At 60.5% G+C, this 68,014-nt stretch overlaps 4 protein-coding genes across 5 annotated transcripts; 1 reads left to right on the top strand and 3 right to left on the bottom strand.

The window, feature by feature from the left end:
* The first annotated feature begins 11,937 nt into the window (after nucleotides 1-11,937).
* On the top strand, nucleotides 11,938-13,117 carry LOC129147760 (protein C19orf12-like). The gene is made up of 2 exons (XM_054711080.1): nucleotides 11,938-12,073; nucleotides 12,870-13,117. The coding sequence occupies exons 1-2, from the start codon at nucleotides 11,938-11,940 to the stop codon at nucleotides 13,115-13,117; spliced, it is 384 nt and encodes a 127-aa protein (XP_054567055.1).
* Nucleotides 13,118-15,611: 2,494 nt separating this feature from the next.
* LOC129147659 (pleckstrin homology domain-containing family F member 1-like) lies at nucleotides 15,612-21,227 on the bottom strand. The gene is made up of 2 exons (XM_054710596.1): nucleotides 21,178-21,227; nucleotides 15,612-17,748 (listed from the first exon to the last, which is right to left on the bottom strand). Exon 2 carries the CDS (start codon nucleotides 17,738-17,740, stop codon nucleotides 16,895-16,897), a length of 846 nt encoding a protein of 281 aa, XP_054566571.1. The 5' UTR covers nucleotides 17,741-17,748; nucleotides 21,178-21,227; the 3' UTR covers nucleotides 15,612-16,894.
* Nucleotides 21,228-29,150: 7,923 nt separating this feature from the next.
* On the bottom strand, nucleotides 29,151-37,150 carry POP4 (POP4 homolog, ribonuclease P/MRP subunit). Its single transcript, XM_028127021.2, has 7 exons — nucleotides 36,936-37,150; nucleotides 33,782-33,834; nucleotides 32,263-32,486; nucleotides 31,107-31,184; nucleotides 30,904-30,965; nucleotides 30,443-30,544; nucleotides 29,151-29,589 (listed from the first exon to the last, which is right to left on the bottom strand). The coding sequence occupies exons 1-7, from the start codon at nucleotides 36,979-36,981 to the stop codon at nucleotides 29,453-29,455; spliced, it is 702 nt and encodes a 233-aa protein (XP_027982822.2). The 5' UTR covers nucleotides 36,982-37,150; the 3' UTR covers nucleotides 29,151-29,452.
* A 12,859-nt stretch (nucleotides 37,151-50,009) lies between these two features.
* VSTM2B (V-set and transmembrane domain containing 2B) lies at nucleotides 50,010-58,719 on the bottom strand. 2 transcript variants are annotated; one of them, XM_008152357.3, is made up of 5 exons: nucleotides 58,638-58,719; nucleotides 57,999-58,183; nucleotides 57,076-57,105; nucleotides 55,376-55,844; nucleotides 50,010-50,098 (listed from the first exon to the last, which is right to left on the bottom strand). In XM_008152357.3, exons 1-5 carry the CDS (start codon nucleotides 58,717-58,719, stop codon nucleotides 50,010-50,012), a joined length of 855 nt encoding a protein of 284 aa, XP_008150579.2. The 2 variants fall into 2 exon arrangements, with proteins under 2 accessions (XP_008150579.2, XP_027982820.2); XM_028127019.2 differs by lacking the exon at nucleotides 57,076-57,105.
* Between the last annotated feature and the right edge of the window lie 9,295 nt (nucleotides 58,720-68,014).

Genomic DNA, 68,014 nt, shown 5'->3' with positions numbered 1-68,014 from the left:
GAGCTGTGGAGGTGCGGAGATCCGTGAGCGTGGAAAGGGCGGGCGGCTGAATACACGGCAGGCTTGCTCGCAGCACGTGGAGAGGGAGGGCAGCAGACGCTGCGTGGCTAGCTTTCTCGTTTGGGAGAAAAACAAAACCTCCCGACTACACTGAAATCCAGCCCCAGCTGGGGATAAACTAGTCTGTTAGGCAGCGGGAGAGGCTCGAAAGCTGCCTTCTCTCAGAGGCACACAGCCATTAATTCGGGCACGGAGAAACCGCCCCTCTTAGGGCGGAGCAGACGGGAAACCAAAGCTTGTCTGCGCCACCCTGAGACTCCGCCCCATCCAAGCTGAGCACAGAAGCTCTCCCAGCGGAGACACTGCTGATCCTCACAGCCAACTGGCTTGGAGATCAACTCCCGCCAGTGATACCAACAATCCCAACCACTCTGAACTCCAGTTTCTGGGGACACGCGGGGGACCCAGACGCCTACGGGACTCTCGGCCATCGGTCGGAGAGAAGAGTGACTTTTCTGTCGGTGTGGACAACATCAGATTTCAACCACGCTCATAAGGGACACATTCAAGAGGCAGACTCAGTGAGCACCAGAGCCCTACTGTGTCTCCAGCATAGCAATTCTTCCGTTATAGACACAGCAGGCCCTCACAACCAATTGGACAGGAGGTGAAGTCCTCCCAGTGTACCAGCAGCAATCAGGGCTTTTAACTACACCAAGACTTTCCACTCAGCCCACAAAGGGGAGTACCAAGAGCGACCACCTAGGGTGATTGGGGAAGCTGAGCTACCGGCCCCTATAGGTCACTGACCACACAAAGCCACTCCATCAACACAGGGAGGAAGCCAAAATGTGGAGACATCGAAGTATGTCACAAGTAGGAGAGATAGATGAAAGCAAACTAATAGACGACACAGTGTTCAGAACCATATTTATAAGGTTACTCAAGAATCTTCTAAAAACCACTGAGAAACTTGAAGAGACCTTCAAGGACCTTAATGAGAATACCAAAAAAATGGAAAAGGACCAGTCAGAAATTATGCATACACTGTCTGAAATAAAGAATATACAGAGTAGACCACCGCACCCGAAGAGTCAAACCAAAGAGCTGGAATATGAGGAAGAAAACAACACCCAACCAGAGAGGCAGAAAGAAAGAAGAATCCAAAAGTGTGAAGATAGCATAAGGAGCCTCCAGGATGGCTTTAAGCGCACCAATATCCGAATTTTGGGGGTGCCAGAAGAGAGAGAGCAAGATACTGAAAACCTATTTGAAGAAATAATGACAGAAAACTTCCTCCACCTGGTGAAAGAAATAGACTTACAGGTTTAGGAAGCGCACAGAACCCCAAACAAGAGGAATCCAAAGAGGACCACACCAAGACACACCATAATTAAAATGCCAAGGGCAAAAGACAAAGAGAGAATCTTACAAGCAGCAAGAGAAAAACAGTTAGTTACCTATAAGGGAGCACCCATATGATTATCAGCTGATTTCTCAACAGAAACTATGCAGGCCAGACGGGAGTGGCAAGAAATATTCAAAGTGATGAATAGCAAGAACCTACAACCAAGACTACTCTACCCAGCAAAGTTATCATTCAGAATTGAAGGGCAGATAAAGAGCTTCACAGATAAGAAAAAGCTAAAGGAGTTCATCACCACCAAACCAGTATTATATGAAATGCTGAAAGGTATTCTTTAAAAAGAGGAAAAAGAAGAAAAAAGTAAAGATAAAAATTATGAACAACAAATACATATCTATCAATAAGTGATTCTAAAAACCAAGTGAATTAAAAAAACTGAGAAACAGAATAAACTGATGAACAGAATAGAATCAGGGGCATAGAATGGGAGTGGATTGATAATTCTCAGAGGGAAAGGGGTGTCTGTGTGGGGGGTATGGGAAGAGACTGGACAAAAATCATACACCTATGGATGAGGACAGCGGGGGGGAGGGAACCGGGTGGAGGGGAGATATGGGGGGAAAAAAGGAGAAAAAATTGTAATAATCTGAACAATAAAGATTTATTTAAAAATAATAATAAAATAAATAAAAAGCACAGCAGCAAAGGAGATCACATCCCGCCAGCGGACGGGGAAGTGGGGCCGTGCGGGCTCGGTCTCTGTCCACATGGAAGGTCCTCCAGAAGGCGAGCTCACAGGACCAGCTGTGGGTGCAGAGCTCCCAGCTCTCCTGGTGGGGGCGCCCCGCAGGACTCCCATGGGCACCGGAAGGGGCCTGGGCCACCCGTGCCGGGCACACTCCTGGTCAGACGCCTGGCAGAGCGGGAAGGGAGCCCAGGCTGCAGTCAAGGACCGAGACCTATGACCCCGCCGCTGAGGAGGATGGGCCCGGGGCCGAGAAGAGGGAGAGCGGCCCTGTGGTCGGTGAGCTCTGGGGCTGCTTGCAGGTCCCCAGACCACAGGCCAGTGGGCGTGGCCTGGAGGAAGTGAGCACAGGCCTGGCCAGGTCCCAGCGGCTCCCCAGCATCCGCCCACCTCCCCATGACAGCAGCTTCCCACCCTGTGTGACAGGACCTGGAGGTTTTTCTTGGTAAAAACAGAAGCCCCGCCTCCTCCTGCCTCCCTACCCCCACCCCCACCTCCAGCTGATGGGGATGCCTCTTCTGTTTTCTGTTCTCACCAGAAAATGACCTTTTTGCCTTCCTCCCTCCCTTTTCTCCCCTCTCCCTCCCTCCCTCCACTGAGGAAGTACAGTGCTGAGTCCTGGGAGAGGGGTGTGGGCACCTGGGAGAGGGATGTGGGCACCTGGGAGAGGGGTGTGGGCACCTGGGAGAGGGGTGTGGGCACCTGGGAGAGGTGTGTGGGCACCTGGGAGAGGGGTGTTGGCACCTGGGAGAGGGGTGTGGGCACCTGGGAGAGGGGTGTGGGGACCTTTGCAGCAGGGAGTGGGGACCAGCCCTCAGAGGCAGACCTCCTGGTGGGAGGTGTTTGCTAGAAGGAGGACCGAGCAGGTCATTTCTGATGGCAGTGCTGGCCGCCAGGAGGAAGGCGGACGTGGGGCCGGGCTGGGGTGCCATCAGGATCGGGGACAGTCACCTGGCACCCCCTGCACCCTGTGAGGGAGCCAGCCCTGCACAGGCCGGAGGGGAGTGTGTTCTGGGCCCAGGGAGCAGCCCAGGGGCCTGACCCTCGGGGGCCGCGGAGGGAGGAGGGTCACAGGCCCACAGCCAGAGGAGGAGTTGGGGTCTTCTCCTAGGGCACCTGGGGTGGGGGTGAGAGTGAACCAGTGACCTTTCTGTCACACAGAGGAGCCTCTGCCATCTTAGGCTCCGCCATTTTTTATCTGAGCTTCAGACTCAGGGGGCCGCCCACTTAGGCTCCACTTTAACCCCCGTCCTGGAAAGGCCCAAAGGTGCATTACCAGGAATCCGAGCTCTGAGCCCTGACCAATCAGGGCAGATGCAGAGTGAGGGCAGGCAGACCTGTCGGGAAATGAAACGTGGATGGACTTCCTGTTGGGAGTGCTCCGGCCCAGGATCCCAGCTGGGAGCACCCTTTAGAAGGTTCCGGCTGCCTTGCAGGTCCAGTTCCCAGTGTCTCCTTCTGCCACATCGTTGGGAGCATTGCTAACAGGTGGGTGAGGCGGGTGTGGGTGAGGGGGGTCCTACCGTCCAAGTGCTCCCCCTGCAAAGCCTTCCCACCCACCCCCACCCTCAGAGGGGCCGCCTCTCAGCCTCCCCGGCCCCGGGCTTCCCAGACCCCCCGCCCCCAGAAGGAACAGGAAAGAGGAAAGTAAACCACAGCTCAGGGCACAGCACAGCGGACGCCATCCAGTGTTCCCTCACTCAGGCCTTCCTCACTGCGCCCCTGAGGCCCTCCTTCCTCGGAGTCCCTGCCCGGGCCCCAGCGGAGGGACCGGGAGCCCAGCTCTGAACTGCACGGGCGGCTGCAGGCTGCTCCTCTCTATTTATTCGTTTATTTTTAAATGGATTCCCACTGACTCAGAGAGGAAGGGAGAGGGAGAGAGAGAAACACCAGTGATGAGAGGGAATCACTGACCGGCTGCCTCCTGCACACCCCACACTGGGGATGAGCCTGCAACAGGGCATGTGCCCTGACAGAGATTCGAACCCTGACCTCCAGGTTCCCAAGTCGATGCTCAACCACTGAGCCACGCCAGCCGGTCCGTAACATCTCAGCTTTCAGTTTTCAATTTTCAAAATGATATGAAGTTGTCTCATGCGCTCTAGTTAGGAGGTTGTGGGGGGTGCAGGGTGGGGGTGTGTGTGTGGCCTGACCTGGGGTCACCCAGCCTTGGGTCTGGGTGAGTTTCTCCCCAAAGAGCCCTGTGAGGTAGGGGTTGGCTCGCTCAGCCTCTGGGGAGCAGGGTGGGGGTGAGGGTGGGGGTGCTGGCCTCAGAGGACCCCATCTGAGTTCTGGCTCCGGCTGGCTCTGTGAACACAGCCTCGCCCTCAGGGGCATTGTGGGGCTGGGGAATGGGGTGCAGTGTGGGGTGTGGGGGTCGGCCTCCTGGCCCTCTGGGTGCCTGCCGCTCACCTGGGATTTTACTGACGCTGTTCCTCTCACAGCCTGCGACGTGAGCCAGAGCAGTTATTTCTATTTCTTCTCATTGTTTGGTTAATCCTCACCTGAGGACATTTTTCCGTTGATTTTAGAGGGAGTGGCAGGGAGTGGGGGAGACAGAAAGAGAGAAACATCCATGTGAGAGAGACACATGGGTTGGTTGCCTGTCTGCGCCCTGACCAGGGCCAGGGATCCAGCCTGCAACCGAGGTACATGCCCTTGACCAGATTCAAACCCGGGACCCTTCAGGCCACAGGTCGAGGCTCTATCCACCGAGCCACACTGGACAGGACAACCAGAACCATTCAGACCCTCCGCACGGCCTCCTGGGGTCTCCAGGACAGTCCCGGGGGAACCAGCTCTATCACGGCCCTTTCCCAATGAGGAAACCGAGGCACGGGGAACGGAATGACTCTCCCCGGGCCGGCCTCAGGGCTGTGCGCACCGCTGTGCGCTGGGGACCCCACGCGGGAGGCCCCGCCGCCTCGGGGAGGGTGCGGTACCCGTGTCACCGCGTTCCGTGGCCTCAGGCCTGAGGGGCTGAAGGTGTGCGTGACTCTCACCGCTCTCCTTCCGCTCTCCTTCCTGAGAACCCACCTAGAAGCCTCTTCCCCTCCTGGTCCCCCTCCCCTGTCTCCAGGGAAGGAGTGAGCCGCCGTGAATTCATGGGCCGCCAGGGGGCGCTGCCCGCAGAGAAACCGAACCTCCTCCAGGCCCAAGCCTGGGCTCCCCTCTCCTCCCCACCTCCGGAGCTGGGCTCTCCCTAACCTGGGCTGGGGCGCAGCCTCAGTCACCCCAACTCAAGCTAAAGCTCCCCGTTAGGGGTGCATGGGGTTTGCCCCTGCGGCCAGGGGAGCCCTGGCTAACACTTCCGGCCTCCCTGTAGGGCGACAGGGAAGGGGGGAGGGGAGGACGGGGAACGAAAGTGTAAGTGATGACGTGACAGGTTCGGGGATGGAAACACATCTGGAGCGCTGGGCAGCATCCGCCCGCAGGTCTTTTTTCCGTGTTCTTTATTTTATATTTATATTTATTTTTGTAAATCCTCACTCAGGTTTATTTTCTTTTCCATTCATTTTTAGAGAGAGTAGAAGGGCGGGGCGGAGACAGAGTGAAATGAGAGACACACATCATCTGGTTGCCTCCCACGCACACATCTCAACTTATTGGGGCCAGGGATCGATTCTGAAACTGAGGCATGTGCCCTTGAAGGAAATCAAATCCCCGACCCTTCAGTCTGAGCGCTAATGCTCTACACACTGACACACACGCGCGCACACACACACACACACACACACGCACACACTGGATTCTATCAGAGCGGGGGCAGCAGGGAACCTCCAGAGCTGACAGATGTACTGATGGCCTTGATGGTGCTGATGGTTTCATGGGTGTGTACTTGCCCCAGATTTATCGAGTTTTAGATATTACATATGAACAGCTTTCTGGGTGCTGATCACAGCTCGATAAAGCGGTTGAAACCGTGCACAGCTGTGCAGCCGGGCGTCACTGACGGGGATACACTCCGGGAAACGCGTCGTCGGGCAGTTCTGTGGTTGTGCACACGCCCCGGAGTGCACCGTCGCTCCCGGCCACACGCCTGCACAGCGTGTCAGTGTGCTGACCACCGCAGGCAACCGCAGCACGGTGGGAAGTGTTTGTGGGTCCACACCCACCAGCACACAGAACAGGTCAAGTAAAACTACGAAGTAAAGGTTAAAAGGGCAGGGCCAGGGTGCAAGTTATGCTGTCACATTGTTGCTGACATCACTGGGTGGTTAGTTATGTTGTGACATTGTTGCTGGCATCACTGGGTGGTTAGTTAGTTGTTACATTGTTGCTGACATCACTGGGTGGTTAGTTATGTTGTGACATTGTTGCTGGCATCACTGGGTGGTTAGTTAGTTGTTACATTGTTGCTGACATCACTGTGTAGTTAGTTGTTACATTCTTGCTGACATCACTGTGTAGTTAGTTGTTACATTGTTACTGACATCACTGTGTAGTTAGTTGTTACATTGTTGCTGACGTGTACTGTGTAGTTAGTTGTTACATTGTTGCTGACATCTCTGTGTAGTTAGTTGTTACATTGTTGCTGACGTGTACTGTGTAGTTAGTTGTTACATTGTTGCTGACATCACTGGGTGGTTAGTTAGTTGTTACATTGTTGCTGACATCACTGGGTGGTTAGTTAGTTGTTACATTGTTGCTGACATCACTGGGCCGTTAGTTAGTTGTTACATTGTTGCTGACGTGTACTGTGTAGTTAGGCCTAAACCAGCTCGAACTGAACAGGTGCAGACACCGTTTTCCTGTCATGATTCCCTAAGCCGAACAATGGAACCGCTATTCACTCAGCACGTAGGTGGTATTTGGTATTACAAGCTATCTCTAACTTGGGGACTTGGGGATCTGCGGGGCCCTGTTACCCCACATTCCTGAGGCCCTTTGCCCCTCCAGGCTCCCCATCATCTTGGTCCTGGAGCTTTAGGAGTGATCTGCCCTTGGCCTTTGACGCCCCCTCTCCACCCACCCCCCACCCCAGGCCGAGAGGCCCTGCTATTAGACTCTGGCCTGTCAGTCACCAAACACTAACTTAGCCCCTTCCTCCCAGGCCCTGTGCTCTGGCGCATGGGGCTGGGAGGAGGTGGGTCCCTAGGCCCGAGGCCCACAGAGCCCAAGGGAGACAGGGGCTCCGTGTGGGGCGGGGTGAAGGGCAGGGGTGCCCTTGGGGCCACACAGCAGACCAGGGGCTTGTCCGGGTCGGAGAGCCTGGTTTCCTCCCGAGAGGCCAGCAACCAGGGACCCGAGCACAGTGGCTGCGCCCTGAGGACCCGGTCTCCCTGTGCCCTGCTCGGTGGCAACCCAGAAGGTCCTGGCGCCTGAGCCTGCCTGTGGATCTCAGGGTCTGGGTGACCCTCGGGCACATGGCCCGTGTTTCCGGGAGGCAGCGGGTGACCGCACGTGGGGCGACTGGGAGAGGCGTGCATGTCTGGGCCCCGCGGAGCTAACCCGCTCTGGCAGGCAAACCGGGGCAGTTCACTCATTTTCCAGATGGAGCCCCAGAGTGTGATGACAGCGGTCCCCCAGGAGGAAGAGGAAGAGCCATCGAGGGAGGCCCACCTGGAGCCACAGGAAGCACCGGCCTGTGACAGCGCACCCAGAACTGAGTGCGAAAGCCACCTCTTCAGGATTTGCAAGAGGGTGCATGTGCACGACTCCGATCCACAACCCAGGTGCCCGTGTCCCCCCTTAGTCACCTCAGACCCCACCTGGCAGACAGACTCGTCTGGCCGATGTTGTTTCTCAATTTCTGACTCGAGGACGGAGTCATGGACGCCGGGTTCGAGTCAGGCTCTTCAGTCTTGCCTCCCGGGTGCGGCTGGAGATCCCTGGACTCCTGTGAAGGCAGTGTCCCCCACCAGGCTGCTGGGCTGACATGACCTTCAGTGAGCTGTGGCCTTGGGGGACCCGTCATCTAGGGAATGTCAGAGGGCCCGGCCGGCGTGGCTCAGAGGTTGAGGGTCTACCCATGACCCAGGTCACGGTTCCATTCCTGTCAGGGCACAGGCCCGGGTTGTGGGATTGATCCCCAGTGTGGGGCGTGCAGGAGGCTGGTGGTTATGAGTTTCTCCCATCATTGATGTTTCTCTCTTCCTCCCTCCCTCTTCCTCTCTGACATCAATGTAAAGTATCCTATCTAATAAAAGAGTAATATGCCAATTGACCATCACTCCAACACACAAGATGGCAGCCTCCATGTGGACACAAGATGGCCACCACAAGATGGAGGGCAGTTGGGAGGGACCAGACCTGCAAGGGAGGGGAGTTGGGAGGGGTCATGCCTGCAAGGGAGGGCAGTTGTGGGCAATCAATCCTGCAGGGGAGGGCAGTTAGAGGTGACCAGGCCTACAGGGGAGGAAAGTTAGGGGCAAACAGGCTGGCAGGGGAGCAGTTAGCCATCAATCAGGCTGGCAGGGGAGTGGTTAGGGGGTGATCAGGCTGATAAGCAGAAATGGTTAGGGGAAATCAGGAAGGCAGGAAGGCGAGCAGTTGGGAGCCAGCAGTCCTGGATTGTGTGAGGGGTCCCAGATTGGAGAGGGTGCAGGCTGGGCTGAGGGACACCTTCCCCCAACCCCACACCCAGTGCACGAATTTTGTGCACTGGGCCTCTAGTATAAATATAAAACATACAAAAGAAAGGTTCCAGGCACCGGCACACAGGACCGCAGCTCTCCTGGGCCTGTGAGAAGTTCCAAAACCCTGCCTGTGGGTGGGGCAGATCCGGGATTTGATCTGAGAACTCCCTGTTTTCACCAGGACCGGGAGGACAGTTGCACATTGGAGACGGGTCCGGATTGCCCGTGGTTCAAAAACCCTCATCGACCCACAGACATGGAGCAAGAGGCTGCCCTGTGTCCTCCCGGGCTCTCAGCAGCTGTCAGCATGCTCAGCCCCTCGGAGGGGGAGGAAGATGGAGGTGCCCTGTGGAGGGGGAGGGAGAGGGAGGTGCCCCAGGGAGTGGGAGGGAGGGGGAGGGATGTGCACTGCGGAGTGGGAGGGGAGGGAAGTGACCCTCGGAGGGGGAGGGGGAGGGAGGTGCCCGCTTGGCTTGGCTGCAGCTCAAGCTGGAAATAGCTCTGCTTTGATTTTACTTCCCAGCCCTGCCAGGCGGGGGCGCTCCATCCCCAGGACCCTGGTCAGAGCTGGCTCCACCCAGCCACGTCCTACCTGCCAGCTGGGCAAACAGCCTCCTGACCCCAGAGACTTGCTGTCACCTTGCTCCCAAGGTCAGGTCCTGCTCCGTAGGGGTCACGCCTCCTCGGGTCCCTGGGATTGTTTGAATCTTTTCTCCTCTGGCTGCTGCTTTCCTGCCGTGGCCCGGCCCACAAATGGGGGTGGGTTGTCTTTTACAGCGGCGGCTTTTTTTTTGGTCTTTTCTTTTCTTTTTTTTTTTTTTTAATAAATCTTTATTGTTCAGATTACAATTGTTTCTCCTTTTTTTTCCCCCCATATCTCCCCACCACGCGGTTCCCACTCCCCCTCTGCCCTTACCTCCCCCCCCCGCTGTCCTTATCCATAGGTGTATGATTTTTGTCCAGTCTCTTCCCATACCCCCCACACAGACATCCCTTTCCCCCTGAGAATTATCAATCCTCTCCCATTCTATGCTTCTGATTCTATTATGTTCACCAGTTTATTCTGTTCCTCAGATTTTTAATTCTCTTGACTTTTAGATTCACTTGTTGATAGATATGTATTTGTTGTTCATAATTCTTATCTTTCTTCTTCTTTTTCCACTTTTTAAAGAATACCTTTCAGCATTTCATATAATGCTGGTTTGGTGGTGATGAACTCCTTTAGCTTTTTCTTATCTGTGAAGCTCTTTATCTGCCCTTCCATTCTGAATGATAGCTTTGCTGGGTAGCGTAGTCTTGGTTGTAGGCTCCTGCTATTCATCACTTTGAATATTTCTTGCCACTCCCATCTGGCCTGCATGTTTTCTGTTGAGAAATCAGCTGATAATCGTATGGGTGCTCCCTTGTAGGTAACTAACTGTTTTTCTCTTGCTGCTTGTAAGATTCTCTCTTTGTCTTTTGCCCTTGGCATTTTAATTATGATGTGTCTTGGTGTGGTCCTCTTTGGATTCCTCTTGCTTGGGGTTCTGTGCACTTCCTGGACTTGTAAGTCTATTTCTTCATCAGGTGGGGGAAGTTTTCAGTCATTATTTCTTCAAATAGGTTTTCAGTGTCTTGCTCTCTCTCTTCTGCTGGTACCCCCATAATTCTGATGTTGGTACGCTTGAAGTTGTCCCAGAGGCTTCTTACACTATCTTCAACTTTCTGAATTCTCTTCTCTTCTTGCTTCTCTGGAGAAGTGTCCTTGGCCTCTTTGTATTCCAAATCTTTGAGTTGATTCTTGCGATCCTCTAGTCTGCTTTTGGGTCTCTGTATAATATTTTTTATCTCAGTCAGTGTATGTTTAATTTCTAGTTGGTCCTTTTTCATATCCTCAAGGGTCTCATTGAATTTATCGGCCTTTTCCATGAAATTCTTGAAAAACCTTATAACCGTGGTTTTGAACTGTACATCCATTCGTTTGTTCTCCTCCATTTCTTTGGTTTGTGATCTGTTTCCTTGCTTCCTCATTTTCGCTGCTTCCCTGAGTTGGTAGGGTAGCTTTGTGTACTAGGTGTCCTTTTGGTTCAACGGGTCAGCCTCCCAGTTACCTGAGGTGGACACTCTTGGTGTACCCTTGTGTACTGTGTGTCCCCCAGCAGGAGCTACAGCAAGAGCTAGTTTTCTCCTCCTTTGCTTGGGCGGTTTTGGAGCAGTCTGACTGGAGCTGCAGTTTTTTTGGTTGAGCTGCCACAGAACAGGCCATTTATATGCAAAAGCCGCTGTGTGGAGCCTGGGCGGGTTTGTAGAATGTGCGGGGGGGGGCCTCAGGGGGGGGCGGGGTCTCAGGGCATCACTAGGCTGGGGTGTGGCCAACGGCGATGGCTGCTGTCAGCCCTCTCTGCCTTTCCAAGTCCCCGCTTCCCGTGTTCCAGCGCAGTAAACAATGAATGCTGGGCGCACCTCTGCAAAAAAGCCACTCTCACTTTCTGACCCAATGGCCGAGAGTCCAGCTTCTCCTCATAGGTGTCAGGGTCCCCCACGTATCCCCAGAAACTGGATTTCAGAGTGATCGGGAGCTTGTCTCCCTGCGGGTTGAAGAAAAGCCGCACGCCCAGTCGCCCGCCGCCAGCCCGATTCGCGCACCTCCGTACCTCACTCAGCTTTTCAGCGTTTGTGCTCCTTTCTCTCCTTAGTTGTAATTGTTCCACTCAGCCAGCTTTCCCGTGGTTCTGGGTGGTAAACGTTTTGTCTTTTAGTTGTATTTTTGAAATTGTTGTGCGAGGCAGCAGATTAGTTGTTTAACTTTGCCGCCATCTTGGTTCCTCTCTCTGGTCTTTTCTTTTTAATGTTTTTTATGATTTCAGAGAGGAAGGGAAAGGGAGAGAGAGAGAGAGAAACATCAGTGATGAGAGAGAATCATGGATCAGCTGCCTCCTTCACACACTACACTGGGGATGGAGCCCGCAACCTGGGCCTGTGCCCTCACCAGGAATCGAACCCTGACCTCCTGGGTCATAGGTCAATGCTCAACCTCTAAGCCACGCTGGTGGGCCTGTTAGGTTATTGACTACCGGCCGCCAGCTTTCTCGAGGGCTTCTCACGTGACGGTGCTGTCCTCTCACCCATGACGGAGCTGGGGTCCTCCCAGATCATGGTCCGCCCTGGACACTGGGAGGAACGAGCTTCAGATGGGAAGACTGACGCGTGGGAACCCTCCCTCCCGTAGGCTCACCAGAACCGCTAAGTCCCTGACCGAGGAGGATGCTATGGAGCTGCTGAGCGAAGTCTGGATTTGGGAGGAGAAGAACATGGACTGGAAGCACATCGGAGAGGCCACCGCGGTCACCAGCACCATGATGGTTATTGGAGCCAGGGTCGCCGGCCCGTGGGGACTGGCCATTGGTGAGTGCAGGGCCCGCGGGTGGGGAACAAAGGCCTCGGGTCCACACAGGAGCCGGCGACCCGCGGGAGGGGCTGGTGATCTGAGTCCGAGACACGGCCTTTGTGGACAGACGTGTCCGGGGAACACACGTGTCGTGTCTCAGAAGCGCAGGCGCCCCTCCTGTGGGGCCGTGCATGCGGACTGGAGGGCGCCCTGCCCGAGGGGTGTGCCCTGTGCCCTCGTGTAGGCCCGTTCCTGTCTTATTGCAGGGATGGGGGGAGCTGGGAACCAGGCCTCTGGCTGCTCACATTAGCTGTTCAGAGAGCGCCACCCCCCCACCCACCCCCACACCGGTCCCCAGTCCCCAGTCCCCAGTCTGTGCTGGAGAAGCTGCCCACAGTCTCCCACAATGCACCTGCCCCTGGTCACATCCCTTCTCCCATATGGGGACCAGTTTGTGGCAATGAGGGAGGTTTGGCCGCTTCCCAGGGTCCCTCGGAGGTCGGGTGAGTTGCTCCCTCTAGTCTGGGAGCAGGAGGACTCCCGGGTGACCCCAACCACAGGCTGTGACCCCAACCACAGGCTGGGACCCAAACCACAGGCTGTGACCCCAACCACAGGCTGGGACCCAAACCACAGGCTGTGACCCCAACCACAGGCTGGGACCTGGACCACGGGCTGGGACTCGGACCACAGTTTGAGTCAATGGCTGTGGCACGAGCCCTGGGCTGCCACCTAAATCCTCTGAGGAGCTCACAGCGAGCTCCGAGTCCGTCATTGTGAACAGCCTGACTAACCGAACCTCCTGTCCCACAGTGGGCGCCGTCGGGGGACTCCTAGGGGCCTGGAGGTGGTGGAGGTATAAGTCTGTCCCTAAGAGGCTAAAGGAGCTGACGTCCACGGAGAAAAAGAATCTATACCGCCAGGTCATGGCCATCGTCAGGGCCCTGGATTGGACGGACTTCGAGGAATTGACTGAGCAGGTCGTGAATGACAAGGCCGTGCAGGAGAAGCTGCTGGAGCTGACCATGAGCTTCGTCACCCACAAGATGGGAAACGCCTAACCGGTGTGGCTCAGTGGCTAGAGCGTCAGCCTGCGCACTCAAGCGTCCCGGGTTCGATTCCAGTCAAGGGCATGTACCTTGGTTGCAGGCACATCCCCAGCAGTGGGGGGGGGGGGGGGGTACAGGAGGCACCTGATCAATGTTTCTAACTCTTCTATCCATCTCCCTTCATCTTTGTAAAAAAAAAAAAATCAATAAAATAGAATTAAAAACAAAAGAAGAAGCTGGGGACCAAAATGAGGTAGGGCGACTAGGCTCGGGCGGGGTGGGGGCCCTGCGCTGGGTCCTGTTCTGGAAAGGGAGAGGGTTAAAGAGAATAAACGGGGGAGAGACACTTCCTGTGCTGAGTGATCCCTGCAGACAGCCTGCAGCCCTGAGCCCTCCAGCCCAGGTCACCAGAGGTCACGTGGCCTGGGAGGGAGCGGGACGGACCCTGAGCTCAGCCCACCCGCGAGCAGCCCTATCGCAGACACGTGTCCCCTCCTGCTCGGCGCCGACTCCTTTCTGGGACTGAAGGCAGAGCTTGGTGACGCCTCACAGCCTCGGACAGAGGTGGCAGCCCAGCCCTCTCGGACCTTCCAGAAAGTGCAGGCAGAGCCGCCGTGGGCGCGGCCCGTGGGCAGCTGCCCAGCAGAGGTGCTTGTGGCCGATGCGGGACAGGTTCTGCGTCCCCGCTCCTGACATGGAGGGCGGAGGGGTCAGCCGCTCGGCTGTGAAGGTGACTCTGTCCGGGCCCCCCTGGCAGGACTGGGACCCCTCCAGGCCCTGCTGGAGTCATGCGGCCCTGAGAGCAACCCCATCCCCGCCGTTCTCTTCCCGAGGGGCCTCATGGCGGGAGTGGGGGGCACCAAGGGCACCCGGCCAAACCCCTCTGGGTCCGCTGGGGGAGCCGCTGCGGCAGGAGGAGCTGTGCTCCTGGTGACCTGGTGGACCAGGACGACCCCTGAGAAGCGACCGCCCTAAAGTCCCACACTGTCCTGCCTCCAGAACCGCAGGCCCGTCTGCGACCCCACGCGGTTCTGAACAGTCTTTGCCCCTCCGATTCCTGAAAAGATCGCTAACCCGGGAGGCGTGCACCCCCACCGCCAGGGACAAAGGGAAGGCCAGGGGCTGGGGACTTTACAAGTGGAAGGAAGCTGGGGATTCCCTGCCTGAGGCCGCCTTTCCAGGCTGCTCCGCCTCCCCGTGCCTCCAGAGGGCGCTGCTCCACCTCCCTGGTAGTCTCTGTGTGTGTGTGTGTGTGTGTGTGTGTGTGTGTGTGTGTGTGTGTGTGTGTTTCCATCCAGTTTGCATCCTTGCTGTTTGGGCCACTTTGAACACTTCACGGATAAACTCTGGGGTGTAGCTCGGAATTCTGCCCACGTGTGTGGCGGCTGTAACAGTCCTTGGCACTAAGTGGCCCCGCCCGGTGCGGCTGCTGTGGAGGTCCTTAGAATCATACACGCTGCGTGGGCTTTTTTGCGTTAATATTCTGCTTGTATTTTGGCTCATAATAGATGGTCTTTAGGGAGATCCCTCCATGTGAAGATGTTGGGTTCAGAAGTGGCAGTATTTTTACAATATGTATCTTTTTATTGATTTCAGAGAGGAAGGGAGAGGGGGAGAGTAAAAACATAATGATAGAATCATGGATCTGCTGCCTCCTGAACACCCCACACAGAATCGAACCCTGACCTCCTGGTTCATTCATCAACAAACCCTCAACCATGGAGCCACGCCGGCCGGCCATTTTGGCATTTAAGAATGCTGGTCATATAAAAGCTGGATGCAGGGCACTGCAGTGGCAGCTGGAAGGCAGGTTACCGGGAGATAGAACTGCGGGCAGACGAGGCCCCACTCCCCCTGCCGCCTGGGAGCCCGGACAGGCTGGGTCTGGAAAGCCTCCTGCTGGAGGGAAGCCCCTGGGAAGCGCAGGCTCCAGGGACTGAAAGTGCCCCTGCTTTTAGCCCAGAGTGTCTGGCTCTGCCCGCCCACCCCGTCCCCACTGGGGCCTGCCTTTCTGTAGTCAGCGCTGGAACATTCTGGAGCTGGCTCCTCGAGGTGGGGGTCGGGGTGGAGGTGTGGGGAGCCAGCAGGAGGTGGATTCTAGGAGGGACTCAGAACAGGGCCCTGGCCCCTGCCCGCCCCCGGCTGCCTGCAGACCTGGCTCCTGCCCCAGTGAACGCTGCCCCGGACCAGGGACCAGGCGGGGAAGGCACTGGGGAGGAGATCAAACCTGGAGGCCGTGGCTGGGACTGCGCACCCCTTGCCCAGCACCATGCAGGGTGAAGGGGCCGGCTGCCTGGCCTCATTGCTGAGAGGGCACCCCATCCCCATCTGGCTTCAGGAAGTTGCCCCTCACCCTGTGACCTGTCTGCCCAGAGCCCTCTGTCCAGGCAAAACCAGCTCCGACCAGTTTGTGTGGCCAGCGAGGCCCAGGCTTGTAGGCAAACCAGTCCTTGTTGGACGCACCTCCTCTGCCCCCTCCCGCCCCCTCCCCCGCCACAGCCCTGGTCCTGTCCCTCTGCCCCATGAGGAAGGCCTCACAGGCCCAGGGAACCTCGCTCTCCACCCCTCCAGTGGTGGTGCCTGGAACAGCAGGCTGAGCCTCACACCTGGAGCCAGAACCCCTGCTGAGTCAGAGTCAGGGGGATATTTGAGACCTGGCAGTTCCAGGCAGCGGACCAGGCGTGTGCCGCACGCAGACCTCGCTGGTGCACTGACAGCCCTGCTGGGACCGTTGCTGACTCTCCAGGCCCGAAGGCACCCCGTCTAGCTGGCAGTGAGCCGGCCCTGCCACAGCGCCAGGCGGTGGGCAAAAATGGCAGAAGCACCGCTGGAGGCAACCTGAAAGGGCCCATGGCTCTGGGGCCAGGCGTGGGCCAGGCGGGCATCCGGCTCCTGCCCCAACACACACTCGCTGCACCTGTGCCTCCCCATCAACACTCCCGCCTCCGGGCAGCCCGGGCCCAGCTGGACGCGCGGCTCCTGGCTGCCTCACGCTGTCCCCACTCAGCACGTTACTGATGCAGGTGCTGGGGCCCCTGGCGGGCGGGTGTGTGCGTGGGAACCACCCCAATGCGGTGGGAACACCTGAGCCCATGGTGCCCACGTCCGGGTCTGGGTCACGGTGGACAGCTGCCCGAGCACGGGGTCAGCCTCTGGTGTACAAGCCGGGATGACACCTGGGCTTTCAACCACGTCCGCGGTGACTTCCTGTTTATGAGGAGTCGTCTGGTTCGGCTTCTGTACCAGAAGTCAGTCCCACAGCGAACACGGCTTCCGGGCCACAGGGAGGGAGGAGGGCCTGGAGGCGCCAGCCTGGGGGGCACCGCCGCTCGGGGAGCCACATGCCCAGCCCAACAGAGCCCAGCTGACCGGCAGGCGGGCACCAGCAAGAGGGGTGGGCAGGCCTGATTCCTGGAGCCCCATGGTCCCTGGGGGAGTCCTGGCCGCAGGTCACGTGCCGTGGATCACGGCCTCAGAGAAGCAGGACCCGCTCTGTCCCAGGAGGCGCCCGGGCCTGCCCCTCGGGCAGCACAGCTCTCGGCTGAGCAATGGCCTTCGTCCCCAGGAGGGTGAGTGTGGGGTTTGCTGTCTGGAAAGAGAACAACCCCAAGTGGACAGAGACCCCCATGTCCGGAGGAGGGTGCTGGGGGTGCCACTGCCACCGCCGCCCACCAGCCAGGGCGGGGTCCTGGGGAGCCGGGCAGCTTCGGGGTCTCCCGCCCTCGGGAGCAGGAGGCTGTGCAGGCGGATGCAGGGTGACTGGGGCTACCCCACAGCCCGAGGCCGCCCTCAGCTGTGGAAGGAGGACCAGGAGACCCCGGAGTCGTAGAACCTGACCCGGCTGGGCCAGTCGCCCTCCCCGCCGCCCTCCTTGTCCTCCTCCGAGTCCTCGTCCTCGTCCCCACTGGACACCCCGCAGCAGGCCCCAGCCCCGGAAGGGGACCCCGCGGCCTGGCCCCCCGCCTCCTGCCCCTCGCCCTCCCCCTGGCGCCTCTGGGCGGCCAGCTGGCGGTAGCAGAGGCTGCAGACACGCTGGGGCTTGGGCGCCAGGCGGGGCAGCAGGACGCGTGCTCGGGAGCAGTCCCCGCAGACCACGAAGCCGCACTGGCGGCAGTGGTGGCGCCGCGTGAGCGCCGAGAAGCGGGTGTGCGTGCAGCGCATGCAGATGTCCGTGGCCTTGTCGGGCACCCAGGGCGCCGCGTGCTCCGTGCTGGGCGCGCGACCCGTGGCCCGCAGCTGCCGCCGCACGCACTCCTCGATGTGGCGGATCCACTCCTGGCGCTCCGTGGCCGAGGCGGCCGACACCACGAAGGACTTGCGGGCCGTGCGGATCAGCCAGCGGTTGCGGGCCTGCAGCGTCTCGGGCAGCGGCTCCAGCGTCACCTCCTCCAGCGGGATGACGCGCTGGGCGCGGTAGCGGCGCCCGCTGAGCACGATGCTGCCGTAGACCAGGATGTCGCTGAAGAGGAAGAAGGCGCGCGGCTGGGCCCTCTTGCGGCACTCCTTGGTCAGCACGCCCTCGCCCAGCAGCACGCGGCCCGGCAGCGCCAGCGGCTGCCCCGACGCCCCGAAGCAGCTCTCCACCTGGGCGATGCGCCGGCGGTTCACCTCCGTGTTGGCCAGGTGCTCCACCATCCTCGCGGCTGTGGGGGGCGCACAGGGCGTCAGGGGGCGGCACCCGGGAGGGACCACACTGCCCACCCACCTCCACCCACTCCGTGCCCAGAGGCCCAGCCTTAGACAAGGAGTCACTGGGCGGGGAGGGGTCCCAGGGGAGGGGCGTGGGGAGCCAGGGATGGGGAGGCAGCACTCAGACGGAGAGCATCATGGGAAGTGAAATAAGCCCATCAGAGAACAAGGATCACGTGACTCACTCCTATGTGGCATCTAAGGAACAAAATAAACGGATGGCCCGGTGGGCATTGCTCTGTGGCTGAGCATCGACCTATGAACCAGGAGGTCAGGGTTCGATTCCAGGTCAGGGCACTGGCCCAGGTTGTGGGCTTCATCCCCAGTAGGGGGCGTGCAGGTGGCAGCTGATTGATAGTTCTCTCTTATCATTGATGTTTCTCTCTCTCTCTCTTCCTCTGTGAAATCAATACAAATATATTTTAAAGAAAAAAACTGATGAACAAAATAGATCCAGAGACATAGAAGCACAGAACAGACTGTTGAACCTCAGAGGAAGATGGAGGAGGATAAATAGGAGGAAGGAGATCAACCAAGGACCTTGTATGCATCTATGCATAACCCATGGACACAGACTATAGGGTGGGGAGCAGGGGGCGGGCTAGAGGGGGTCAATGGGGAAAAAAAGGGGACATATGTAATACTTTCAACAAAAAAAGATTAAAAAAAAAAATAAAAGACAGCACACTGTCCCTGGGGGCGGCGGGGACCCCGGGAGCCTTGGCATACGGGGTGGGACACAGCTCCACGCCGTCCACCGCCTGCCTCCCTCGCTCAGATCTCAGCTCCATGCAAGCAGGAGCCTTTTCCTGTTCATGGCTGTAGCCCCGGCACTTGGGACAGGGCTGAGCACACAGTAGGTGCTTTGTAAGTGGCTCGTGGTGACCTTTCCAACACTCCCGAGGGCCAGAGGGAGCAGGGCAGAGGGCGGCCGCCACCACAGCCCACGTGCCAGGCACATTCCTGGTCAGGCGCCTGGCAGGCCGGGATGGGAGCCCAGGCTGCAGCCAAGGACCGAGACCTATGACCCCAGCGCTGAGGGGGACGGGCCCGGGGCCGAGAAGAGGGAGGGGGGGGCCCTGGGGGCCCTGTGGTCGGTGAGCTCTGGGGCTGCTTGCAGGTCCCCTGACCAAAGGCCAGTGGGCATGGCCTGGAGGAAGTGAGCATAGGCGCCTGGCCAGGTCCCAGCGGCTCCCCAGCATCCGCCCACCTCCCCATGACAGGAGCCTCCCACCCTGGGTGACAGGACCTGGAGGTTTTTCTTGGTAAAAACAGCAGCCCTGCCTCCTCCTGCCTCCCCCCCCCCACCCCACCCCCAGCTGATGGGGAGGCCTTTTCTCTTTTCTGTTCTCACCAGAAAATGACCTCCCTCCCTCCCTCCCTTCTTCCACTGAGGGAGGACAGCGCTGAGCCCTGGGAGGGGTGTGGGCACCTGGGAGAGGGGTGTGGGCACCTTCGAAGCAGGGAGGGGGACCAGCCCTCAGAGGCAGACCTCCTGGTGGGAGGTATTTGCTAGGAGAACCGAGCAGGTCATTTCTGATGGGAGTGCTGGCCGCCAGGAGGAAGGCTGGCGTGGGGCAGGGATGGGGGTGCCAGCAGGATCGGGGACAGTCACCTGGCACCCCCTGCACCCTGTGAGGGAACCAGCCCTACACAGGCCGGAGGGGAGCCTGTTCTGGGCCAGGGAGCAGCCCAGGGACCTGACCCTCGGAGGCCGCGGAGGGAGGCGGGTGAGGTCAGGTCAGAGGGGCCGGCAAGGCCCTGTCTTTGCAGCCCACAGCCAGGAGGAGCTGGGGTGTTCTCCCAGGGCACCAGGTTCGGGAGGAGTTTGAGGGGGTGTGGATGAAGGTGGTGCCACTGGCCAAGTGCTCTCCCCCATGCAGAGGGCCCACCTCTCAGCCTCCCAGGCCCCGGGCTTCCCAGAAGCCCCCCCCCCCCCCCCCCCCCAGGAACAGGAAAGAGGAAACTAAACCACAGCTCAGGGACACAGCACAGCGGACGCCATCCAGTGTTCCCTCACTCAGGCCTTCCTCACTGCGCCCCTGAGGCCCTCCTTCCTCGGAGTCACTGCCCGGGTCCCTGTGGACTGACCCGGGAGCCCAGCTCTGAACTGCCCGGGCGGCTGCAGGCTGCTCTTCTCTATTTATTCATTTATTTTTAAATAGATTCCCACTGACTCAGAGAGGAAGGGCGAGGGAGAGAGAGACACACACATCAGTGATGAGAGGGAATCACTGATCAGCTGCCTCCTGCATGCCCTACACTGGGTGGGGATCGAGCCCACAACCTGGGCCTGTGCCCAGACTGGGATTCGAACCCGTGACCTGGTTTACAGGTCAATGTCAACCACTGAGCCACGCCAGCCAGGCTGAAGGCTGCTCTTTACTAAAAGCAGAATCAGATCTTCACCGCGCCCTCACCCCCCACCCCCACCCCCCCTGTCATGGGCCCCTTGGGGCAGGCGGGTCGGGCAGGTCCCTCAGCTCAGCTGGGCGGCCTCACCTCTGGGTCTTGGCAGCCCCAGGGCTGAGGTCAGGCCTGCAGAGACCCCAGTGGGAATCACTACCAGGAACACCCCTCCTCTAACTGGAAACTGTGGCAAGAGCGGTCCCCACCCCCTTCCTGCGCTGAGACAGCTTTGTTCAGATTCCAAACATTGCCCTCTCCGGCCGGCGGGCATGGAGAGCGAGTGTGGGTGATGGGCCTCCTTCCCCACCTGCAGGGGGCTGGCGGACACCCCACTCCAGCGCGGCCCGCTCCTCCAGCGGGAGAGGGAGGGGATCAGACGGATTCTAGGCGGGAGGGCGCGGCCTCACTGACTTCTTCCGTGGCATGGGCGCCCAGCCCTGCTTCCTTCGACAACTCCCACCAAGTCACAAACTCCACGGTCAGAGGGCAGGCGGCTCCTCAATGAGAGGCCCGTGAGGCCCAGGCCGCCACGCACCCCCCTCCCTCCGCTGGGGCAGCGGTCCCCACCTCTCCAGACCCCGCGGACAGGGACCAGGAAGGAGGCCCCGACGGCGGGGGAGGCCAGGTCTCTCCAAACAACACCCCGGACAACGGGCGCGCTGAGCTCCCTGCCGGCCCCGGGCGCCCGCGGAGCCCCCTCCGTTCACACGTCGCGCATCCCGAGAACCCTGCCGCAGCCCCGGCGCCCCCTCTTCTGTCCTCCCCTCTCTCCTCGGAGCCCCTGAAGCCCCCACCTCGCCTCCAGCCTTGCCGCCAGCAATGAGCGCCCTGCTCCGCGCCTACGCTGCGAGCCAGAGGCCGAGCCGTCCTGGCTGCGCACCCACCTGGACCTGGCGGTGCGGGGCGTGTGGGCGGCCGGCGGGAGCCCCCTGCTCCGCGCGTTCCTGCCCTGCCTGGCCCTGGGGGGCGCTTACCTCTCCGCCGGGACCCCGCGCGCCCACAATCCGCGCCGCGTCCCGCTCGCCCGCTGCTGCCCAGCCCCGCACCGCCCCCGCCGCGTCCGAACTCTCCCGGACACGCCCCCTGGGCGGCTCCGCCAATCGGAGCCCTGGCGCGCGGCGGGGGCGGGGCCTGGGCGCCCAGCCCGCAGAGCCCGAGTCCTGAGAAATGTGCGCGGGCGGAGCGGCCCGAGCGGCCCGAGCTGAGTGCGTGGGTCGTGTGCCCTGCGGGCGGGCCTGGGCGGGACGCCCTGCTGGCCGCCTCCGGCTGGTTCCCGGTTTCCTCTCCGCCGCCGCGCTCCGCACACCGGCCGCTCTCACCCGGGGCAGGTGGGTCCTGGACCTCGGCCGGCCGGCTGCGGGGCGGTGGGAGCGGGCCAGGGGAGGGCGGAGGGCGGGGCGGGGCTGGGCCTCCCCACCTCTGGGGGCCTCCCGGCTGCCCGCTGACGTGGTCATCTCCGCTAGAGGTTAATAATCATATTAACAAATCAGCAGCATTTTATCTATTTTTTTAAATTAACTTTTAAATATATTTTTATTGATTTCAGAGAGGAAGGGAGAGGTAGAGAGAGAGAAACATCAATGATGAGAATCCTCGATGGCTGCCTCCTGTGCGCCCCCTACTGGGGATCAAGCCACAACCAGGCAAATGCCCTGACCGGTGACCTGGTTTAGAGGTAGACGCTCAACCACTGAGCCACACGGCCTGGCGCATTTTATCTACTTTAAACCTTTTTAGTGGAAATTGTCCAACATGCACAGAAGGTAAGCCATGGTGCCCATCTCCAGGCAGAGCTGAGCCCTCAGACAGCGCGTGGGTTTCCCGGTCACTGCCGCCCCCACAGAGCTCCGTGGGTCCCTATCGCTCAGTGTGCCCACAGACGTCCCTGCAGTTCTGGAAGCCTGTGGATTTATGGGTCTTGATGGGGCAGCCAGGCCTCAATACAGAGGGGGAGATGAGCCCTTGGGACCCCAAGCGCCGAGGTGTAACCTCAGAGGTCAGCTGGGACATGAGGACTCTGGGAAATGCCATCCCAGGTGTACACGTTTTTTATGCCGCGGGCACAGCTATGTGGTTTGCCACAGCACCCTGCCTGGCACCCAGCACTGTGCCAGGCCCAGAGCAGGTGTCTGGAGAAGGAGGTGTTTCCATGGTTCTGGAAAACTGGGGAAAGGATGTTGGTCCTGGAGTCAGGACACCCCAACAAGCCTTGTCTCACTGTTGGTCAGGGGTCCACTAGGACCTCTGTCTCCTCATCTGCCCTTCCTGCCAGCTGTGCTGCTCTGGATGGAGCTCCGGGGAAGGCCCTGGAGGCAGCACAGACTCCGTCCTGCAGCTGCCTGTCCCTCCCCACGGGCCGCGTGGTCGGAGGAGACCTGGGCGGAGGGCCATGCTCCTCCAGGAAGAGGAAAAACTCGTGACTCACAGAGACGCAGAAGCTGAGTCAGCCCAGCCGCAAGCTGAGGAAAAGGCCAGGGCTCCCCGAGGCCTGTTCTGCGCCTCCCGGGCTCAGGGCTCAGGGCTCAGGGCTCAGGACTGGGGAACAAAAAGGAAAGCTGGGAAAACATAAAGAAAAGCAAACAGCCATGTGTTTGAGCTACGAGCACGCACACCGTCTCAGTCACACCGGAGGCCAAGGCTGCTTCACCACTTTAGACATAAGGACCCTGAGGAGTCCCCAGGTCCTCCCTCCTTCCTCTTCCTCCCCCTCCCCCTCCATATATATATACATATATAATTTTATATATTTTATTGATTTTTTTACAGAGAGGAAGGGAGAGGGATAGAGAGCTAGAAACATCGATGAGAGAGAAACATCGACCAGCTGCCTTCTGCACACCCCCCACCGGGGATGTGCCTGCAACCAATGTACATGCCCTTGACCGGAATCGAACCTGGGACCCTTCAGTCCGCAGACCTACGCTCTATCCACTGAGCCAAACCGGTTTTGGCCTCATATATTTTTATTGCTGTCAGAGAGGAAGGGAGAGGGAGAGAAACCTAAATGAGAGAATCATGGAACAGCTGTCTCCTGCACGCCCCCCACTAGGGACCGAGCCTGCAACTCACGCATGTTCCCCAACCTGGAATCCAACTGTGACCTCCTGGCTCATAGGTCAACGCTCAACCACTGAACCACGCCCAGACAGCTAGGATTGGTGTTTCCATCTCCCCCAGCCTCGGAGTGGAGTGGCTCCCTCCCTCCCTCCTGCCAGCCGGGAGCCAGGAGCCAGCTCTGGGGAAGACCTGGTGGGAGTAGCTCCTGGGAGCAATCATCTCATCACACTGGTGCTGATCTGAGGTTCATTTGGACTCAATGGGAGTGGTTTTATGAGGCGGCTGCCAGGCTCCAGCGAGTCTTATTGCTTAATTAAACACCAATTCCCGAGTCATTTATTTTGTTTTGTATTATTTTATTTTTTGTGCTGCAAAGAGGGTGAGGGAGGAGCTGAGATTCACAGCTCGGTGGGGTGCAGGCCCCTGGAGGCAGACAATGAATGAAAACCCTTCTGCAGCTGCCCTGTGGCTGTGGGAGGGGCCAGAGGGTGGGCATCCAGTGGGATGTGGGGTGTCACCCCTCAGCCCCCCCCCCCACGCCCCGACCTGGATGCTAGAGTGCCTGTTCTGGGCTGCAAGGGACCCTCAAAAATGCCACCACCCTACTTGGGGCCTTACCTACCGGCCAGGGGCAGGGCCCCTAGAGGAACATGGCTGGGGTGGGGCTGGCACCCCGCCCCGCTCTGCCCACTCCTCCCAGGATGACTCTGGCCACTTGCTTTTTCTCTCTGGGCCTCAGTTTCCCCAAATGAACACACAGGCCGAGTCCCACCTGCCTCACAAGGTGTTGAGGGGGTAGAGTGGGCAGTGGCGCTGGGGACGCTGGGGCGCCCGCTCCGGGGAGCGGATGAGGAAGTTTCAAACCGGGAGAGGCCCGGCTTCCCTGAGGCTGCAGGGGCAGCCTCTCCTCTGTACCAGGACTCGGGGAGGCGGAGAGAGCCTGTGTGCGGGTATGTGCATGCGTGCATGCATGTGTGTGCGTGCAGGGGTGCTGCTGGTGTGTCTGAGAGGCCCGAGCGTCCCATGTGCTGGGGGGTGGAGAGCAGCAGTCAAGGGCACACACTCTCGGGGCCAAGCTCTGGGGTTCAAATCCCAGCTCTTCTCTGGGCACATGACCCACCCTCCCTGCCTCAGTTTCCTTGTCTGTAAATGGGGATCCTGCCGCACTGACCTCCCAGGGGGGCCACAAGGGTTGGATAAGTCCAGGGAAGCATGGAACTCAGAACCGTGACCCATGTTTGCGCATCTGTAAGCACATGTGTGTCTTAAGGATTACATGTATGTAAACTCCATCTCAAGTCACATTTCCTGTAGCTTTATTTTTTAAACTTGGGGATGAGACTTCTCAAGATAAAATTAAGTCCCAGAAAAGGTGGCACATCTTTGCACGACAGGTCCTGATTGTGGGAAGCGAGTGTGGCTTCTCTTGGGGGACGAACCCGGGATAACTGCTCCCTGAGCCGGAAACAGTGATTTCTGTACCTCACCAGCGGCTGCGGAAACACTGCCTCCTGAGCCTGCAACCCTCTCCTCCCGCCCTCCTCCCTGCCGCCCGCTCCCAGCACTGACAGCCCCAGACCCCAGCACTGACAGCCCCAGACCCCCAGCACTGACAGCCCCAGACCCCCTGCACTGACAGCCCCAGACCCCCTGCACTGACAGCCCCAGACCCCCAGCACTGACAGCCCCAGACTCCAGCACTGACAGCCCCAGACCCCAGCACTGACAGCCCCAGACCCCCTACACTGACAGCCCCAGGGCCCAGCACTGACTGCCCCAGACCCCCAACACTGACAGCCCCAGACCCCCAGCACTGACAGCCCCAGACCCCAGCACTGACAGCCCCAGACCCCAGCACTGACAGCCCCAGACCCCCTGCACTGACAGCCCCAGACCCCCTGCACTGACAGCCCCAGACCCCCTACACTGACAGCCCCAGAGCCCAGCACTGACAGCCCCAGACCCCCTGCACTGACAGCCCCAGACCCCCAGCACTGACAGCCCCAGACCCCAGCACTGACAGCCCCAGACCCCCTGCACTGACAGCCCCAGACCCCCTGCACTGACAGCCCCAGACCCCCAGCACTGACAGCCCCAGACCCCCAACACTGACAGCCCCAGACCCCCAGCACTGACAGCCCCAGACCCCCTGCACTGACAGCCCCAGACCCCCAGCACTGACAGCCCCAGACCCCAGCACTGACAGCCCCAGACCCCCTGCACTGACAGCCCCAGACCCCAGCACTGACAGCCCCAGGGCCCAGCACTGACAGCCCCAGACCCCAGCACTGACAGCCCCAGACCCCAGCACTGACAGCCCCAGACCCCAGCACTGACAGCCCCAGACCCCAACACTGACAGCCCCAGACCCCAGCACTGACAGCCCCAGACCCCAGCACTGACAGCCCCAGACCCCAGCACTGACAGCCCCAGACCCCCTGCACTGACAGCCCCAGACCCCCTACACTGACAGCCCCAGACCCCAGCACTGACAGCCCCAGACCCCAGCACTGACAGCCCCAGACCCCAGCACTGACAGCCCCAGACCCCAGCACTGACAGCCCAGACCCCCAGCACTGACAGCCCCAGACCCCAGCACTGACAGCCCCAGACCCCAGCACTGACAGCCCCAGGCCCCAGCACTGACAGCCCCAGACCCCAGCACTGACAGCCCCAGGGCCCAGCACTGACAGCCCTAGACCCCAGCACTGACAGCCCCAGACCCCAGCACTGACAGCCCCAGGGCCCAGCACTGACAGCCCCAGACCCCCAGCACTGACAGCCCCAGATCCCAGTACTGACAGCCCAGACCCCAGCACTGACAGCCCCAGACCCCAGCACTGACATCCCCAGACCCCCAACACTGACAGCCCCAGACCCCCAGCACTGACAGCCCCAGACCCCAGCACTGACAGCCCCAGACCCCCAGCACTGACAGCCCCAGAACCCCTACACTGACAGCCCCAGAACCCAGCACTGACAGCCCCAGGGCCCAGCACTGACAGCCCCAGACCCCCAGCACTGACAGCCCCAGACCCCCTGCACTGACAGCCCCAGACCCCCAGCACTGACAGCCCCAGACCCCCAACACTGACAGCCCCAGACCCCTTGCACTGACAGCCCCAGACCCCAGCACTGACAGCCCCAGACCCCCAACACTGACAGCCCCAGACCCCAGCACTGACAGCCCCAGACCCCAGCACTGACAGCCCCCGACCCCCTGCACTGACAGCCCCAGACCCCCAGCACTGACAGCCCCAGACCCCCTGCACTGACAGCCCCAGACCCCAGCACTGACAGCCCCAGACCCCCAACACTGACAGCCCCAGACCCCCAGCACTGACAGCCCCAGACCCCAGCACTGACAGCCCCAGACCCCCAACACTGACAGCCCCAGACCCCCAACACTGACAGCCCCAGACCCCAACACTGACAGCCCCAGACCCCCAACACTGACAGCCCCAGGCCCCAGCACTGACAGCCCCAGACCCCAGCACTGACAGCCCAGACCCCCAGCACTGACAGCCCCAGAGCCCAGCACTGACAGCCCCAGACCCCCTACACTGACAGCCCCAGACCCCAGCACTGACAGCCCCAGACCCCAGCACTGACAGCCCCAGGCCCCAGCAGCTCCGGGAGGCTGCCATCCGCTCAGGGAGCTGAGCCGCCTCACACAGAGCAGCCTTCCCGCCCCAGGGGCCGGCCCCGCAGGAGCATCTGCAGAGACCTTCCCCAGAGGGGCTGCCGCCAGCGGCTGTCACAGGGCAGCCAAGGGCCGGAGAGGGGCCTGGGAGGTGACCCTCTGCCAAGTGGCCGCTCGGTCCTCCTCTGAGGAGGTGGCATTAGGTCTACCCTCCCTTCTCCTCCCCGCGCCGCCCCCCCCCCCCCCCCACCGCTGAAAGGAGCGGACGGAGAACTGGGCAGACGCCTGGCTCACCCATGGTCAGGCCCACCCTTGGCGTTCTGTTTTCTTCTGATTGCACACAAATATTTAACTGCACTCACTGTGTGCAAGGCCGTCTAGTTGCCCGAGGTTACCCCGTGATGATGGTGGAGACAGACAAGCCCTGGCGGCCCATCTTATATTCCAGTAAGGAGCAGGCACGGTGGTTCAGGGCTAAGTGGGGTGGAAAGTGCAGGAGGGTCCAGTGGGGAGGAACCATGGAGGGACCATAGGGCTGCTGAGGAAGGGGTGGGGGAGGGCTGAGTGCAGAGGGGCTGCCTGGGGCTGGAGTTCCAGCAAAGAGGCCAAGGAGGAGGCAGTGTGCGGAGGCGGCAGGACACGGGTGGGAGGGTTTAGGGGCTGAGAGAGGGTCGTAGAGGCGGCCCGCTGGGGCAGGAGCGGCTGTCCTTCTCAGGGTCCTGGCAACTCATGCGTGGGTTTGGGCAGAAGAGTGAGTGACAGGACATGAGTCACGGGTCACAGAGGTCACCTGGCTGTGCCAGGGCCGAGTGTGGAGGGAGGGGCAGGGAGGCTGTGGCTGAGATGCGGTGGGGACAGGAGCTGGGCCTGGGAGGTGGCAAGAGGGTGAGGGGAACCATGGCACTCAAGGACACTGGTGGGGCCGTGAGCGTGAGATCTACGCACCTGCTGGTGTTTAGTGAGCGTCTCTGCGAGGTACTCTCTCCTCCCTCTTCCTCCTCTCCACCCCGCCTCACCCTGACCAGGCCTAGGACCACTTCCTGGGAGAGGCCGCGGGGGCTGCTGCCACCTCTTCTGTGGGCAAAGCCGCCAGGACAGCCAGGCTGGGCCCGAGGGACGCCAGCCCGCACCCCGCGGCTCCACATCCACTACGCCCCGCTCGCCCTTCACAGCCCAGGGAAACCACCGGGAGCGTCACGGCCTCGTTTTAATCTGTCTCCCACCCTTGTTAATGACGCCTGTTTAAGACACCCATTAAGGGCCGTGCAGTTAATTAAATGGACAATTCCAATACAGTTCTACCAGAAGCCCCTTGATTAAGTTAATATTAGAGACATTTAACAGATGTCTTAATTAGGCACTACAGCGACGAAACGTCAACGCAGTGAGAACGCACGTCGCTGTCCAGGGAGCTCTTCACCATGCATTACGGTGGCGCGTCCATGTTTACTCTCAGAGCCCGAGCGAGGCCGCTGACCTTTCCCGCACCTGGAAGCGCCGTCCCGAGGCCACGGTCTTGAGCCCCAGCCCAGACGCCTGAGCTGGAGGGACGTCAGACACCATCTGGAGCCCACGGTCCCCAAATATCAGTGACAGGGGAGCAGCTGGGTCGCAGAGGACGCGAAGCTCCCCGGGACCCCTGGGGTCCCCCTGCAGCCCAGGACCTGGCTGCGGTCACGTGCACCCTGCGATCCTGGTGCAGGAGTCCCAGGTGCCTCTCCAGGAAACCCCCATCGCCTGCTGGCCCCCTGGACAGAGGGTGACACTGAGGCCCCGACTTCAGGACGGTGCATGGCCGGTGGAAGGCCCCCTGCCCACAGACCGGAACGTCCCCAGCAGCTCCTGCAGCTACCCCCCACTCGGCGGCAGAGCCTCCGCGTCTCCTGGGCATTTGGGACTGGCAGCTAGAGCCCCACGCCCCTGCCCATCTCTCCTCCTGCTGGCCCCAGGTCCCCGATGGCTCTGCGGGCCCTCCCCTGAGCCTGGGGGTGACCACATTCTTCAAATCCCACAGCTGCTCGGATGCGGAGCCCCCTCCAGGGAGCCCCCTCTTCCCACCCAGGCCCCAGAGGGAGGGCAGAGTGGGGGGTTCAGCTGTTTGCAGAAACTGTGGTCCAGACCCGACACAGACCAGAGCCGGGACCCACGCCTGTGGCAGTGTCTGCAGAGCGGAGACAAGGCCTGACTCGGCCCTGCCCGGGCCCCACCCTCCCACCTGCTGCACTGCAGGAGCCCCAGAAACTCGAGCCAAGGCCACGGTCATTTTATTATCACAAACAGCTCGAGTCACAGAGCACACAGACGCAGGACGGGCGGTAGAGCTCCCACGCCCACGAGCCAGCAGGGCCGCTCGGTGTCTCCTGCCCCGCTCTTCTCGGGAGGAAGGAACACGCAGGTCCCCAGGATGATGCACCCTGCTCCTCGACACCAGGCGTTTCTTCCCAGGTGTCCTACCGACTGGAATGGTCTCCCCGGAAGTGCCTGCCATCTCCCAGGAGCTGGGCTCGGGGCCGGCGTTCCTCTCAGCCGTGACCCGTGGGCCGCAGCGCTCACAGGTCCATGGTTCCCTTCGCTTTGAACTTTTTGGCGGACCGCTCGCTCGACCGAAGCTGGAATTTGCTCCCGTGAATGTAGGAAACGAAGCCGTCGGTTTCCACAGAGAACACACAGCCCAGCTTGGGGATCACTGCAGGGGAGCAGGAGAGACCGCATGGGGGCCACAGCAAGCCCGCCCGCGTGCAGGCATACCCACGGAGGTTCTGGAATGAGCTCACAGGAAACCAGGCTCGCGGGGTCACCCTGCACAGCCAGGTCACTCCGTCATACATAGAGCTCAGCCCCCGATGGTCAGGGCTCAAGGCTGTGAGCCCCTCTCAGCACCAGGAACGCCCAGGGCAACTCCAGCCCAGGTCTCCCCCGAGCTTTCAGTGGGCTCGCAGCTCTGCGCTCGGTGGGAAACACTGACCATGCTCTCAGGTGAAAACCAGAGCGAAAGCCCTGCAGGGAAACGGACGGCAGTGGCGGGAAAGCCAGCTCAAAAATTAAAGGAGCCGCCAGCCGACATGGCTCAGAAGTGTCGACCCATGAACCAGGTCAGGGTTCGATTCCTGGTCAGGGCATGTGACCAGTTTGCAGGCTCCATCCCCAGTGCGGAGCGGGCAGGAGGCAGCCGATCCATGATTCTCCACCAATGATATTTCGTTTTCTCTCTCCCTTCCTTTCTGAAATCAATTAAAAAATATTTTTTAAAGAAAGGTAACATTTTTTTAAAAAAAGTTAAAGAAACCAAACCCCCATGTGTGGTTTTGAAATTCCTGTGCCTGTGCGTGGCTCACACCTGTTGCTAGACGGGGAGCTAGAGGGGGGCTCTCAGGCCCCCTGGACCCACAGGCTCACAGCCAAGGGCGCAGCTCCTGCACCCCCAGGGGCAGGTGTGGCCTCTGCAGATCCCTGGAGTCGGTGCTGACCCGAGGCCCTGCGGCCACAAGGTGAGGGCTGGCGACGCCCACCGCCCACAGCGCCGAGGGGACAGGACGCACCTTTCAGGCGGTCTCCTTTGGTGATGATTTTGAAAACGTGCTTTGTTTCCTGCAGGAGGATCCCTGTGACACCCACGTAGGAGGGGCACTTGGATTTCGTGACTGCAAAGGAGAAGCGGTTCCAGCTCAGGCCTTGCCCAGCGGGGAAGGAGTGCCGGGGGCCAGGACTGAGTGGAGGGAGGACCCACTTCCCCGCCCTCTGCCTGTGACCCTGCGATGGCCGACAAGGTGTCCTTTGGGGCCCGCAGGCCAGGGTGTGGGCAGGATTCGCGAGCCAGGTCACACGTGTGTCCCACACCCTCCAGACAGCAGTCGGGGCCATGTGGCGAGGGCAGAGACCACCTAGAGGATGTCTCTCCGCCCAGCGCCAACCTGGGGACATCCCAGGCAGGAACACTCTAGCACCCTGACCCCTGACCCCGCAATGCTGCCCCGCGTGCCACCTGCTCTCAGGCCCTTACCTGAAACAATGGCGCCATGGAGATCTGCCTTCAACAGCTTGGCCTGGATCGCCTGGGGCTGCCTGCGGGGCAGACAGAAGACTAGTGTCTGCGGGACACAGAGCTCTGGAAGCGGGCTCCCAGGCCGCATCTACAGCCGTCAGGGTCAGGGTCCACGAGACACGGGTTTCCCCAAAGGGCAAGGCTTCAGAAACTGAACTCACGTGTCTGGCCTGAGGCCATTGCACAGGTCCCGGATGTACTGTTTCCAGAGCTCGTGCAGGGGGAGGAAGAAGTCATATCTGGAAAGTCAGAGGGTGGGAGCTAGGCACTGAGCTCGAAGACACCGTCCAAGGCACAGCGCTCGGCTTCCCGCCAAGGATGCCTGGGCCACCATCTCCATTCGAGGGACACAGCTGTGGCAGCTGGAGCGCAGGCAGCGGCCTGAGACCACGAGGCAATGTCTAGAGACGCCGGAGCAGCCGGACACACCCGGCCACGCTGCCTGGGCCGAGGCGGTGGACCCGCCTGCACGGCAGCCAGCACACGGCACCTGGCCTTCTCCGCGAGAAACCCACTCCAGGCCTGCTGACGCCTGCTACTCTGAGGCCCCGGCCCCACGCGTCAGGACGATGAGCTAGGTGAGCCCTCGTTCAACACGAGCTGCTGGCTGTCACGAAGGACCCGGGGAAGGTGACGGGTCTGCCTGGCAGGGGAGGGCGCGGAGCAGAGGACCCCGAAGGCTCTCCTCGGGGGCCACCGTCACACATCCCGGCGCCTCTGGGGAGTCCTTTACCTGGAACTGTGGGTTAGAGAACGGAGAACCGCGGCTCAAACCTGAAGGGGGCCATAGCGGTGAGGACACCACGAGGCCCCCTGAGACAGACAACGGCCCCCCTGCCCCCAAACCCAGCTGATTTCTCGAGAAGCCAGGGACAGTGGGTGTAGGAGGCTGCTGGCTACGGTCTGGAAGCGAAAGTCTACAAACAGTCCCACGGCACCCACACCCAGAGCCGGGCCAAGGAGGGCGGGGCCGGCAGGAGGCAGGAGCCCCTCCCGCTAAGGGGGCCATGTCCCTCGCGGAGGCTTCCCGACACGTGGGTGATTCTGCCTGCTGCTATGAGAAGCTTCTAGAGATACAGATTAAGAAGTCTCAGTTGCTCTTTTCTAAAAGAGCTGGAAGACAGCCAGCCTGTTGCCATGGGCAACAGACCACTACAGGCAGGGTCCTATTAGGATTGGGACAGAAGCCAGCCACTCACCAGCCTCCCTATTAAAAGCCAAACCCAAACCCAGTCCCGGTTGGTAAAGGAAGGCTCCCCCCTGGTGGCAGAAGCGGGAGGCTGCACCAGCCGGGAAGGCAGGCGGGAAGGCCGGTACCTCTGCTGCTCCGGCTTAATGTCGAAGAGCCGCAGCGCCCTCCTCTGCCGCGCGGACAGGCCCCGGGGCCGCCTCCTCTGCTCCTTCCGCCTCGGGCGGGTGAAGTAGTCCAGCACCACGGCCTTGCGCTGCAGCTGGTCCTCGCGGGCGCGCGGGCTCATGTGGGGCGTGCAGCGCCGCAGGAAGGCCTGCAGGAAGGCCTCGGCGCGCTGGGCTCCGGGGCGCTGGTGGGACAGCAGGGGGGGTGAACGGGGGGGGGGGGGGGGCTCACTGCTCGGCCCGGCACAGCCCGCCGGGGCCCTCACAGGCAGGCTGCCTCCCCGACCACACCGCCTCCGCGCGCCGGCTGTCCCCCGCCCACCGCTGTCCAGGTGCAAAAGCCACATCCCGACCCCAGTCCGTGGCCGACACGGAGACAGCCAGGCCACACTCCAGCGGCCCACCCTGTTCCCTGAGGCCATCCTGGTGGTGACAGCACACCTCTCTCTGTGGAGGAAAAGACGCCCTGGTCTTCGCAGGGAGGGAAGAGGGGCCACGTTTAATCAGTAATGACTGGAGGCAGCTCAGGGCGGAGCCAAGCCCCGGCCTCGCAGGAGAGGATCTAACCCTCAGGAAGGGTTAGCCACAGCCAGCCAGGAGTTGCATTTGCTCACAGTGCGGGCCGCCGTCCTCTTATTCGGTTTCCGGCTGTGGGCGCATCACTGGGGGAAGGACCTGTCAGCGCATCTCAGCACCGCCCCCTCCCGTCTCCTGCTCGCTCTCTGGACACACAGCAGAGCCTCAGGTGACCGTGACGGTCACAGTGTGTAATTCTGGAGGGGACTCGGAGCATCACTGCCCCTGAAAATGCTGCTGCCCCCACCCCCACCCCCACCCCCCAGCCCCGGCAGCTCTGCCTCCTGAGGTCCGGCCTCTGGCAGGCCACCTCCTGGATCCTCGCTGTACTAAGCGGCTGTAAACACCCGGGCTGATGTGTCCCTGGAGAAGCTGTGATACGCACACGCTTCAAGTCCCTCACAGAGAGGGGACTGAAAGGATTGGACTGTCTTGAACACATACTCGGTCCTCCATGGAGAAGCCAAATAAAGGCCAATCAGTCTCAAAATCCTGATTTCACGGCATCTCCCTCCTCATGAGTCACTGGCGCAGCTTCTGCCAAATGGGCAAATCCCAGAAGAATCCACAAATCTCACAAAATGAGATCTCCCTGCCCTGTTGGGGGTGAGGGGGAGCCAGTGACCAGGTCAAATGACAGTGTCCCCAGGGTGGGTTTCAGGGGGACACAGCCCAGTGTCCCCATACAATGGGAGATGACACAAATCCGAGGTCCCGGGTAACCACGCCCGACTTGGGCGCGACGGGAAAGGAGACCCGCGTGTGGGACAGCCGTCAGGACAACAGGCCCCGCTGGAGCCCCGGGGACTGGGGAGACGAGGAGTGGGACGCGGAAAGGCTTTGAGGCCACCGAGCCATCTGTGTCATCGCCCCGTCGCTCCCAGACCACCTGCCAAGCACCTACCTGGACATCGAGCTCCTTGGCCTCTTTCTGGGAGAGGGCGTGGTAGATTCCACCTGGGGACGGGACAAGGACACGAAATGATTCCTGCTGGGCGTAAGGCCCGAGGCGAGGCGGTGTCAACGCTGAACAGAGCAGTGCTTCTTCAGACAGGAGGCGGGGCTGCAGAGGGCACAGCGGCGAAGCTGTCATGGACGCTCTCACCCTGCCCACGGATCCCGTCCATCACAGAAAGCCCAAGGGCGGACTTCAAAAGGCGCTTCTCGGACACGAACGTGCGGGGGGACCTCTGGGACTTATCAGCATAGAGACTCTTGGGCCCCGTTCCTGTATCCTGCCTTTCTAGCAAGTTCTCGGATGGAGCTGCAGGTCAGCAGACCACACTTGGAGCTGCACGGGCTTAAAACACTGGACGAAAAGGACCACACACTCCACCTGACGAGCTCAGGAGAGGCCTGCGTGGCGGCCTTACAAATGCAGAGACCTCCCGTAACCACACAGGAGGGTCTGAAATGAGAACTTTTAAACTAAAGGCAGTTTATGGTGGGTAGTCATGTCCTAGGCCAGTGGTCGGCAAACTGAGGCTTGCAAGCCACATGCGGCTCTTTGGCTCCTTGAGTGTGGCTCTTCAACAAAATACCACGGCCTGGGAGAGTCTATTTTGAAGAAGTGGCGTTAGAAGAAGTTTTAAAAATTTGGCTCTCAAAAGAAATTTCAATTGTTATACTGTTGATATTTGGCTCTGCTGACTGATGCGTTTGCCGACCACTGGCCTAGGCTAGAACCTTCCCTGAAAAAAGTCCGTCTTTACCTTAATCGAGCCTGTCTACGGTCGTTTTGCAACTACGGTAACAGACCTTTGGAACGTCAAAGTCCATTCCTTTCTCCAGACCCCTCAAAGCACAGGTGCCGAGCCAGTGGGGAGACCACAGATGCCCTCACTGTTGCTGTTATTGTGTTCATTGCTGACTGTTAACTATCCTGTACCCACCTCTGTACAAGAAGTACATGACTATCACTTTACTTTTTATCCAATCCCAGAGACCCCCCAACCCTACTTTGCTTTCTCCTGCCTCCATAACCTATCACCAGTGGGTTTCATGTAGCCCACTTCTGCCTCTTTTTTTTTAAATTAGTTTTTTATAGATGTCCTTTAGCAGGATAAGGAAGTTTCTTTTTTCAAAAAAATATATTTTATTGATTTTCCCACAGAGAGGGAGAGGGATAGAGAGCTAGAAACATCGATGAGAGAGAAACATCGATCAGCTGCCTCCTGCACCGCCCCCACTGGGGATGCGCCCGCAACCAAGGCACATGCCCTTGACGGGAACCAAACCCGGGACCCCAGTCCACAGGCCGACGCTCTATCCACTGAGCCAAACCGGTTTCGGCCTGCCTCCTCTTTTGATTGTAATGTATTAAATAGGGTGCAAACTGCCATTTTCAGGAGCATTTTCTTGATCCGTTGAGATTTTGCTTCCTGGCAGTTGTCATCAGTTTGGCTCACATAACTCACGAAAATTCTCTATGGGTTTGAATGCTTCTTACGTTGACAATTCCACAGGTTAGGAGCTAAGGAGCTGCTCACTTTGTAATGGAGTAACTCATTTAAAAGTTATGTGATGCATGGAGCTCCAGTGGCGCAATCGGTTAGCGCACGGTACTTATAAAAGTTATGTGATGCAGGTGGTTGGGAATATTAAATTTTGTTAAAAAGATTCTTCAGTTTGGTATCTATGAAATTGGATCATACAATTGACGGTGTCCTAAAGTGATAAAATACAATAGGTTTCTTTTCAAGCTCAAAATATACACTGAGTGGCCAGATTATTATGATCTCTGAACGCATAATAATCTGGCCACTCAGTGTATATCCTATATAATAAAAGGCTAATATGTAAATTGTCCCCTCGACCAGGAGTTCAACCAGCAGGCAGGCCAGCCAACCGCCCATGTCCCCTCCCCCTGGCCAGGCTGCCCGGACCCCACCCATGCACGAATTCATGCACCAGGCCTCTAATACACACACACACACACACACACACACACACACACACACTCTCACACTGAGTGGCCAGATTATTATGTGTTCAGAGATCATAATAATCTGGCCACTCAGTGTATATATTCACCAATGTGGCTTCAACTTCTAAACACATCCACGATCCTGTTTCTTACTTGTTTTTCTGAAGAAAACCTGTGGCACTGGAGACGTGGACAGAATAAGAATGAGACAAAGCCCTGATTCAAGCACCCAAATATTAGAACATTTGGTTCACACTATACTCTGTAAGTTTCCCTTTTGTGTCCCTGTGCACATTTGATCCAACAAACCAAAGTGGCTACAATTCTTCTATATGGAGTCTAGTCCTCCCCCAAATGTAAGGTGAGGAGTATAACCTGTTTGTAGAGAGCAACTTGCAAGGCCGGAAACCCCAGGAATGATTGCTCCACCAGGCCCAGGTGTCTAAGACTTGGGGGTCTTTTCAGTCACAACACACACCTAACATTTATGGAGCCCGCAATACTTGCCACATCCCTTCTGAAGAATCCTGTAACGTGGTCATTATTCCTATTATCATCCGAGAACACGGAAGCTCGGATACACTGAGACGCTACACTGGGTCACACAGGTAGGCACCTGCAGAGGTGGGACTCGGAACCCCGATGCAAAGGCCGGTGTCAACGGTGTCTACACTCCCCTGCCTACAGCTGCCCCAGCGCTGGCTCCCCTCGGGCACAGCTCTCCGCCAACGCCGGGGGCGGGGGTGGTGTCACTGCCCAGCAAGCGCCCAGGGCTCCTCACCGCATTAGGGTCGTTCATAGAGCGGCAGGCCGGGCAGGCCTTGGCCACGGCCACCCCGGGAGGGAGCGGTCAAGTCGGGCGAAGGCCCTGGTCGGTCCCGTAGCACCCACGCCACCGAGCGGCCCCCGAGAACCGGCCTCCAGCTCGGACACCAACCCCAGGCTCAGTGACGGGGCCGGGCCAGCCGGGCCTCAGTTTCCCCGAGGGAAAGTGAGGCAATTCCCACAACAGCCCCACTTGCACTCCGCAGCGACACTTTTCACTCCCCAGCACCCCGCACCCTGACGTCCCTTTTCACTCCCCAATGCCCGATCCCTGACGTCCGAGCCCGTGGCCCTCAGCCCCACTCACTCCTCATTCTGGGGCCGCTTCCGGTGCGCTCTGATGACGTCTCCATCGGGCGCCGCTCACACTTTTCCTCCCTCCACCTCCTTCCGGGGCCCGCGACCACCTCGGCCCCTGTCGTCGGAGTCGGCGGTGGAGAGGGTCCTCGTCCCCGAGCTCGCGCGGCACAGAGTCCGCAGACCGACACGCTTGGGCTCGCAGGCGCTGGGCGCTGGTGCGTGATGCCGCCGGTGACGTCACTGAGTGCGCCTACTAGGTCGGCGCATGCGCCTTGTGCCGACGACGCTGCGGGGGGGGGGGGGGAGGGAAGGGGGCGTGGCTGCCCCTGCGGAGTCTGCGCAGTGGGGCTTTTTTCAGCCTCGTGTTTCCGAAGCCGCGAAGGCTAAATGCCGTAGGGTTGCATCTAGCGCCTGTGGAATCCTTAACATTTTTCTTTTTTAAAATTAGCTCCGAATGATCAACTTTCAAACATGGATTCAGGTGTTCTCCCACTCCTGATTTTGTGAAAGTGATTTTGTGGAAGATCCACGGGAAGTCTATGGTATTGCAGCAAACACCCCTGCCCCCCCCCAGCCCAGTTTATTATAAAAATCTTCACATAAACAGGAAAATGGAAGAATTCTGCAGTGAACACCGTATGCTGTCAGATTCTATAATTAGCGTTTTGCCCCATTTTCGGGGTTTCTTCAGAAGGCTGCTCACAGGATGTGAGGCGGAGGACCCGAGAAGTTTCATACACGAGTTCGGAAGGATTGAGCCTCAGCTGCTAAAGAAGCGCATTTCTGTGAAAATGGATTTCCTGCCATTATTTAAGTCAAAGAAAAGGTCCCCATCCCAAAGAAATACCACCAAACCTGCAACAAGAACATGGAGTCCTTCGTTTTCAGTGAAAGTTGTCATCCTCCAAGTTTAAAAAAGAGTCGGTTTATTATTTTATACTAGAGGCCCAGTGCACAATTTGTGCACTGGTGGAGTCCCTCGGGGTAGCCTGCCGGGATTGGGCTGAAACCCGCAGTCCAAAGCCACCTGCAGCTCCTGCCTGCTGCTCCCACTCATCCCGCCCCGCTGCGCTTGCCTTGGACTCGCGCCCAGTCCGTCCTGATCGGAGAGGCTCGCACTGCCCACCCATAGCGGTGCTTGCCAGCTGTGAGCCCTACCTCTGGCGCCCATCCCGAAGGGGGGTGGGGGTGGGTGCCAGGACGCAATTGGCCCTCCGGTGGGAGGTGGGACGCCCTTGCAGCCCTGGCATCCGGTTCTCTCCCACCAATGTTCCTGCTGGTTGTCAGGAGCCACCTGGTGGCCGCTTTTATATCTTTTCTTCCTGGCTGAGTGTCTAGGGAGGGGAAGCGGCCACAGTGCCTGAGGCCTACTTCCAGGAGGCCGGTGGCGCTGTCAGGGTTGTGCCGGCAGCGCCGGTCCCTCAGTGCCTGGCCCGTTCTCCAGAGATTGGATCTGCAGGACTAGAGGGAGGGAGTGGCTGCCGCTGGGCTGCTGGGCCACAGGGACAGGTCAGTCAGCTGAGCAGAGCTCCCGCTGTGGGAGCACACTGCCCACCAGGGGGAGCTCCTCCATTGCTTGCTTCTCTGCAGCTTCGCTCCCTTCTGCAGCACTTGGCTTCCTTCTACATGTCTTGATATTCAAATTAACTGACATCTTGGTTGGGATAATTTGCATATTCGCCCTGATTGGCTGGTGGGCGTGGCTTGGCGTAGCAAAGGTGTGGTCAATTTGCATATTACTCTTTTATTAGGTAGGATTGGTTCACTTTTATTGGTCAGTGTGTGTCATAGCTACCGGTCGACCAGTTGTTCGGTTGTTTCGTCATTCAGTCTCTTAGGCTTTTACATATACATACATGTATATATGCACACATATGCATATGCACACACACCTGTGTCTATACATGCATGGGTCTGTATGTATCCATACAGAATTTTTTCTTCCTTCTTTTAAATGAAGAAACCCAGTGTGTGTGAGAAGGATGCTGTTCCTCGACAGGACGGCCTTGTTTGTGACCTGGAATTGACAGTAGTACCTGCTTCCTAGGTGGGTAGGAGCCCCCCGTGGGATGCATTGGGGCGGGGCTAGAAAGCAAAGACACCTGGCTTTGTGGTGTTTGACTCCCAAAGACCCACTGAAGATCACAGACAGATATTTTAAAAAATATATATTTTTTATTGATTTCAGAGAGGAAGGGAGAGGGAGAGAGAGAGAAACATCAGTGATGAGAGGGAATCATTGATCGGTTGCCTCCTGTACACCCCTTACTAGGGATGGAGCCCACAACCCAGGCATGTGCCCTCACCAGGAATTGAACTGTGACTTCCTGGTTCATAGGTCAGCGCTCAACCACTGAGCCACGCTGGCCAGGCCACACTTCAGATTTTTTATGAAGGTCATGTGTGCAGGGAGACCTATCTCCCTATATAATGAGGTTCCTTAACGCCCAGAGAACTGGCTCTCATATTAACTTGGACGTTTGGACTCTGACAGGTTGCATTGGCATTTATTATTTACTAGTAGCCCGTGGCAGGAAGATTCCTGAAATAGGGCTTCCTGCTGTGCTCTCCCCCGCCCCGCCTGCTTCTCTTCCCTCTCCCCCCGCCCCAGCCTGCTTCCCTTCCTTCTCCCTGCCCCGCCTGCTTCCCTTCCTTCTCCCTGCCCCACCTGCTTCCCTTCCTTCTCCCCTGCCCCCTGCTTCCCTTCCTTCTCCCTGCCCCGCCTGCTTCCCTTCCTTCTCCCTGCCCCGCCTGCTTCCCTTCCTTCTCCCTGCCCCACCTGCTTCCCTTCCTTCTCCCTGCCCAGCCTGCTTCCCTTCCTTCTCCCTGCCCTGCCTGCTTCCCTTCCTTCTCCCCTGCCCCACCTGCTTCCCTTCCTTCTCCCTGCCCCGCCTGCTTCCCTTCCTTCTCCCTGTCCTGCCTGCTTCCCTTCCTTCTCCCTGCCCCACCTGCTTCCCTTCCTTCTCCCTGCCCTGCCTGCTTCCCTTCCTTCTCCCTGCCCCACCTGCTTCCCTTCCTTCTCCCTGTCCTGCCTGCTTCCCTTCCTTCTCCCCGCCCCGCCTGCTTCCCTTCCTTTTCCCTGCCCCACCTGCTTCCCTTCCTTCTCCCTATCCCGCCTGCTTCCCTTCCTTCTCCCTTGCCCCACTTGCTTGCTTCTCTGCAGCTTCACTCCCTTCTGCAGTGCTTGGCTTCCTTCTACATGTCTTGATATTCAAATTAACTGACATCTTGGTTGGGATAATTTGCATACTCGCCCTAATTGGCTGGTGGGCGTGGCTTGGCGTAGCGAAGGTGTGGTCAATTTGCCTATTACTCTTTTATTAGGTAGGATTGGTTCACTTTTATTGGGGGGGGGGTGGTCTTGGAACGTGGAACCTTGAAGCTGCCTGCAGCTGCAGCAGAAAATTGGGTTTGTTACCAGATGGCACCCTAACACAGGGCTGAGGGCCCCCCCCCCCCGCATCTGGGAGCAGTTCCCTGTGGAAACCCACTGCTTCAAAGGGTTGCAGCCCACGGCACGGAAAACCACAGCCATGAGGAGTCGGCTTGTTCCTCTATACACAGTGGGGACGAGCTTGATCAATACCTTTCCTGCCAGAGGAACGGTCACCGCATCCAGTGGTTTAAGAGAAAGGTGAAAAGGAGAGAGGGATGCCTGACTCAGCGTCGACCTAGGAACCAGGAGGTCATGGTTCGATTCCCAGTCAGGGCATATGCCTGGGTTGTGGGCTCGATCCCCAGTAGGGGGCGTGCAGGAGGCAGCCAATCCATGGTTCTTATCATTGATGTTTCTGTCTCTCTCTCCCTCTCAATTCAATAAAAAGTGTGTGTGTGTGTGTGTGTGTGTGTGTGTGTGTTTAAGGAGAGAGGGATGATGAGAGCCGGGAGGAGGTAGGATTGTGATGACATTCAGAAGAGGATGGCCTGTTGGGCGTGCCAGGTGGGGCTGCTGGGGGAGGAGGCGTGTCGGGTGGGGCTGCTGCAGGAGGAGGCGTGTCAGGTCAGTCAGGTGGGTCTGCTTGGGGAGGAGGCGTGTCAGGTGGGGCTGCTGTGGGAGGAGGCGTGCCAGGTGGGTCAGGTGGGTCTGCTTGGGGAGGAGGTGTGTCAGGTGGGGCTGCTGTGGGAGGAGGCGTGTCAGGTGGGTCAGGTAGGGCTACTTCGGGAGGGGGCGTGTCAGGTAGGGCTGCTTGGGGAGGAGGTGTGTCAGGTGGGCCAGGTAGGGCTGCTGTGGGAGGAGGCGTGTCAGGTGGGGCTGCCGCGGGAGGAGGTGTGTCAGGTGGGCCAGGTAGGGCTGCTGTGGGAGGAGGCGTGTCAGGTGGGGCTGCTGCGGGAGGAGGCGTGTTTGTGTTGGGACGTGCCCTTTCCCTGTGAAAGGATTTTTCTGCCCAGCGGCCTCGTTATTACAGGGAACGAGACCGTCACGCCGCCGAGTAAATAGTTACACGTTGACAGGCGCTGGCGAATTCCATGTGACGGAGGGGGAGTGGAGACCGCGGGGGCGAAGTTCCTTGGCGGCACCGCTGCCAATTAAGCTGCATTTATTTCCTCGGCGTGGAGAGTGCCTGCTGACATTTACCCGTGACCTCTGGGTTAGGAGCCGCTTGATGGCAATTTCCCCTCCTCCTCGTCAAGGGACAGCGAGTGCCTGTGGCAGGGAGGACGAGGGGACGGGGCGCTGCCTGTCACCATCCCGCATCCGCAGCGCCTGGACGCCCCGACTCGCAGAGACAAATGCCTGAGACCCGCTGGAGGCGGAGGGCTGCCTGGTGCGGAGGCGGAACAGGGGCTCCCTGAGTCCCCAGCTGTGTGGCCACGGGCAAGCGCCAGCCCCGGGCCCAGGGTGCAGGGATTCCAACAAAGTCCTCGTTTTATCAGGAGGGGGCGCGCAGGAGGCAGTGGACCGATGTGTCTCTCTCTCTCCCTCTTCCTTCCTCTCTCTCTAAAAGTCAGTTTTAAAAACCTTAGAAAAAAATGACAGTTGACTCCATCAGCATAGAGAACACCCGAGCGGGTCCTAAAGGGGGCCTGCAGGGCTGGGGTGAGCGCGCCCCTGGCAGCGGCCCTGAGCGAGGAGGCCCTGGGCGGAGGCTGGGACAGGCATATTCCTTCTTCGAGGGCCGGTTGGGGACCCCTGGGCGCCGACACCTGCTTGGTCCCCGGTGGCAGGCCCCGTGCTCTGTGCACCCCGAGGAGCCTCACTTCCCGCCTTCCCGAAGTCTCGGGTGTTCCCCCCAATTTCTCAGTGTGCTTGGAAGGTCGCCGTCTTAACACAAAACCCTGAACAGAGAACCAGTCCCGAGAGACCCGAGGGCCTGCGGAGGCAATGACCTCACCCGGCGCCAGGGACCCTTCCTCTTGTCTTTCTTTAATTAGGTCATTGATCAGCAACATTGATCAGCAACATTGATCAGCACACGTGACGCCTGGCGGGCCGTCCTCTCGGGTGAAGATCGATGCTGTTCACTTTCAGGCCATCCATCCCGGCCTGAACACTCCTGGGGAGGGATGAAGCTGGGCAGGGGTGGCGGGTGGGACCCAGGACAACTCGCCCTCACAGGGGGCCCAGGAGGCTGGAGGTCACCAGCCGACTCCACAGATAACAGGATGGGAACTCGCCTCAGTAGATGGACTCTGATGACGGAGCTTTCAAAGCTGTTCCAACCTCTGGCTTGATGCTGGGCCTCCATCCTGACAGGGAGCAGGGACTGGGCAGAGCAGGAGCGGCCCCGGGTCCGAGCCTCCCCCCTCTTCCCTCCCGCCGGTAGCCCCCCAGATCTTGTCACCATTGTGAGAACATCTCACGCTGAAAGATGTCAATCGATGCCGGCCGCTGTGGCTCAGTTAGTTGGGCGTTATCCTGTGCACCTAAGGGTTGCTGGTTCGATTCCCGTTCAGGGCACAGGCCCGGGTTGCGGGCTTGATCCCCAGTGGGGGGCGTGTGCAGGAGGCAGCCGGTCCGTGATTCTCTCTTACCACTGATGTTCCTATCTCCCTCTCTCTCTCTCTCTCTCTCTCTCTCTCTCTCTCTCTCTCTCCCTTCCTCTCTGAAATCAATAAAAATATTAAACAAACAAACAAAAACCCCACAAAAGAAAACAAAAACAAGCCAGGATAGGGCCACCGACCCCTCCTCTGGTTTCATGATCTCCATCCTCCAGGACACGCCGGGCAGCGAGCCAAATACGGGTATCTCCTCAGCGCAGACACCAGATGCTGACATGCTCCCAGCCTGACAGGTCGTCTTCGCAGTCCCTGCCCCTGCTGCACGGGGAGGGCGGAGGCCCCATCCCTTTGACGGACTTTCCTTTCCCGCTGCGGCCCACGGCGCCTCCTTAGGACCTGGGTCAGCCCGTTGGCTTGCACAGTCCCGGCTGGTCCCCTCCGTGGCCGGCGAGTCTGTGCAGGGCCCTGGCTCCCGCCAGACTTCAGCCTGTCTGCACGGCTTTTCCTGGTTACGCCTGGTTTGTGTGCCTGGCTCCCCGCATCTGTCTCCATCGTGGCCGGCGCCCTCCCATTCCCGCGGGGAGGCCTGTCCCGGGCATCACGCCCTGCACGGATGCTCCGTGTCCGGCGCTGCCCAGAGGCGCATCCAGGCCCGGGGATGGCTGAGCCCCCACACAGGCTGCCTTTACCCAGAGGCCCTGGGACCACGGGTCCTGCTCCCACAGCTCAACACGCCCCACAGAAAGACGCAAGGACGCCCTGGCCGGTTCGGCTCAGTGGATAGAGCGTGGGCTGCCGACGTCAGGGTCCCGGGTTCCCTTCTGGTCAAGGGCATGTACCTGGGTTGCAGGCTCCTCCCCCGCCTGGTTGGGGCTTGTGCGGGAGGCAATCAATGGCTGTGTCTCTCTCACATCGATGGAAGAATACCTTCAAGTGATGATTTAAAAAATTATAGATAAAAAAAAGATGCAAAGATGTGGTGACAGCCGCTGGCGAGAACGCGCTCCCCGTGGGGAAACCCAGCCGCGACCATGTCTCCCGGGGCCTCTCCCAGCGCCGGGCGCAGGGACAGAGGGGGGCCTCCGAAGGCCCTGCCAAAGGCCACGTCCACGCGTTCCAGGTCTCCTGATGGGCCGGCCAACCCTCCCCACGCCTGTCACAGCCAATCACTCCTCGGGCTGGGGGCGGGCGGGGGGTTCCACTCCACTGCCGGGCTTATCGCAGTCAACCCTGAATTCCAGGCAACTGTGTGGCCACCCCTCCGCAGGCCACCTGCTCCTTTAGGGGTGTGGGGGGTGGGGGCAGGGCTGCCACAGCCACGGAGCAGCAATCCGTGTGTGCTTGTCGAGCGAATAAACGCAGCTAGTGGCCTGGTTCTGCAGAGAACCCACACCCCAGCCCCCCTGCCCCCCGAGTCCGGCTGCCACCCTCCAGTGTTTGGGCCAAACAGATCCAACTCCTTTATTTATTTATGTTTTACTCTATTTTTATTGATTTGAGAGAGGAAGGGAGAGGGGGGAGAGAGAGAGAGAGAGAGAGAGAGAAACACCCATGGTGAGAGAGAATCATGGATTGGCTGCCCCCTGCACGCCCCGAAGTGGGGATCAAGCTGGCAACCCGGGCCTGTGCCCCGAGGAGGAATTGAACTGTGACCTTCTGGTTCACAGGTTGGTGTTCAACCACGGAGCCACGCCGGCAGGCCAGACCCAGCTCCTTTAGGCCATCCTGTGGTCTCGCCGTCTGCTTGAGCCTCCACCCTCGGTGCCCGGGGCACTCCGAAAGGCTGAGGGCCAGAGCCTCCGTGCACAGCGTAGATGTGCTTCTGGAAACCGCTGGGAAGGCCCGCCCTCACACATGGAATTTACCTTTTATTTTTGGTAAAATGGCCTTTTCTTTCATTGAGAAATATCTTATCGCGTTTATCTTATTACAGAAGCAACAAATGTCCACCAGAAAGGTCAACCCTCACAGGCAGGCGTCCGAGCGCCACAACCCACCGGACCCGAGACATAACCTTCAACATGAACCTTCAACACCTTGGGGCGCAGCCCCCCAAATCTTTGTGTGTGCATGTGTGTGCACATGTGTGTGCATGCATGTGTATATGTGCATGTGTGTGTGCGTGTGCTTCTCTTCCTCCGTGTAATACAATCGGGATTCAAACCCTATTTTACTTTTTCCTTTTCGTTGAGTGTATTGGGGTGACCTGCTTAGAAGTCCACCGGCTTCAGGTGAGCATTCCACATCGTCTGCCCTGTGTTGTGTGTTCACCACGCAGGCCAGGTCTCCTTCCGTCACCACTTTCCAACCTGAGTTTACAGGCGATGCTACTTCACAGCAGGCAAAAGGGATTCCTCTTGGGACATGAGTGATCCCCAGGGAGGTGTAGTGTGCTGCCAGCTCAGGCAAGATCGGGGAGGCGGCAAATATTCATGGGCGGGCGGGTGTGAGTCTGACAACCTTGGAAAATGTCTATCTCTGTCTCTGCCTCCAGGTCCATCCATCCGTCTTGCCATCTGGTCATCCATCCATCCATCCATCCTTGACTCATCCATCATCCACCCTTGATCCATCCATCCACCCACCCATCCATCCATCCATCCATCCATCCATCCTTGACTCATCCATCATCCACCCTTGATCCATCCATCCACCCACCCATCCATCCATCCATCCATCCATCCATTATCCATCATCCACCATTCATCCACCCATCCATCATCCATCCACCCATCTATTATCTATCATCCATCATCCATCCATCCACCCATCCATCATCCATCCTTGACCCATTCATCATCCATTATCCATCCATTCACCCATCCATCATCCATCCTTGACCCATCCATCATCCATCCACCCATCCATCATCCATCCACCCATCCATTATCCATCCTTGACCCATCCATCCACCCATCCTTGACCCATCCATCCACCCATCATCCATTTGTGACCCACTCATCCATCCATCCACCCATCCATCATCCATCCATGACCCATCCATCCATCCATCCATCCATCCATCCATCATCCATTCGTGACCCACCCGTCCTCTATTAGGCTATCATGGATCTCCTATTGGGGTTGAGACATGGCACAGGCAGTCAGGGAGGCCTGGGCTGGCTGGCTGGAGTGTCCTCTGCAGGGAGCCTGGAACACTGGGCCCATGTATTTATGGGGGTCCCCAAGGACCAGGTCACGGGCTCAAGGGTACCTTCCTCCCTGCCGCACACACTGTACTGCTCTGCTATGTGCAACATGGAGTGGCCTGCGGAGATTGGCATTTTTTCTTTGAATATAATTGAATGTCTCTCAGCCTGCACCCCTCATGGTATCGAGGGGAAGGAGTTACTTGCGAATCTGTAATCTGGCGTCTCCCGCCCAGGAGTGCACGCATCACCACACCGCGTGGTCACCGCTGCCCCAGCAGCCACCCCGGCCGGGAAGCCTTCCGTGGTTCTAAGGACCGCCAATCCCTCAAACGGGATCAGTTTTTGCTGATAAAGGAGAGCCTTCCCCAGAGACAGGCATCAGCGTCTGAGGGGCTGTGTCTGCCGTGGTGCCAGCGCCCAGGTGTGGGAGGTGGCGGCAGCCGGATCCAATCCCCCCCCCACCCCCGCCATGGCGCTGGTCAGTGGAGGGGCCAGGACACAGATCTGCGACTTTGGGCATGTAGGGGGCGAGAACAGGTCGAGCTGCCAACACCGAAAGGGGAATTGGCCCGTATGTAGACGCTGGTATGCAGGTAGATTGTGTTGTGGACACATGCAGACTTTCCGAAGCAAAATGGAAAACTTCGATGCTATCACTCACTAACAAAGAATAAGGCACAGAGAAACAATAACATGCGCAAGAAGAAGAAAATGCAGATAATCTACAATCCAATTTAACACTCTGGTTGTGTTTATCTTTAAATATATTTGTACTAGAGGCCTGGTGCACAAAATTCATGCACGGGTAGGGTCCCTAGGCCTGGCCAGCAATCAGGGCTGATCGGGGCCTTCCTTCTCCCGGCTGCCAGCTGCCCCCCTGGGCCTTCCTTCAGTGTCGCCCCCTGGTGGTCAGCACATGTCATAGCGAGTAGTCGAACTCGGTGGAACTCCTGAGGGCACAATTTGCTTATTAGCCTTTTATTATGTAGGATTGATTTCAGAGAGGAAGGGAGAGGGAGAGAGAGAGAGAAACATCAATGATGAGAGAGAATCATGGATTGGCTGCCTCCTGCACGCCCCCTACTGGGGATCGAGCCCATGCCCTGACCAGGAATCCATCCCCGAACTCTTCAGTCTGCAGGCTGAAGCTCTATCCACCAAGCCACACCGGCTAGGGCTTAATGAAAATGTATTTTAAAAAAAGAAAAGGCGTTTTGGGTGGTGAGCTTTTGGTTTTGGTGGGTTCTTGTCCCTCTGGTTTGCAGGAACCCCTTCCATCCCATACAGGCTGCCCGCTCTGGCCTGGGAGTGCTGCACGGGGGACCCCAGAGAGCACGCATGCGCCCAGGTGCCCAGCACTCTGCTGGCGGCCCCGCAGTGCACACCTGGCTGTCCCCCTTCATGTCCAGGGACCCAGCCAGCAGGGGCGCTGGTCCACAGTGCTCCCGAGACAGGGGTTTGCTCTGGCCTCCTGTGCACCCTCATTCTTCCTTGGCCTCCGTCTGCCTTCCATGCGCTTCATTTGCGGGGCGGAGGGGAGGGGTGTTAAGCTTCACTTTAGGGAACTTGCCGAGCCTCACCCACAACTTCCTTCCCGAAATCCTTGGTCCCAGGAGGAGACTGAAGGGCTCGTTCCTGTGTGTGCGCGAGGGGCTGCCTGGCTATGCAGAATCCAGGCAGCCCAGGGCGGGCCGCCCCGCAGAGCACACCTGCTCCTCTCCCTGTGGTTTCCGGGCTGGAGCCTGGCTGACGGCCTGTCGCAGGGGGCTGGTTTGTGGGGTGGGAGATGGCTCCCCTGCTTCCGCCCCTGGGGGGATCTGGCTCAGCCGCAGCCCATCACGGACCCGTCCTCGGGCGCCCCCTGGCGGCGGGGGAGCGCCTTGCTGGTTCCATGCACACTGGGCCCGCATTGGAGTCGCAGTTAGCCGCCGCAGTATTGAGTTGTCCTTAATACTGAGATGATCCTCTGGGCAGAGCCACTCTCCACCAGACAGAGCGATTAAATTTACAGCTCGATAGGTGGCGATCGATAGCAATGAAATATGAGACCACTTAATGTGTCTACCAGAAAGAGCAGGCCCGAGGGCGCCTCCTCACGGCAGCCCAGCCCGCCAGCTCCGCACGGGGGTTCTCTGCACAGGTGGGACGGTCCAAACGCACTTCCATTTTCTCTTTGCCCCAAATAAGTACCGCATCCTTGTAGGGCGGGGCCGATTATGCGGCAATGAGCCGCCCCAGCTGCCAAGGCTGGCGCCTCGCAGGTGCAGTTCCAGTACCTGCCAGCAGGGGGAGCTCTGCACATGCTGGAAACCCGGGACGTGGGGCTGGCCCAGTATTTGCAGTGTTGAATGTTGCTAGTCATGGTTCAGACCAGCCATCTCATGCCTGGACTGGAAGCCACTGCCCCTTCGTGCACAGCTCACTGGCCAGAGCTCGTTCCGCGGCCGCCGGGAAGCGGAATGCCAACCCGGAGGGGCCAGCGCAGACAGGTACCCGTGAGCAACACCTGTGACGAGCTGGTTTAAGAACTGGCTGGGGCCCTGGCTGGTTTGGCTCAGTGGATAGAGCATCGGCCTGTGGACTGAAGACTGGCTGGGTTCTGGGTTCTGAGGGGATCTGGCTATTTAATGCAACCCTGTCCAGCTATGAAGACAAACAGCCCCCGAGGTGTGTCTATCTCTTTAAGGCTTGTGTGACCTGCCCCAAACACATGCATTTCAGAGGCTCAAAGCATTCTCTCGATGCACCAGGAAAGGGGATGGGAGACCCCTCTCCTCCCCTCATTCCCCCTCCACCTGGCAGGGGCTCCAGTCACAGTGAATACAGCTGGGCGTGGCATCTCCCAGTGGGCACATAGGTTTATTAGTTTAAGCCAAAAGAAAAGAGGCTGACCCAGCCAGTGTGGCTCAGTGGTTGAGCACTGACCCAGGAACCAAGAGGTCACAGGTTTGATTCCCACTCGGGATACATGCCCGGGTTGCAGGCTTGATCCCTAGTGGGGGGTGTGCGGAGGCAGCTGATCTATGTTTCTCTCTTATCGATGTTTCTATCTCTCTCTCCCTCTCCTTTCCTTTCTCTCTCAACTCAGTAAAAAACATATTTAAAAAAAGATTAATATCACACCTCTTCCCAGCGGCTCCTCTCCTCGAAGACCCAGGCGGGGGGCTCCCGTCCCCCCTGGCTCCGAGGTCCCGTCCCTAGGGAAGGCTGGGCAGGTGCTCCTGTCTGCCGTGTGGCCTCGGCCAGGTGCCCCGGCTGTCCTCCAGCCGAGGAGACCGCTGGCACCGGGGACCCGGAGGCCACGGCATCGGGGCTGCCTGAGGCCCCAAGGCTTAACCTTCACACAGGCCCGTAGAAAGCTTACTTCAAAGACTTTTTTTACTCAACTGGGATTCGGCAATATACAATCCAGTGTGTGAACAAGTGTCTGACCTTGTTTCCCGTGTTTATTTAAAAATAAATATTATTGACAGTGAACTTTAATTATGATAAGATGCATCTTTTTTTAATCCAATGTCTCAGAAAGAAATAATTTACTCTGATAAAAAAGATAAGCCCCCAGAGGAAAATGTGAAATAAAAAAATTCCTAAACACAATCATCTACTAAAAATATTTCCTTTGTCAGAAAGGCTGCGACCCAACATCTTCACGTCGTCTCCTAAGATAACGGCGCGACAGTTCATGCAGAGTGAAGAGCTGGAGGCGAAGCGGAGAAAAGAAAAGTTCACAGAAGTAGAGAATCCTGGGCCGGGAGCACCCGGCACGGCCCGCCTCCATCTCCTTTGGAAACTGGATGCGTGGTTTCGGGTTTCTACGTTGTGTAACTCCCCCCACATAGGATTTATTTGATTTCCACATGGACTTTGTCATGCTTCTGTCAGTCTCTCGGTGTCCATCCGGCGACCCGGTTCTCTCCCGGGTCTGGGTCTGGGTCCGGGTCCGGACGGGCGGTGGCCCCTCTGAGGCGCGCAGGGCGGGGCGGCTGTCAGTGCCCCACCAGCCGGCCCAGGAGCGAGTGCAGAGCCACCAGGAGCAGCGCCAGGAGTGGGTCAGCGGAGGAGGTGGGGCCGGTGCCTGCAGGGGAGGGGAAACAGTTAACGCCTGATTCACAGGAAGCCAGCAGCCCGAGAGCAGACCGGCCCATGGAACATCCCGGCCTGGGCCTTTGGACCTTCTGGACCGACTGCTCAGGAGCCGGCTGAGGTCGGACATGGGGTGCTGGCTCCAGAGGGGTGCTAGGTTGGAGGGCTGGAGTCCAAGTCATTGTTTGTTGACTAAGGGGACATGGGCCTCCTTTGCCGCTCTGGCTGGCACCCAGCCGGGGACGGACGAGGGGGATGTGGTGCCAGATGAGTGGACGGGCGGCCAGGTGCTTGCGGAACTCACTCGGGCTCAGGCTCCCCCAAACGGGGGGAGGCCCCAGACGCAGCACTTGGGCCGCACAACCAGCAGCTGCCGGTCTTCTCAGAGGAGATCCCCACCCGCTGCTCCCCGACCCCACCCCGGGCCCAGGGAGGCTGCCAGCCCGGCCGGCCCGTGCCGTCGGCCTCCCTTTGCCCAGCTGCTCGCGCATCTGCACCGTCCAGCCGGGCCCGGGGGCGCCTGAGTTGGCCATCACAGAGCCACTTCTGGTGCAGGATCAGGAGGCCGGGCTTTCGTCCCTCCTCTGTCCCTGCGTTGCTGTGTGACGTGGGGGGCCAGTGCTCCTCGCCCTGACCTCCCTGCTGGCCCCCCGCGGCCCCCCCCCCCAGCTCTCTGCCCACCAGAGACACTGCACCTGGAGGCCAGGTGGCCCAGCCGCAGTCGAGAGGTGACAAGATGTCACCTTGTGAGGCGGCTGCTTCCCTTTCGGGCGTTTTAATTAAAGCCTCTTCACGGATGTTTATTCAGAGGGAGCTGGCGAGGAATAATGGAGCTAACGGAACCGGATAGTTAGTTTCTGCCGTAAAATTCACGTGTGCTGGTAACAGGGCCGAGGCTGTGAACAAAGGCCATTGCGCTTTAGAGGGAGTGAGAGATCTTTGAGAGGAGCGCGTGCAGGGACCCGGTCTCATCCTGTGCGGGTCCGGCCGCAGCCCCGGGCAGCTGCCCCTGGGGTTGAAGACCAGTCCTGTTTACATCCAGTAACCCCCCCACCCCCCCCACTCCATGGCCTTTGTGTCCCTCAGGGCGGATGTGCCCCAGACCCCTCTGGTTAGGCCAGCAGGGGGCTCCACAGAGGCTGCTCCGTGTGCAGGTCCCGGCCTCAGCCTCCCTGTTGGCGCTCGGCAGAGCCGGGCCTGGCCCCCCAAAGGCGGGAATGACGCCTGAGGCCCGGGGGAAGCGCTCTGTCTGGTCCACAGGCCAGCAGCTCCCCCTTCAGCCCCCGCCCCGAGGGGGCCTGGGTCTCTCCTTCTGCTTCACACTGAGGACTTTAGAAACACAATTCAACCGAAAAGCTTGAACACATTTTAATTCCGTGGCATGTGCTCATTAAACACAAGGAGCGCGGAGGCGCTGCCCTGGGCCCGCACTGCCACACGCCCCGCCCGCTGGCCAGGCTGCCGTGTGATGCTCCCCCGTGCACGTCCGTTACTTCCGCCTTCAATGCGATGCAGTGACTCCCCTGCCACCTGGAGACTTAATCTGTGAAATGCAGGGCCTGCCGCCCCCCAAGTGCTGTGTCCAACAGAGGGGGCCCTTGCTCCTGCCCTCGTCAGGAAGCGATGGTGGGGCCCTCTGAGGGCGGAGGGGGGGCTGGGGCAGGTGGGGCCCGGCTGTGTTCTCTGGTGCCACCTCCCTCCTCCCGAGGCTCAGGGACGAAAGGCAGACATGGCTGCGTGGGATTCTGGGCCAAGGCAGTCTGTGCCACGCCCCCACCCGGGGCCTCTCTCCCCGAGGCCCCCTTCCTGGGAGATTCGGGCTCCCTGCTGGATGGGAGGCGGGCTCAGTGGGGCAGGGAGGGGCGGTGGATGGGCGGAGGGTCCTGGCCTCCAGACTGCGTGCAGCCCGCTCAGGCTCCCAGCGTCTTCCGTGGTGGTCTTCGTCCTGCCTTGTCCCCATGCATCCTAGGGGGCCAAGCCCCGACCGGGACCAAACCTGCAACCCACGTACATGCCCTTGACCGGGACTCAAACCCATGGCCCTTCGGAGTGAGGGTCAGCGCTCTAACCACTGAGCCACGCCGGCCAGGGCTTGCAAATGCGTCTTAAAACCGAGCCGGCATCTCCCACACAGCTCAGGGTAGGCCACAGCCAGGCCCTGCGTCTGGCCACTCGCACGGAGCAGAAAGAATCGATACTGCATTACAAGGGCACTTGACCTCGGTGACCCCCGGGATGCCTGGGGACCCCTTCACACCCAGAGCTGTGAAAAGGGACACCTGGTGAGTTAAGGAGCAGCTTCTTGCTGGGTTTGGCTCCTGGTGACATTAAAAGGGCTGGCGGTCCCCCGGCTTGCTTGTGGGGGCTGCCTCCGAGCTGGGGCAGGGGTCCGGCTCCGTGAGGGAAACCGCGAGACATGCACGTGGCAAAGGCAAGTTCTGAATTACTCCCCATCGTCACGGTCCCCGGTGCCGCTGCTTTGTCCCTAAGTTGGGATCTCCCTCCTGCTGAGAGAATGGCCGTGCGTGAGCCGACTGGCCACTCCGTGGTGGACAAAGGCCGCTCACTCCATGGGGTTGACTTTCTCATCCCACGGGGGACAGGGTGGGAAGGGGAGGCGAGTCTCTCAGAAGCTTTCCCAGGGCAGACCTAAGAAGAGAGGCCAAGCCCCCGAACTCACACACCACCTACAGGAAGCCTCCCCTGATTGCCTCACTGGACAGAGGCCATCCCTGCTTGGGACTCCCCCTGACACAGACGGCTCTGCCCCGGCGCTCCCCGGGTGCCCTGACGCTCCCGAGCTGGGTCCGTGGCCGTCGTTGCTGGTTGCGCTCCTGGCAGCCATGTGACCGGCTGGTGAGAGGTTGGCACGCGCCCGATAACCACCCATGCTGGCCGCGGTGGGGAGCAGCCGGCATCTCCCGCCAACGGTGAGGCCCAGCCGTGTCCTTTATGAAACCCTTTCCTCTTCCAGAGGCTCAGAGAGCCTCGCCCTCTCTCCTCCGGGGCCACTTCCCCAGATTTCTCTCTCTCTCACAGCGGCCCTCCGGTCACATCAGAGCCAAGGGAAGAGCGGACGGCTGCTGTAAGGTGGTCGTTTCCGGGGGATTGTGGGCCCTGCCGTGCCGTTGCCGCCAGCTCCCTCACCCACCAAGGGCACGGGTCAGAGCGAGCGCCTTCACCTCCTCCAGAGCCCCCTCTGATCGTGGTGTACGGTTGCCATGGCGACACCCACGGATGCTCCCCAGGAGGCTCCCAACAGCTGAAGCCTCTCCAGGGCGGGCACCCCCATGGCCTTGGCTGTCTTTCTCGCACTGTTCATTGAAACACCGAGAGCCAGCCCTCCGGGGGGGGGGGGGGGGAGGCGCGGGCACCAGGCAGCATGCGCCACATCCAGCTGGCTCTCCCGGGGCCAGGGCGCCCCTCCGACAGCGGAGCCCCCGGGCTAGCGAGCGGGTCACACGCCACAGATGTGGGCCCCTCTTATCGGCCAACATACACGCTGCTCGTCTATTCTCCGTGGCTGACCCGGCCCACCTCTGCACCTTCCCGTTAAAGGGCCTCTGCTTTGTTTATTTTCTCTTTATCCCCTGCCCCCCCCCCCCGAGAAATGGCTCCAGCAACAAAGAGCTCAGGAGAAACGGGTCAGCATTCAGATGAATTAGGAGCCGGATTTACCGACGCGGCTAAGAAGGGGCCGTTCCCCGAGCCGGTGCTGCCACGAGGATCCAGCCCGTGTTGTTTTTAAGCACAAATATCGCTGTCTCTTGACAAGTGAGATGTGAAACCGATGAGCTTTTTGCACATAAACTTTCAGCGCAAAAGATGTATCTGGCGGCGTTGGGCACAGAGGGACGCAGGAAGGGGGCCTGGCCGGCGGAGCAGTAGCTGAAGGAAGGGATTCCGGCGACCCCACCCCACCCCCGCCCCGGCATCGCCAGAGCAGCTCACTGCAAAACTGCACAACGGAGGGACACAGCCTTGCGGGGACTTCTGCCTGCCTCCCAGAACCATCGCTTACCGGTGACTGACTGGGGAGGGGGCTGGGCCTTCCCCGAAGCTGCCAACCTGAAACCGCCAGAGTGTCCACCCGCCGCAGGCCTGCCACCACCTTGCTAACTGGAAACTCAGCTCTGGGTTTGTCCTGGCGTCGGGGTGGGTGGGACCCGTCCCCTCCCTCTGAGGGCTGGGGCATGCCCGGTGTGCCCCCCCAGATCCACCATCCACTTCCCTCCGCTCTGCCCTGAGCCTGGAGGCTGCCCCCATCGGCTGCCCCCCCCCCCCCGGGAAGCCCCTGCCCAGCGGGAGGCCCTGACAGGAGGCTGGAGGGCAGGGCAGCGAGGCCCTCCTGGGCCACAGGGGTTGGCTGTGTCCCTCTGCCACGGCCACGGCTCCCATCAGGCTGGCCTCTCTGGGTTAGGCTACCCGCTTCCTCCCCTTGCTCCCGGGAACCCGCCTGCTGCTGGCCCAGGGGACACACCCATCCTTCCTTAGTCGTCCTACCTTCGTCCACCCTTTATTATTTATTTATTTTGTTGTTAAATATATTTTTATTGATTTCAGAGAGGAAGGGAGACGGAGAGAGAGATAGAAACATCAGCGAGAGAGGAGCATCAATGATGAGAAAGAATCATGGATAGACTGCCTCCTGCACGCCCCCTAGTGGGGATGGAGCCCACACCATGGGCCTGTGCCCTGACGGGGAATCAAACCGTGACCTCCTGCTTCATAGGTTCAAGCTCAACCCCTGAGCTAGGCAGGCCGGGCTGGGTGCCCTCTAACAATGGTAGAGCTCCATCCTCCATCCTCACACGCCCGCCCCCACATGAGGACCTGATGGGGTGTACGCCACAGCCTGTGTCCAGGACCACCCTGGCCTCCACCAGGACAGCAGAGGTGCCCAGCCAGGCCCGCCCATGCTGCGTGGACAGCGTGTTCAGCAGAGCCAGGCGGTGTAGGACCCACCCCCCAGCCGCACACCCACAACCACAGGTCCTGCACGCTCCTGGCGGCCAACATCAAGGACAGAACAGCAGAGACCCCCAGGGAGGCTGCCCAACGCGTCACGGGCTCAGAAGCTACCAAATCATGAGGACTCACGCGGAAATGACCCGAACCTAAGGGGATGGGGGGATCCCCCGCACGCCCCTCTCTCCCAATCCCGGGACCTTTTTCCAGCCCAGAATGACAGCCTGGGCTCAGCCCCACGCCCACGGGCATCATCCCGCGGCCCTGCCGGCGCCCCCTCTCCTCTCCGCGCGCACCTTACCGGAGCCATGCCTCTGGCGCAGAACCACCTGGCCGGGCGGCGAAGCCGAGGAAGCAGCGGCTGCAGCGGCGACAGTGGTGGTGGCTGCGGGGGTGGCGGAGGCGGCGGCGGCGGCGGCCTCGGGGACTCCGGGACCGGGGGTCGCGGAAGGGCTTCCCGGAGGAGGCGGACGCTTGTGGCTGCGGCCGGGCTGGGATGTGGGGCGGCCCGCGGTGCCCACGTGATTGGCGCTGGAGGCGGGGCCGTGGCGCCGGGGCCCGCTGCTCTGGATGTGGGACACGGCCTCCGCCGCCTGCATGCGGGGCGGCGCGAAGCGGGAGAGCACGCGCAGCAGGGCCCGGGCCGCGTGCTCCTGCGTGTCCGCGGCGCCGTAGTCCGCCACGCGGCACTCGTACACGCCCTCGTCCTGCCGCCGCACGGCCGACAGCCGCAGCCGGTGGGAGATGTCGTGGCCCTGGACACGCACGGTCTGCGGGAGAGGGGCTGGGTCAGGCAGGGAGGGGCGATGGCCCACCCCGCCTCGGCGCCCCCAGCTTTCCCGCCCGCATGCCGCATGAGGCTCCCAACCCTGATTGTGCCCAGGCGGCCCTGCCCATTGCATGTGGCCCTGGTTCCCGTCATCGTCACAGAACCCGGGCTGGGCTCTGAGGCCTGGCCTTCCCCCGCCTCCACATCTCACACTAACATTTCTTTATTCTTTTCTAAAAATATGTTTTTATTGATTTCAGGAGGAAGCGAGAGGGAGAGATAGAAACGTAACTGATGAGAGAGGATCATTGATCAGATGCCTCCTGCACGCCCCCTAATGGGGATCGAACCGGCATGTGCCCTTGCCCGGAATCGAACCTTCAGTCCGCAGGCCAACGCTCTATCCATTGAGCCAAAGCGGCCAGGGTGCCATTAACATTTCTTTACCTGGAATCTGGAGGCCTGAGAGGTATCCCCCTGCCCTCCGAGGACACATGTATACCTGCGCGCATCCCCTGGCCCTACAGAGCTGACCCTCCACACTCCCAAGCAGGCAGGTGAGGCTGCGGCCTGGTGGGGACATGGGGAAGCACCCGGTTTGCAGTCCTCACCGTGCACCCAGGGAGCCCTCACCTCCGAACCCAGCGCAGGAGGAGGCCCTGCTAGTCTCCAGGCCTGACACTCGCACATTCCCACTGGGAAAGCTTGGGGCATGTCCGCCCTGAGTTACAAACCCCAGGACCCCGCTCCGGCAAGCCCGACAAGATGGCCCCTCCCACTGACCCCTCCCCCACTCCCAGTCCCAACACCTTGAGCTGTGACCCAGGCGGAGGAGAGGGCTTCGCGGGCGGCGGGGGTGGGGCTCACCAGGCAGAGCCAGGGCTTGGCCGGCGTGAGGAGCGGCCGCCCCCCGCCCCCCAGTTGCTGGAAGAAATGCCCGCAGAGGAGACGCAGGCCGCCGCGCAGGGCCTGAGCGCGCGCCGTGGGTGAAGGAGAGGTTTACAGGTGAGCGCAGAGGGGAGGAGGGAGGTGCGAGCCTGGGACCCGCTATGTGTACAAAAGAGAAACCGATCCCGCTCCTGGCGACAGACAGATGGCGCCCGGACACAAAGCGGGGTTGCAAGGAAGTCCCTACATCGCCCGCCGCGGAGCCTTTCTAACGGGGAGGAAGGTGCGGGGCGCCAAGCGGCCAGAAGGGGTCTCCCGCGGCCCGCGCTGGGCTCCAGACTTACGCTGATTTTAGTCGCATCCTTGTTTGTTACCTGAAATGCAAAGAGCAAGAGAGGGAGACATTAGGCTCTCGGCCTTCAGGTTCGGGGGTCTCAGATGCGTCTCCGGCCAGGGGACCCTCCGCAGGTGGGCTGGGACGTTTGGCTGTGGCCGGGGCTGAGCGCAGGAGGCTGTGGGATTTCCCGCGGGGCCCCCGGCAGGAAGCGGGGCTGCAGCTAAGCCCGGTGCCTGGCCTGGGAAGGGCGGCCCAGCTCACCTGCCAGCCAGAGAGGGGAGGCCGGGATGCCGCCAAGTGAGAGGGAGGCCGTCTCCACCCCCGGGAGCACCCTGCAGTCCGGCCGCGTTTTCCTAAACCTTGCCTAAACTGGATGGGAGGGCCCGCGTATCGGGATAGGACCCCCGGGGGGCGCGAGCAGTACCTGGGTGGGATTCTGGGTAGAGGGGAGGGGTGTGTGCGTGTGTCTCTGTGTGTGTGAGCGTGGGGCGCACTCCTGCGTGTGCTGGCTCTACATAAGGGACTGTGGGTTAAGAGGCGCTCTTCCTCTGATCCTGTGAGAGTTGGAGGTGACCCGCGGGCTTCCGTGGACACGGGGCTCTGCTGGCCGCTGGAACCCAGGCCCGGGGGAGCTGAACTGTTTGGCCCAGTGCCCCGGGGGCCTCAGAGTGTCTGAGGACAAGGAGAGCTGAGAGACCACGTGTCTTCCTTCACCACCAGCACCCACCAGACCTGGGCCCGCAGGCGGCCCGCAAGAGCAGGCGGACTGGATGGGGTGGCTTTTTAGAGGGTACGGGTGGACTTCCGGGAGGTTTCGGGAGAAGGGGTGAATGAACAGGATTTGGGGGTAACTGCTGTTGAAGATGGGAGGGTGGGAGGTGGGTTGCCGCTGGCGGGGCGCTCTGCCTTCCTGACGCGGCAGCGGGTTACCTTGCTCCGGGCGCCGGGCGCGCTCAGCGCCAGCTCGTGCAGCAGCTCGCGGGGCGGCGCCCGCAGGAACCACCACTGGATCTCCAGCGAGTACGAGGCGGCGCCGCTGGCCCGGAACGCGCAGGGCATCTCGATGTCGTCTCCCTCCCGCACGGTCACATCTGTGGGGACTTCGGTAAACGACGCTGGGGGCCGGGAAGAGACAGGCGTGACCAAGTGCGGGCGGGGGCGCCCGGGTGGCCGGCCTGTGTTTCCCACTCCGGGGCTTCCCGCGTGGCCCGGGCACCAGCAAAGTTCGCCCGAGCAGCCGCCGGGCCGCCGCAGAGACCGGCTCCCGCGCAGGCTGCTTCCTCCGGGTCGCGGGGATCACGGAAGGCTTGCTCTTCTCACCCGTGCCCACCCACCACCCGAGCTGGGCTGGGGCGCGCCGGGTCCCCTCCGAACGCCTCGGGCGCCCCGGTGGCGCCCCTTGACTGCGCTCCCCCTACCCCTCGGGGCCGCTGCAGCCGGTCTGGGGACCGTGAAGCCGCCTCCTCCTCTTCCTCCTCTTCCTCTGCGGCGACCCGGGCAGCTGGCCCAGGCGGCCCCGGCAAGGACTCCCCACCCTGAACCCCCAGGCAGCGAAGTTCCCGCGCTCACCGTCGGCCGCGAGGAGCAGCAGGGCGTGCAGCAGCAGCGGCGGCAGGTGTCCGAGGGCGCCGAGCTGGTTCCGCTGGTCCATCTCCCGCGGGGGGCGCGGCGGCCCGGGCGCAGAGAGGCGGCGGCGGCGGCGGCGGCGGCAGCGCGGGCTCGGATCCGGCTGGGCTCGGGCTAGGACCCCTCCGAGCCTGCCATGGCCCTGCGGCGCCCCATCCTCCGCCGCCAGCGGCCGCCAATCAGTCCCGCTCCCTCGCCCGCAGGCCCGCGCGGCTCCGGCGGGGGGCGCTGCTCGGGGTGCGCAGCACGCGAGGTTCCCCCTAGAGGCTGCGGGCGGTCGGCCCGTTCCTCCCTCTATCCCCGCGTCCGCCGGACGATGGGGAACCGCAGGTTAGTCTCTGCGCGGCAGGCCGGGCAGGGGCTGGGCCGCGCCGGGACCCATCCCTGGCCGAGGGGGCGCGCGCCTCGCCTCGGAGCTGCGAGTGGAATTCCGTCTCCCAGTCTCCTGTGGTCTGGCTCCAGCTGCCGCCTCCTCCGGCTCCCGCCGCGCTCTCCCGCCGCCGCCCCCGCCGGTGCCTCCGCGGCTCCCTCCGCAGGACGAGTGCGCGCTCAGCTGCGGCGCGCAGACCTGGCGCCGGACCTAGTGCGGCGCGGGGAGCGCGGGTCCGGCGTGGTTGGACCCAGAGCCGGAGAGAGGCAGGGAGAGGGGGAGGGAGGGAGGGCAGGGAGGAGGCGGTCAGTGGCTGGGTGCTGAGCCGCCTCCTCCGCGGCATACCCCGCCCTGCCCTCCCCTCGCGCAGCCGGCCCCGCCCCGCCCCCGAGCGCCCCCTCCCCGCCGCGGGGGTCGCTGGCTGGAACCGCCGTCTCTCCGGCGGGAGCACAGCCCCGCCCTGCACCCGCTTCGGCTGGGGGGGTCCTCCCGCCCGAACTCTGCCCGGCTTCTGGCTTCTTCCCGATTTCCATCGCTCCAGGCGGCCGCTTATCCCTGCGCGCCGCGTGTCCGGCCGCCCTCTCCGCAGACCCCCGCCCCTAACTCCTTACCCGGATTTGGGCGACGAGCCGCACCGCTCTTTGTCCCAGGCCCGGGCCGTGGAGGGTGGGCTGGCGCCCGCCCGGGGCCCTGGGGGGAGCGGCGCGCCCTGCAGGTCCGGGCCGAGGCCGACGCCGGGAGTCTGCAGTGTGCGATGGAGAAGTGAGGTGAGCGCCGAGCGCGGGGCAAGCAGGTGCCCGCGGCGCGGAGAGCGCACGAGAGAGCCAGCGAGCGGAGGCCGTGAGTGACGGCAGAGGCGGCGGGGGTGGGGTGAATGGGGAGCGCCCCGCACGACTCGGGGCCACGGAGGTTTCCGGGCGGGCGGGGTTGGGGTTCCTGCAGGCCCCTCCGTCCCCACTCGTTCTTTGGTGGTCGCGCCCCCCACCCCCGTTTACTGGGTGTAAGGGGGACTCCCGAGGCGGCGGGGAGGCAAAGGTCGTGTCGTCCACAGCCGCGTTTCAGAGCCCCCGCCCCGCACCGCAGCCCCGCACCGCAGCCCTCTGCGGGAGTTCAGGCTGGTCCTCAAAGGGCGGGATGTGGTTGGGCTGGGCGCTCAGTCCCACAGCTCGGCTTGGGTCGCTCTGGCGTTCCTTTCCCCACGGGAGTCAGGCAGCGCACCCAGCATCTGGGCCCCTGATCCCCTGCCCCTAACCTCTCAGCTCCGGCGAGGCTGGGGTGAGAAGACCCTGCGGACTCACGTGTCTGTTTGCCCTGCTCACCAGCCCTCCGGGGGCACCACACGCGGGTCCTAAAGAGCCAGCCCCGGAAGGAAGTGGAAGGGCAGATACTGCCGGCAGCCCACCTGGTCCTGGCTGCCTTGGCGCAGCCTCAGAGAAGAAGCTGTGCCCTTTGCCCCTCCAGGGCCTGGGTTTCAGTATCCCCACCTGTGGCCAAGGAGTCAGTCCCGTGCCTACAGGCCATCTACCGAGCCCTGTCTGCCCAGGTCTGGAGCCAGGACAGGGAGGAATGTCCAGCGCCTCCCCTCTCGGTGGTTTCTCTCCGGAGCCCCAGGAGGCGGGGCCCGCTGCTGTCTTTCCTTCCACCCCCTGGGCCAGGAGCTTTCCTTAGAAGTCCCACCACCGTGGGCCCCGGCTGGTTTGGCTCAGTGGATTGAGTGTCGGCCTGTGGACTGAAGGGTCACAGGTTCGATACCGGTCAAGGGCACATACCTTGATCCCCAGCCAGGGTTGGGGCAGGAGGCAACCCATCAATGTGTCTCTCTCACATCAATGTTTCTCTCTGTGTGTCTCCCCCTGCCTTCCACTCTAAAAATCAATGGAAAAATATCCTTGGGTGAGGATTAACAACAACTGGAAAGAAGGAAGGAAGGAAGGAAGGAAGGAAGGAAGGAAGGAAGGAAGGAAGGAAGGAAGGAAGGAAGGAGAGAAAGAAGCAACTGCTGGGATTGTAACTGTAAGACCCTGCTGGGCCCCATTGCCGTCCTCAGCAGCGGAAGGGGGGGGGGGCAGACTTGCACTGTGCTCCCCGAATTAGGCCGTGGAGGAGTCCAGGGAAGCTGATTCATGTGGGGACTGGTTCTGAGCAGGATTCTGTGGTCTTGGGTCCTGAGCTGGAGTGGATGGCCAGGGATAGGGGTGCACAGCGGGGAATTCCTGCTCTAGAGGGAGTCCCGCTGCGCTCACCTTTAAGGTCTGTGAATCCTCTAAACCTGTGGGGTATGGTGTTCCTTGCCCCCTGCGTGAGTTGGGGTTATCGTGAGTAACAGGCATACTCCTCTGCATGCTTTCCATGTACCAGGTGCTGGCACACGCTCTCCCTGCGGTAGTTCTCAAGCAAGCCTTTTCCCACAGAAATCAGATCCCCCTTCCTCCGCCCAGAAGCCTGCCGTGGCTCCCTTCCACGTGGGACAAACACCCGTGGCCATGCTGTAGCTGGCAAGGTCCGACCCTCAGCCTTCCCCTCCACCTGCTCTGGCCTCGCCTGTGTTTGCTCTCCTCTCCCTGCCCACACTCCTCTGGCCACCCTGGCCTCCTTCTTACAAGGTGGGGCAGTAGGTGTGCCCCAGGGCCTTTGCACAGCCTATCACCTACTGGGCTTCCTCTCCCAGGATCACTGACTCCATCACGTTCCTCAACGAGGCCCGTTCATTCTACTACTGCGGTCCGCCCACCGCCACCCCAGCACTTGCCATGCCTCAGCCTACCCACCTGTCTCCGTCCTTAGCACTAACCTGGCACTGACCGTCTTTAACACGTGCAGAACGCCTTAGGTCCCAGGCTTTCTGTTTGTGGGCCGGGCCTCTGTGCCTGCTCCGCTCACTGCGGTGTCTCTGGCCCCTGGGACAGGGTCGGGCATAGAGTAGGAACTTCAGTCGTTATTTGTGAAGGGAATGAACGAGCTCATGTAGCCCCTACAACAACCCGGCGGGGTAGACGCCTGATTTGACCCCATTTCAGAGGCAAGGTGGCTGAAGGTCACCCAGCTGGAAAGCCTTCACCCAGGTCTGTCTTACTCGTGGGTCCTAATTCTTAACCCAACACCCCAATTTCCCCTACTCCAGGCGAGACTGGTCGCAGCGCCTGGAGCGGGTGGAGAGCGAGGCCCCGCTCCCCTGGATGGGCGGCAGCCTGAGCTGGCCTGGCGGCCTCCCTGCTGTGAGCTGGCATCCAGCAGCTGTGCGGACAGGGTCTGCTTGCTCTGCCGTCCCCCCTGCTGGACTGTGAGGGCAGCAGCTGCTCTGAATTGCTTCTCTGCATCTTTAACTCCCCGCTGGGCCTGGCCCATCCTTAGGGCTCAATAAACCTTGGAACGGGGAGCACATTGTGGGGAAGGGGAGGGTGTTAGGAAGGGGCACTTTGCCTCCCTGTTGCTGGGGGTTTCCTGGTGGGCAGGGCAGGGACTTCTGCCTCTTTGCCCTCGCGCTTTGGCCAGGCTGCAGTCCCCGCCTGACCTTGCCAGTGCCCGACGGCCCCCTCCTGCGGGGTCCCTGGGTCCTGGTGGGGCGTGGGCTCGGCGGGAGGCCTTGAAGGCGGCGTCTGGGATGGAGCGTGGGTGTGGCTTCCCCACGGGGAGACTTCTCTCTGGGGACACAGCCACCCGGCCCCACCCACTGCCTGTGTCCCCGGGGCTCCCACAATGACGACTGTTTAGCGCAAAGCGGTTTCCCGCTGACAGGCCTGTGCGCACACTCCAGGACTGCGTGTCTCCCCTCCCTTAGTGTTCAGACAGCCTTTGGGCTACAAGGCGTTCACCCGCCCCTCCCCCTTCTCCACCCGCAGACTCTGAAATGCTGTAGGATCGCTGTGCACACGGGCCTGGAGGGGAACCCCTGTCACGTGACCGCAGGCGGAAGTCTGCCTGACCCACCCATTGGGCTGTGCCCACCCGCAGCCCTCGCCCTCCTGTCGCCAGTACCCCGAGTCGGCGTCATGGTTGGGCCGTGAGTGCGGGTCTGCACCCCTTGGCAATACCATTGTGCAGGTGAGTGCACTGAACCCTCACAGGCACGTCCAGAAGCGCCCTTAGCAAGCCTGCCGCCTCTTGTGCAAACAGCCCACGCGAACGTTTTCCTGGAACCCGCTCTCGGAAGGTGTTTCTGTGACGCCCAGGTCCTCCCGGAGTGTTGGTTTCGACATTCTTTTCTCGGCTGACCTTTGCTGTCCTCTCCCCGCCGCCCGAGGCAACATTGATTGGGGTAATGTATTTTGAGTTTAAGATGCCGGCCATCCATAAACTTTTCTATCAGTACTCCCGGCACACTCTGTGTACCCGGCAGCTTCAAGGGAAATACCAGATTTATGAGGTCTTTCATTTCGGGCCAGTTTAGTCATTCGCTCGCCCTCAGTGTCAGGGGATAAAGGCCTGAGATGAAGGCCTCCAAGGGTTCCCGTCAGGTCGGCCGCCCCAGCTCAGGGCCGGGGTGGCTGGCCGAGGCCCTGGATGTGCCCTGGATGGTGGGGATGGAATTGATGGCTGATCACCCCTGAGACGTGAGGGAGGCAAGTGGGAGAGCTCGCAGCTCGGGGTCCTGCTGCCCTCTTGGCCCTGCCTTCCGTCCGAGGAGGACAGCGGGCTGCTGCCTCGCGGAATCACAGGGGCCATCAGGAGGCCGCCTCCCCTCGTGGGCACCCCCAGAGCCGGCCGGGTGGCGGGCAGCCTGGGCCTGGCTGGAGCAGTCAGGGACTCGGTTGTCAGGCCGCAGGGTCTGCCCGTCATTGCTGTTCCGGGTCACCAGGCTGTGGTTTCGACAGCCTGGCGCTGTTTGCTTGCTGTCGGGGACGGGATTGATTGGGCTTGGAGACGCCTGCAGAGGGAGAAACTTCGGGCAGAGCTGCTCCACCTCAGACATTTACTCAGCCGCTGCGTCCTGGGAACCTGAGCATCCATGCATCCAGCACACGTCTGTGGGCATGACTCACCACATGCCTGATGTGGGGACACGCAGGCACCTGCACTTCAGCCCAGAGGGGCCGGGACACACCTGCACAGAGGAACGAAGACCAAGCCTGATCCTCGCAGGCAGTGATGCTGTCGCGCAGCACGCACATGCGCAGATGTGCACACAGACACATGCACGTGCACGCACGCGACAGATGCGCATGCACAGAAACACGGACAGCACACATGCCCATGCACACGTGCACAGACACAGAGCACATGCACACAGACGCGCATGCGCGTACCCACAAGCCCCTGGGGCCAGGGGAAGGCCTGGGAGAGAAAGCGTGCTCCAGGCACAAGGCCAAGGCCAAGGGTGAGTAAGGATGGAGTTTCGGAGGGTAGAAGGCAGCAGATCGTCGTGAGGGACAGGGAGTCAGGGCGGGCGAGGGCACACCACGCGGGGTTTCCGTGCACAGAGTGGACTCCCCGCTGGTCGTGCGACCCGGAGCCTAAGGGGGAAGCTGACCAAACAGAGTGACCGCGGCCCTGGCTGGAACCTCAGGGCGGTGGGTGCCAGCGAGAAGACTTTCTCAGCGGGAGGCCTTTGGGCTCAGCCCTGGACTGACTGGGGCGGGGAATCAGGAGACGCGGCATCCGGGTGAGCCTGTGCCTGCGCGCCCTATGGAGCCGGGGAGGTGGGCACTTGGCGGGGACACAGGGCATTGGCCGAGTTGAGGGGCAGGAAAGGCTGGGCTTGGGAGTGGAAGTGAGCAGGAGGAGGTCTGACCCTGATGGCAGCCCCGGGAGGGGTGGGAGCGGGAACCTGGGGGCTCAGGGGGCGGGGGCGGGGGCCGGGAGGGGCCAGGCGTGGCCACAGACCCACTGGTTTGGGCCCAGCTCCGAGGGGAGGCCTTTTGCCGAATCCTCACCTTCCGCCTTTCTCTTCTCTCCACTCGCTTGTCCGTGACACGGGCTCAGACTCAGCAGCACGATGGGCACAAGGAAGGCTGAGGGTTCCAGGCTGGCCCCCCCGGAGCCCGGGTTCCAGGTGCCCAGTGCCGCGTCCCACCCTCCTGGTTCCCCGACCTGCCTGAGGGGCCTCCGACTGCTGGGTTTGGTTGGGAAAGCCCGGAGCCTGAGTTTCTCCAACTGCAACGTGAGATTTTAACTCCTGCCCTGCCCCCCTTTTCTCCCCACGTCCCATGGAGATGCTCTAAAGAAACTGGGTCAGGGTTGGCAAACACAGCAGGTAGACGGACGCCATCCCCCATGAGCCTGCAGACCCTGCCTCGTGCCTCCTCTGTGGCTCCGTGGCAACAAAGCTACTAGTAAGTGGACCCAGGTGTTGTCTGGTAGCCTCAGTTTTCCCATTTGTAAACAGGGTACCTGCTGTGCCCACAAAGAGGGTGAATGGAAGGCTTGTTTGTTGGTTTTTTTTTAATACATTTTTATTGATTCTTAGAGAGATAGGAAAGGAGAGGGAGAGAGAGAAACATCAACATGGATGGGCTGCCTCCGGTATGCCCCTTGCTGGGGATCAAGCCCACAACCCGGGCATGTGCCCTGACTGGGAATCGAACCAGTGACCTCCTGGTGCATAGGTCAATGCTCAACCACGGAGCCATGCCAGCCCGGCGGGAGGCTTGGTTTTGAGACCCCCTGTGGCCTAGCAGGGGCCACGCGCTACAGCGTGAGCCTTGCCGGCCTTGCTGTGTCGAGGATGCAGGCGGGGTCTTCAGGGTGGTGTCTGGCCGGCGTCCTTGAATCTGAGTGCTCAGGGGCCGGTGTTATTGGCGGGAGGTGACCCGTGGGGCGGAGTGTGCCCTAATGGATTTTCTTACCGCCTCTGTGCGTGCTTTTTATTTAATCGTTTGCCAGAGTAAATCTTACAGGCCCACGGAGAGTTTATTTTTTAATTTTTAATATTCTCAATACACTCCGGGGTTTATTTCCCACTAGATCTATTTGTTTAATTTAGTGGAGGACAGACTTTGTACTTAACCCAAAATTGCTTTGACATTATGGAGAATTAAGAGGCTGGAGCCAGACGGATCAGAGCGGATCGATCTGTTTGAGAGAAATCTCTGTCATTTCCCCGAGTGCTGTCTTCACCTTCATGGTGAGGATGGTGATTAGAATACGGGCTGGCTAAGCCCAGCCGGCGTGGCTCAGTGATTGAGCGTCAACCTATGAACCAGAAGGTCACGGGTCCCATTCCCAGTCAGGACACATGCCCGGGTTGCAGGCCGGATCCCCACTAGGGGGCATGCAGGAGGCAGCTGGTCAGTGATTCTCATCATTGATGTTTCTCTCTCTCTCCCTCTCCCTTCCTCTCTGAAATCAATAAAATATATTTTTTAAAAAGAAAGAAAATGGGCTGGCTAAGAACAACAAAGCATGCCCAGAGGGTCAGGGTTCTCGCTCCCGTGTTCCCTGGGGCCCCCCGGAGAGGTCTCCCCTTGACGAGATGGCGGTGGAGGCCCCAGGGCAGCAGCTGTGGGGGCAGAGATGTCGGTAAGCAGCCAGCCTCTGAAGTGTTGCCTCTTGGTCAGAGCACCGGGGTGGGTGCAGAGTTCTGGGCCCTGGCGCCCGGGACTCTGAATTTCTCCAGCACGCCAGGCTGAGCCTCAGCGCCCCCAGCAGAGGGCCCCGCTTCCCGCGGGAGGGCAGGTCCCCGGGGCCACAGCGGGTGCCGCGTGGAGGGGACGGGCCAGGCTCCGGCTCCGGCTTTAGCATCTTCTCTGGCTTCGGAGCCCCAAGTGCCTGGGAGGCCCCGGAGATGAGCGCGTCTCCCTCGATGGGTCCCCCTGGCACGTGCACTGCGGGGTCCAGGAGGGACAGGGCCCCCGTGTGGGATTTTGACCGAAGCCTGAGCAGGCCGGGCCCTGCCATCGAGGCCCCACCTCTCGGTGCCGGTGTCCGGTCCTTCGAGAGGCTTCCCGGCGTTTCCGTGACCTTCACGCCTCGCTTGCCCCTTTGAGCTCCTCCTGCCGATGGACTGGCAGCTGCCGGCGCCGCTCGGCTTGTGAAATGTCAGTGGTTTCATATCAACCCTGGGGTTTATGGCCTCCCCGCCTTTTCCAATGGGATTTGGTCCAATCAAGGCCGAGTGACGGCAGATTCCTGTTCCAGTCGAAGTTGACAGAAGGTCACCATGCCCGGGGAACCGGAGGCGACCATGGCTTTACACACAAGTGATTACCCGGTCTCCCCACCCCCGGGCCCTGGAGCCAGGCCCTGCCTCCCCCAGGACTGCAGTTCCAGGTGGGTGTGGGCGCTGACCCTGGGGCCTGCTGGCTGGGGGCTTAAGCCGGGCAGTCGCCAGCCACACAGTGCCCCGGTTTTGTTTGCAAAATGTCTTTGATGCTTCAGACTGAAGTTAATTTTTCACAGTAGTGTTTCAGAAATGGTTTCAAAATGTCATCTTTCCCTTTCCAAAGAAAAGAAAGAAAGAAGCCCGTTGAATGAGATTCTGTGTCGGGGGAACCCAGGCGGCTGGCACGCTGGGCTGGGCCCCCGTCCTCTGTGGTTCGGCCCCTGCCCTCCCCAGAGAGCCAGCGCCAGTCCTGCCAATTCAGGCCCAGGGCTGCCGAGGGTGGAGAGGGGGCATGAGGCTTTGTCTCGTTTAGATCTTGTCTGTGGCTTTAAAGACGCGATGTGCAGGGACTCAGCCCTGCTGGGCAAGCCTCCAGGGCACCTGCTGTGAGTGTGGCTGTGTGGGCACGCTGTGGGCAGGGTGGGAGCTCCCTGGGGGGCCTGGGAAGACTGGGCGAGGTAGGAGGGGCCTGGGGTGTAGCCGTGGCTTCCAGAGCCCACGCAGCCGGGTGTGGCTGGAGGGAGGCCAGGTGGCCAGGTGAGGGGGGGGGGGGCACCTCTGTGGGAGGTGACAGAGCTGGGGCACTTCGTGGGAAGAAGGACAGTGGCAGGGTGCACCTGATACACCCGGAGGGCTGCCCGGGGGAAGCTGCCCTCCCACACCTGCTGCTGTGTCTGGGCCCTGGGGGGGACC

The sequence above is a fragment of the Eptesicus fuscus genome, chromosome 21 (assembly GCF_027574615.1).
Source record: "Eptesicus fuscus isolate TK198812 chromosome 21, DD_ASM_mEF_20220401, whole genome shotgun sequence".
NCBI classification, from domain to species: domain Eukaryota; kingdom Metazoa; phylum Chordata; class Mammalia; order Chiroptera; family Vespertilionidae; genus Eptesicus; species Eptesicus fuscus.
The sequence above is the reverse complement of the archived record's forward strand: the minus strand, read 5'-3'. Positions and strand labels throughout refer to the sequence as shown.

Bases quoted from the DNA above. Each gene is read 5' to 3' on its own strand.
- VSTM2B (XM_008152357.3), bottom strand. From the start codon at position 58,719: ATGGACCAGCGGAACCAGCTCGGCGCCCTCGGACACCTGCCGCCGCTG. The intron at 55,845-57,075 runs GTAAGTCTGGAG...CCTCTCCCGCAG, and splicing joins AGGATGCGACTAAAATCAGC to ACCGTGCGTGTCCAGGGCCA. The intron at 50,099-55,375 runs GTAAGGTGCGCG...CCTCCCCTGCAG, and splicing joins GCGCCAGAGGCATGGCTCCG to GCACCGGCCCCACCTCCTCC.
- LOC129147760 (XM_054711080.1), top strand. From the start codon at position 11,938: ATGGAGCTGCTGAGCGAAGTCTGGATTTGGGAGGAGAAGAACATGGAC. The intron at 12,074-12,869 runs GTGAGTGCAGGG...CCTGTCCCACAG, and splicing joins CCCGTGGGGACTGGCCATTG to TGGGCGCCGTCGGGGGACTC.
- POP4 (XM_028127021.2), bottom strand. From the start codon at position 36,981: ATGGAGACGTCATCAGAGCGCACCGGAAGCGGCCCCAGAATGAGGA. The intron at 31,185-32,262 runs GTACCGGCCTTC...CTGACTTTCCAG, and splicing joins ATTAAGCCGGAGCAGCAGAG to ATATGACTTCTTCCTCCCCC. The intron at 30,966-31,106 runs GTGAGTTCAGTT...TCTGCCCCGCAG, and splicing joins AATGGCCTCAGGCCAGACAC to GCAGCCCCAGGCGATCCAGG.
- LOC129147659 (XM_054710596.1), bottom strand. From the start codon at position 17,740: ATGGTGGAGCACCTGGCCAACACGGAGGTGAACCGCCGGCGCATCGCC.